This window comes from Argentina silus (assembly GCF_951799395.1).
Source record: "Argentina silus genome assembly, chromosome: X".
Classification (NCBI taxonomy): Eukaryota; Metazoa; Chordata; class Actinopteri; order Argentiniformes; family Argentinidae; genus Argentina; species Argentina silus.
The window spans coordinates 42,954,159-43,015,106 of record NC_139653.1 but is presented as its reverse complement, the minus strand read 5'-3'; the positions used below and the strand labels follow the sequence as shown (position 1 = coordinate 43,015,106).

The window sequence follows — 60,948 nt, the reverse complement described above, 5'->3', positions numbered from 1 at the left end:
CTGCACATCTCACTTCACCGCTTATGTTATACTATTATCTGTGTTGTCTCTTGCTGTAGATGTAATTGAATGTACTGTAGAGATCCCCATCATGCTGGAAACGAATTCCAGCAACCTTGGTTGTGTGGCAATAAAAGGATCTTGTGTCTTGTATATTCTATGTAAATATTGTCTTAATTTATGTTGAGATTACTTATACTTTAGCTTTTCTCATAGATAGTAGATTATGGGAATGGGCAGTGTTTTAAAGCATGTTAGCACATCAACAACAATACCAAAGAAGTCTATAAATTCATTGGGACAACATCCATATCATATATTTTCTTTAATAACTTTAAAACAGGATACAAATATTGTCAGTTACACAGAAAGAAGACTCTAAAAAGGTGTAAAACATTTGAAGTCAGTTCAGGGTAAGAAGGAGTTGGCTCAAGGGCGAGACAGATAAACGGACAGACGGGTCGACCGTAGAGAAACAGTGCAGAGCTCAACGAGCGGGTACAGTAGAAATGTTCAGGCACAGCCGCCACAGGAGGGGGTGTGATGGGTGAGGGGCATCAGTGATGGAGGGTGGGGGGGGCAGGGTTTGGCCCAGGTGGCAGCTTCTTGGTAATCATAAAACACACACACACACACACACACACACACACACACACACACACACACACGACTGTAAACAAAAAGCTCTTTTTAAAGAGAGGATTTAAAAATGCACCCGGTGCATCCTGTAAAAGCTATATCAGAGTGGCTGACTGCTGCGTTAGAAAAGCAAAAAAAGCAAAACGAGTTGTGAGAAAAACAGAAAAAACTATTCTAAATTTTTTTTTAGAGTCCTGAGTATATAAAACAGAAAAAAGGCCAAAATCAATAATACAAACAAATGACAAAAACATGAATTCAACATCAATAATGTGTAAAACAAAAAACAGACACACAACAGTCTTCCAAGCCCGTAGCCTTCAGCTAGTTCTGTCAGTCAGTCAGAGGAGGGCGGGGCTTTGATGCGGCTGGTGGATGGCAAGTCTCTTCAGGAGATGGGGGGGGGGGGGGGGAGTGAGGCAGAGGGGGCAAGGTTGGTGTCTATTGGCATTGTGGCTCAGGCCAGTCACTGGTTGGGCCTGCCTGTCACTGAAGGCGAGGGTGGCTCCAGGGCGGGGGCCCTATTGATAAGGCTAGCGACCCCCCGGACAGGCCTTACGTATGGGGCTAGCATCCCCAGGTATGGGCCCTACCGGCGAGGGTGGTGGTGGTGGTGGTGGTGATGGTGGTGGCGGTGGGGGTGCCTGGTCAGCGGGGAGGGGCTGGAGCCTGGGCCAGAGCCAGAGCCTGGGCCTGGCGGGGGCATAGGGGCGATGGAGGCTACGGAGGCAGTAGCAGCAGCATCCTCAGCCTCCTCCAGCTCTCCCTGGAGCTCCTGGCTGACGCTGGACTGCAGGGCGGCCGGGGTCAGCCACTCCTTAGGCAGGCAGCTCTGGAGGAAGGGCACGCATGAGCTGAAGTAGGCCAGACGGTTCACCCAGCGAGGGATCTCCCTGCCACACAGGATCTGAAAGACAGAGAGAGAGAGAGTCAGAGACAGACAGGATCTGGGAGACAGAGGAGGAGAACAGTGTTGAATTGTTTTTTGTTTACTTCTAAGTTACTCCTCTATCACACATTCACAACTAAAAATCCCCTTGTCTGTCACATGGAAACACTGCCACCATAAAAACAAATCTTTAAAACCCAGAGGCAGCAACAGCCCTTTGTTTGAAGTGGTTTTAGTCCTTGTGACTCCTAATAGAGTTAGTCTAGCTAGGCTTGGGAGGGAAGGAACAGCTTCTGGCCCAGAGAAACAAAAGCGGGCCCTGTTCGAAAAACTCAAGAAATGCATCTTTCCTTCCTCACTTCCTCGAATTAATCACTGATCTACCGTGAGTGAACTGGTCCAAGCTTTCCTCTGCATTGCTGCTTTCACCCATCTAGTCACGTCAGATCAGTGATTTTTTCAAGGAACGGGGGGAAGGAAGGATGAATATTAAGAGCATTCAAACAGGGCCTGAGAGAGTGTCACAGCACTGGGGCTGGGAGAAGATGGAGGCTGAGGCCTGACGCGTGTGACTTGAGTGGACTAGAAATGAGCCAGACGTTATAAAACGGCTCCACAGCTTCAGGAGTAGATCCTCTGAGCTAATCCAGTGTGTCAGCATCTTCATTAGCCTTTTAAATGCAGAGGAGGATTACTAGTATGTCTCTTTCACACACACACACGCACGCACGCACGCACACGCACACACGCACACACACACACACACACACATACACACACTGACACACACACACACACACACACACACACACACAGACACACAAAAGAATATCTCTCTGAAGTTAGTCACCTCGCTCTGCACTCCCCTCAGGAAATGAACAGTGTTCAGTAAGTGTTCAGTGAGGCACAATGTAGCCAAACATTTTGCAAAGAAAAACAACAATCTGTGTTCCTATTGGACAAAGTGCCTCGATGTTTTTGCCACAATACACTGTGCCAACTGAACGCACCCCTGGTTTTACAGCTCAGATCTGCGCCACAGTACCTAACACCAGTGTATCAGTGAAGTGTCTAACCATGAGGATGGAGAAGCCAGATCAAGGCTGTGGATAATAGCAGGAGACAGTTACTGTTGGAAAACAGTGACTAATAGGCTAATTCCTTCCTCTTTCAACCAGATCTGTTCAAATACACTACAAGCTTCACTCTGCAATGTTGTCATAGAAGATGAATAGGTGCTCTGGGGAAATCAAAACTATGCAAGGAATTCTGGTCCAACAGTCACATCAGTAAGAGGCTTAATAAAAACTGAATAGAGCTTTATTTCTCTTACTTGTAAACATGAGACCAAAACCCTGAAGGGATGAGCACTGATCTCCAGAGGGAACCTGAACTATTGTGTGTCTGTGTACGTATGTGTGTGTGTCTGCCCCCTTACAGATTGTGTGTGTGTGTGTGTGTGTGTGTGTGTGTGTGTGTGTGTGTGTGTGTGTGTGTGTGTGTGTGTGTGTGTGTGTGTGTGTGTGTGTGTGTGTGTGTGTGTGTGCGAGTGCGAGTGCGAGTGCGTGTGTGTGTGCGTGTCTACGTCTGGGCCCTAGCAGCTGGTACAGCATGTCTGGGCTTGTATCAGTGTTCTAATCCCTCTCCACCAGCCAGATGCTGGTGTGTAATAATCTCACCTCATTATTCCACTACAACACTAAGCTGCTTTAAGACTGGAGTTTAAGACTGTAGTACACTCGTCGACTCAAGCGATTGGCTCTACTGTGTGTGTGTGTGTGCGTGTGTCATACCTCTGACAGTGCTGAGGAAAAGTGGTTACAGTTCTTGTGCATGAGGTGGTAGGCGTTGCCCTTGTACTCCTTCCCCAGCTCCTCCACGATGCGTTCTACATCCTCCTCTGTGAAGTCTGTACTCCCCAGGACTATGGCTTCTCTGGTGGGGGGAGGGGGAGATTAGAGAGAATGGGGGGAAGGGGGGAGAGAGAGGGGAGAGAGAGAGAGGGTGATAGAGGGATCGAGGGAGAGCGAAAGAGAGAAAGAGAGAGAGAGAGAGTGAGAGAGAGTATAAATTCTACATCATACATTCTTCCACTAAAACCACATCTGTATGTCCTTTAGTGCTATGCTAGTTTACCTATCATTGTCATCGTCAGAGAATTTGGCTAAAGCACATAAGAGGACTTTTCTGGGACCATAATATAAAAATGCCTCTATGCATAATCATCATAATCTACCTTTTATCATCTCCAGATTCAAATAGCTGTGGGGAGACTTTAATTACCATAACTGCCCCAATTAAAATGAACAAACAGAATGGCATCTGTCAGAGAACTGATTGAGTAACTAGACCAGGCAGCCTCATCTGTGTGAATACGTATGGTACACACTTAGCAAGGTTTAAAGAACTACACACTACACACCCTTGGCAGAGTGAAGTGGAGCTTCAATTATAGATAAAAGCTTTTTTTATCTTCCCAGAAGTGAGTCATTCTAATGAAACGACAATGTTTCTGAGCAGTGAGTAGTGAAGGCTCCAGTGGTGATTCTTTGGTGTCTATGGGTTATGGAGTCAGTAGCCATATCCCCTTCCACGTCCTACAGACAAAGGTTGCCTATGTTAAAGGAGCAGGACGTAAGTTTGACGGAAATCTGCCATCTCTGGCCACCACAGCGAAATTCAGTTAGAAGTTCCAAACAACAACATCCTCCCTAACAATAACATAAGACTTGCAGTGTTGTGACAACATGTTTATATGCAAACCGAGAGTTGGGTAGGACACTTCGTAGGCCATTTTAGAAAGCGCTTCTTCAGGACCAAAACAGCTTTCGTAAACAAAATATTTCTGTCAACGGATCTCATTCCCTGATCGCTACCAATTAAACATTGTCATGACAACCATTTTGAAGCTTTTAAAAAGCTTGGATGTTACATATTGGACTTTTAAAGAGAACTGGAAATATACCACATGGCCTCTGGGTTACAAACGCAAGTGTTTTAGAAATAGATAAGTTAGGAATAGATTAGCTGGGCAATAATGCCAGAGAGGCCGTGATTTATCATCAATATTGTCACGGTTGGGAATGTTGTTAGGCACGACGTGTAGCGGAGTGACAATATTGACAATAAATCACGGACTCAAGGGTATTATTTCTTTTATACAATGGTAACACAACAAATCCGAAAATTGTGACATGAAAACAATACTTTAAGTATTTATTTTGTGATAGATTGCAGTGATTTCTGCCCTGCTCTGAGAAATATAGTTCCCAAAACTACAAACGTTGTCAAGGGAACATGATACACAAACTGTGATGTAGGAATAACATAATAGGTGATTTAACAGTGACATTATCGTTATTAAATCATGCTCTGAATGCCTCTAGGCCAGTCACAATGCTTGTTTTCATCAACCTGTTGTATAAACCTACATCATATATAGGGCAAGCGTTTAATGAGTGTTTTCTAACCATTGGCATCAGTGGCAGAGCCAGCCTAGTGCCACAGGGCAGCCCAACTAGAGCAGAAGTGATGCACAGCAGTATGCCATGGTTGATACAGAACCACACACCCACATTCACATAAACACACGCATGGGTGCGCGCACACACACACACACACACACACACACACACACACACACACACACACACACACACACACACACACACACACACCCACACCCACACCCACACACTGCATGATCAAGTTAAGAGAAACCTAGGGGCTTGCATACATGTTGACAAGCTGTTCTCTACCGACCCGGACGGATGGACGGACGCACGCACGCACGCACACACACGCACGCACGCACGCACGCATGCACGCACGCATGCACCTTGTGTCCTTAATATTACCACTGATACTCACTTGAATTTGAAGGTCTCCCCGAGTTCTGTGGCATCGCCTGGTGTGATCTCAAATATCCCAGAGAATGGATACGGATGACCTCCATAGGCAAACTCTGTAACATGACAACAACAACACACACAGAAGGTCAAACTGGGCTTTAGAGAATGAGAGAGATATGTGTGTCCTCCATAGGCAAACCTTGCAATATAGATTATATTATAACATTATACAGCTGAGAGAGAGGGAGAAGGAGAAGGAGAAGGAGAGAGAGAGAGGGAGAGAGAGAGAGAGAGAGAGAGAGAGAGAGAGAGAGAGAGAGGACCAGTCACAAGGTTTCACATTCATATCAGGTTTCATATCCGTATCACTATCATAGCTATCATCTAGAGGGGAACTAAACATAGATGGACCACAAGTACGACACTAGCTAGGCTTGTCTTTGTGACTCACACAAGGTGTATTACCACAGAGCTTCCTCATAAGTAGTGCTATTTTGTCACAACAGCAGACATAAGACATAAGGTGTGTGTGGAACAGAATGCTATATTAGATATATACTGTAGTTCATAGGGCAGTGTGAGAGTCTGGGTCAGTGTAGAGGGGACAGCCAGAGACGGTGGAAATAATAGTCTAGTTTTCTCAATAATCTCTGGTACAGTTATGGAATAGTCTAGTTTTCTCTATAATCTCTGCTACAGTTATGGAATAGTCTAGTTTTCTCAATAATCTCTGGTACAGTTATGGAATAGTCTAGTTTTCTCTATAATCTCTGCTACAGTTATGGAATAGTCTAGTTTTCTCAATAATCTCTGCTACAGTTATGGAATAGTCTAGTTTTCTCAATAATCTCTGGTACAGTTATGGAATAGTCTAGTCTTCTCTATAATCTCTGCTACAGTTATGGAATAGTCTAGTTTTCTCAATAATCTCTGGTACAGTTATGGAATAGTCTAGTTTTCTCTATAATCTCTGCTACAGTTATGGAATAGTCTAGTTTTCTCAATAATCTCTGCTACAGTTATGGAATAGTCTAGTTTTCTCAATAATCTCTGCTACAGCTATGGAATAGTCTAGTTTTCTCAATAATCTCTGGTACAGTTATGGAATAGTCTAGTTTTCTCTATAATCTCTGCTACAGTTATGGAATAGTCTAGTTTTCTCTATAATCTCTGGTACAGTTATGGAATAGTCTAGTTTTCTCTATAATCTCTGGTACAGTGTTATGAAATGGAGGGAGTTCTAGTTGACAGCTTCATAGCCTTGTGCAGCCATACCTCCAAATCACGTTGTTCTCACGCCTCCTTTGGAAGTCTGGAGAATTTTAGAATATCTGATCTGCCTTGGATTAAACAGGACGGAGTGATGGGAGAATATGATCGGAACTTAATTGGATGTTACATTCCATGAACCCTCCCCACATGCCTGTAGAATGATTGCTTGTTGTTATGTGCCTTGTATTTTCTGACTGGGTCAGACTATTTAGCAGAGAGTTGTTGCCTATGCCAGTTTGCAACATTGAAGAAAACCTGAAAGAAAAACTGAATTATGTTCCACCTTATTTGATTGGTCGCGAGGCGTCACTCATTTCAAACGAGTTTCTAACCCCTTGTAGCTACTTTCTGCAAAGGATTTCCTGAGATTCTCAATGAGGTTAACAGCTTTGTGATGAGAGCAACTGATTGGTTGGGACCCAGACTTCCTCCTCTCCAGAGCCTTGCTCCCCTCTGATCTACAATTATATTCAGTAATTGGCCTGCCGGCTTGTCTGACGCCTGTGCTGAATATCAAGAACTCTGCACAGCAATGTTGGCTAGCCCATGAACTGTGTCAGCCCTGGAAAACTCACTTAACTCAACTTACCCAAAACAGAAAGACATGACCTCTCTCTCTCTCTCTCTCTCTCTCACACACACACACACACACACACACACACACACACACACACACACACACACAAGTAATTACCAGCTTGCACTGCTCACACATGCAGTAAAAATCCACAATTATTAGCCCTATCCACAGCATCTGTCTGAGGTATTCAAGGCATTAGAAGCACCTAGGGCCAGTCTATGGTGTGGAAATAAAGGCTTAGTTCCCTGAACTGAGGATACATGAGGTGAAGGTGAAAGAGCTGTGGAGAATGATTTGGGCGGTGGAGACTTGGGACGTTCTGCAGAGGTGAGGTTGAAACCACAGGCGAGACACTTGAGCTGTAGGGATTCTCTGCTGTACCAGTGTTCTCCATTTAAGAACAAGCTGACACATCCACTTCTTCTCATGTCTCCCTCAGCACCGCTGCGGCGAGAACAGTTCCTTACTGACGGGAAATACTCCCATGGCCCTGTCCAGAAACAACCCCTAACCCCTACCCACTAGACACAAGGGGAGCTCAGAAATGATTTACGTCTTACCTCTGCCGTAGACCTCGATCCCTGAGTGAAACACACCGATGCCCAGAGAATGGGTGAACTCGTTGATCCAGTACTGAAATAAAAGCACAGAGACAACACTGGTCATTATGACACGTTCCAGACAATGGAGGAGTACATCCTGGAGACTAGTCAGTCAAAAAAACAATAGGAGGTAACACTTCATTTTACAGTCTGGTATTAAATAGGTAGTTACTTAGAAAGTGGTGGGTTAAAACTGTTATTACCTGATAATTGCAAATTAATAACAAACACTGTTACTTTTAGATTCACTGAGTTAGGCACCTATATGTGCTATTTAGTCCAGTACCAGGTAGTCACCAACTGTGAACAATTCATTAAGGTTAATACCAGAAAAGTACACATTGTTACCACCGCTCAGTAAATACTGGGTAAATGCCATCTGAAACAGGGCTGTAAAATAAAGGGTAATCAAATAGGACTGAAACTAAGCACAGAAACACTAGTGGCCATTAGAGCATGAGGATGAGGATGACAGCATCAATCACAGGAAACATGATGATAAGATATAGAATAGAATGCTTCAGGGCTGAAACGATTCCTCGAATTACTTGAATAACTCCATTACAAAGAATCCTATTAAGTAGGGTTTTTTGTTGTTGTTGCATTTTGTGCTGAAAATGACACATTAAAACACTTTTCTGGTTCTAAGCATAGGCATATGCCAATGGTTCTACGTTGCAACAGCTATATCCTACCTAATTTCTCAATAAATTTTTTCTCAATTTTAAAAAGCAGTGTTTTTGCAAGTTTTGTCAAACCAATTAATCGATTAATTATCAGAATAATTGACAGAATACTTGATTACCAAAATACTTGGTAGTTGCAGCCCTAGAATGCTTTGCCTTTGTAAGGAATAGTTTTTCTTTTAGATCATACACAGTAAAACAATAACCATTGGTTATTATGAGAAGGTAGCCTTTATCTTAGCAATGTGAACGACTCTTGTCTATTGTGACAATATGACAAAAAATTTACTTGAACTTGACTTGGGAGAGTGAAGAGTGAAGCCAGGGTTGCTATTATTATTATTGTGTTAGACCAGCTTTGAGATGTACTTAGTCGGCTAATCAATCTGGTTGTAGATGTACCAGTAAACCGATACCATCTCTAATGCAGGCAGGTCAAACGTGGGCAGCATGTTTCTGTGCGAGGAGATGGTAAGCAGAGAGAACACAGCCGTGCCAGTCTCAACACTGAGCAAAACACACCTACTCATCTGATGCAACACAGATGCTCGTTCTCAGGGTTTGCAGTTCTGACACGTAACTATTCCATTGGCTCCATCGTGCCAGGCAAACTCAATCAAGCACTCAATCAGGATTCCAAGTCTGACCGACACACTTTTGATGTTAATGCTAGGCTGATGATGACCTGTGTGGTGTGGAGAGGGCATATTTATCAGCTGTGGTGACATCAGACTGCCCTCTCTCTGCAAGTGCAGATTTGGAACAAGAGCCTGCATACACACACAGACTTTACTGTTGTAGCTCTTTAGGTAGGGTTGTTATGTGTTTGGTTAATGTGTTTGGTTTTTATATTTTATAAGAAAGAAAGAAAGAAAGACTGTTTATTTGCCATCAATTCACATCAATTGTTGGAATGGGTCTTTTTGTCCGAGACAACACACGTGCACACCCCCCCAGGGAGAACAGAGCGCTGGGCTCTGGGCACACCCCTGGAGCAATTCGGGGTTAAGTGCCTTGCTCAAGGGCACAACGGCAGTGGACCTGGATATGATGCCAGCAACCCTCCAGTCACCAGCTCACATCCAGATCCCTCCTGGAGCGGGGATCGAACCTTCCGATTGCTGGCCGGCCTCTTTAACCTCCAGGCTACCTGCCTGTATGTGATATAGAGTGTGGTGAGACATTGGTGAAAAAGCACTTTAAAATTAAAGAAACTTTATTTTTAAAAAAAAGAGAAAAAAAAAGAAACCTCTGCCATGCATCTTGTCAGGTATGGGGCTGCTGTAATATGATTAGCCAGTCTGTTCCTAGGCAGAGTTAAGCGGGGTGAAATAGATATGTATGTGTCATAACTGTCATAACTGAGGGAGAGGGGGAGAGAGAGATAGAGTTGGACCTGTGACAACTGTTAGATGTTGCCCATTTTTCCCACAGAGATATTTTGCATAGATGTTTACACTGTTATAATCACGCCGTCCCCCTCCCAACACGTAGCTGGAAGAGGCTGGCCAGGCTATTAAAGCGATCATCCTCCATCATGAGCCGTTACAGGCTTGGCAGACGATCACAGATCCTGATTCAATTAGCTTTCTTTCCAGAGCAGACTGAGGGAGTTAGATGTCTGGATCAAACACATCCAAGCTGAGGGAGGTGTGCCAGCTAGGGGCAGACACACACAGGACAGGAGAGAGGTAGCATTCTGCATCCTAATTCTCTACCCTTTTCCCTCAAGTGTGTACCCCTACCCCAAAAAAAGATGTATATTTATTTATTTATTTATTATTCAATTCATAGTATTGCTGGTGTAGGCCAAGTATACGTAAAATGAAACAGAATGTTAGCTCACGATATCTGGCTGGTTTGACAAGGCTATTACACAAATCTACACTTCAGGGAAAAGGGTCAAGATTTTGGATGCAGCACTACATCTGGGCTTACAGCCACTGGTAGAGAACACAGCTCTCTTTACAGTAGTAAAAAACTGAAACTCACACACAGAACAAACATAGACTAACATCACCATGTGATTGTGTAAGTAGTAAGTAACTAGGCCTTTAGAAGTAGACATGTTTATCACTGACTAGCAGAATATCATGATAACGAACATGGCCAGTATCTTCAGGACTATTTCAACAACAAAGCTGTGAAATAGAGGATCCTATCAAAGATGCAGGGGATGTTCAGAAACGCTGGTGTAGCACTGAGACCTGAGGGACGATGCCTTGAGTAAAGTAGCAGTAGAGTCTAGACCGAGGGCTATGAATGGCTCAAGGGGGGCTGGTGGAGGTAGAAGTGGGAGGATGAGTTCATTGTAATGTATGGAAAGGAATGAGGAATGGTATCAAACACGTATGATTTGTACCTGCACCAGCCTCCACTGAACTCCATAGAACTAGAACTCCATAGTTTCTCCTGTCATCAGTGTGGCCCCAACGCTATATTTGTGAGTCTTCTTTCAGCATCCGTCCTCCCGTTTCTACCTCCACTAGCCTCCCCTGAGCCACAGCTGTGCTGTGCTCAGACCCTACAGGCCCAACCCCTTGGCTCTACTGCGTCCTGCCCGGAAACAACACCTAACCCCTGCTTACTCCCTTGCCTACACTTATATACTGGTAGATCTGAGAGGATTAAGTTGGTAAAAGAACATGGAAGTAGCTCCACCTTGCCATGTGGTCCTCCTGGCCTTAGTCTGGTCCTCTGCTGAATGGGGTGTCTGTGACTGTGTCTGTGTGGACTGCTGTGTGTTAGTGACTGTATCAGTGTTGGCTGCTGTGTATCAGTGATTGTATCTCTGTTGACTGCTGTGTGTTAATGTCTGTGTTAGTGCTGGCTGCTGTGTCAGTGATGGCTGCTGTGTGTCAATGTACCAGAGTGAGTCACATGTCCCCTCTTGGGCTCAGCTGGAAGCCTTCACAGACCTCATTTCCCTCTGTGTGCAGCGTGCAGATGTCAACGGCGGAGAGAGCGGGAAGGAGGGAGTGAGGGAAAGAGAGAGAGAGAGGAGGGAGGAAGAGAAGTAGATTTTGTGTAGTCAACCCACACTAAGAAGTAGGCCAATAGGAAGGAAAACAAAACCCAAACCCCCACAGCATCAGACAGGGCGAGTCTCTCTTTTACACTGAGAATGGAACAGCTTCTTAGAACTGAGAATGGAACAGCTTCTCAGAACTGAGAATGGAACAGCTTCTCAGAAGCCCACAGGCCTATCCTTCCTTTAGACAAGTAGCAAGGAAGGATAATCATTTCTGAAAGTGTGTACCACCAACACTGCAACAACGAAGACTGCAGACTGACACTGCTTTAAAGGAGGGAGACTTCTTGAAAGCAAAGCTGCCATTGCCATTGACACGGGGGCCAAGTGCATAATGACGTTTCTCCATCACCAAGTGTTCATTTGCATTGCAAAACTCATCAGAGCTCGTTTCAAATAAATAACAGCTAGATAATCACAGCGGCCTCCTACTTTCATCCTCAGCTTGTCTGACATCTTTTGTCATGTAAATCAACAAAAGGCTCATTGGGAGTGATAGGACTAGCATTATTACTGATCTCATATCTACATTGCAAAATAGCCCATCTCTGTGCTTTCCCTGTGACATTAACACAAAGGTTATCATCAGATTATTGTATCTCCCAACTTACACTGTTGCTGCTTTTGTACAGATGGAAATAGGACAGGCATGACTAGTGGAGCACAGAGTTGTATGCAGATAGCTAACAAGGCTCTGGAGGAGCAAGATTGACTCAATCCAGTTCTCCCAGGATTTCTGAAAAAGGTGGCGCTGGATTGCATTATCAAAACCGTCTTGTATTTCTTCATGTGAAATGCACAAAAAATACAGCTAAAACACTAAATTAACTGAGGAACGTAATAACACTTTCACTTTTCCCTTTTAAAAACGTGATGTCATTGTTGATCAAACCAAATAGTTACTCTATCATTATTAAATATTTGTTTAATTTGCTCTGAAATGTTTACATAGTGGCGGAGCCAAGTTGATAAGGTGGTGCTGTTCTGTGGATGCATAGCTTGAGACAAGCTCTTGCCACAGGCCTCAGTGGAAGAAGAAAGAAAGTATCAAATGAAGAGTTTGATCTTTGTAAAACAAACAGTGATAATTAATCAGTGAGTGCGAGTTATACTTTTCTCCTACAAAACAGCAAACGTTTTGAGCTAACAACACCAACAACCCAACAAATGGGGGGAATGCAGGATGATATCTGTCGCTGGCGCTGACATGGTGGTAGTAGTAGGACATACTCTTTCTTCACCTCCTCAGCCGTGGAATAACACTCTTATCTCTCTGCCCCCAATTACTCCAAAGCTTGTTAAAGCCATCCTGATCTAGCAGTGAGAGACAGAGTGAGAGAGGGAGGGAGAAGAAGAGAGGTGCAGAGGGGTAGAGAGAGAGAGAGAGAGAGAGGCAGAGAGAGAGAGGCAGGCAGAATAAGAGAGGGTAAGAGGCAGAGAAGAGAGAGGCAGAGAGAGAGAGAGAGAGAGCGCTTGGCTGTTCAGCTCTGCGGTATGGTATTCAGTGGATTTTTAACCCCAAAACGTTGGTGGGGCCACTGTCAATAAATGCTCAGATGTATGCCAGTGGAACAACAGTCAAACAAAACACATCACCCGTCATGAACACAGTTGGATATAGCCTATTAGCAGAATACCTTTTAAGATTAAGATTTAGAAATAATGTTGAACTCTTTCTTGTGGGCGTAATCATGCAGCTGCTATTTCTATGTTAGCTTTCTGTTTAGCGATGACCACTTGCTATGTGACTACTTTTGCCAGTCTAATGTGCATACAGCAGATCCCGCGGGAAAGTAATAGTAAAGACATCTAAGCAATTTTGTCTTTCTCTGGCTGCAGCACTTTTTTGAGCTTGCCTTTGACTCAACGGAGAGGCATACTTTGAGAATTTCAGAGCTTCCATACTAAAGGCAAATCAAATAAAGCACAGCCGTGAACGTTTCATTAACCGAAGATTTAAAAAACATTTTTTATTAGATTTGCTGACGGTAGGATATACAATTATACGACAACGGTCATGCTTAATTCGCAAAACAGCGCCATCTGCTGGTGGGGCCGGACCCTGCCGGCCCTGAATGGCGAAACGCCACTGGCGGTACTGTACTAAAGTAATGCTGAGAGCGTTGGAGTGGCCTTTATATTCAAGAGAAACCTTCTAAGAGCCTGCACCCAGACTCTCCATCAGAACAGTCTTAGGCTGGTCCAACTACAGCTGCTGTGAAGCAGGAACCTATGATTTGTTACAATGTTTAAGGCCTAAAGTTTGGCAGAGGAAAGAGCAATAACGTCAAAATGTCGTGGCAACCCTTATTATCATTCTAAGGATAGAAAGTAACCCAGATAACTCTAGTGGTGACAGTCGTGCTATTTCAACATGTTTCAGCCCAGTCTGTGCATTGAGAGACACGGCAGTAAATAGCGTGCAGTAAGGATCCAAGTCTGCTCCGTTGGTGTTAATCCTAATCCCTGATCATCTATACGCCTTGGCAGACAGACGCATTGGTATCACCAGGAGCAAGTGGGGATCACTTCCTCATTAACTGAGTACCCCATGTTACTGCTCTCTCTCTCTCTCTCTCTCTCTCTCATTATCTCACTCCCACAATTAGTTATTCTCTCTCTGTCTCTCTTTCTCATCCAGTTAATAGAAGTGATACTGCAGTCTCATTATCCCTTCACTTTCACATCTCTGCTAAATGGAGCCAACTGTCACTTTAACTGTCTGCAATGCTTTAAATGTCTGTCTGTCTGTCTGTCTGTCTGTATCCACCCCCCCCCCCCCCCCCCCCCGACCTCTTTTACAGCTTTTTGCTGATATTGTTATAATGTAGGATAATAGCAATTGATGAATTGATAAAACCATATCTCTCTCTCTCTCTGTCTCTCTCGAATCACTGGAACTCTTAAAACTGGTTCCCACTTCTCAGAAGGGTTGAGGAGGAGATGGTGGGAGTGATGAGATGAGATGTGAGTACAAACTGTGATAACTGTGATGAGAAACTGAGAAAAACCTTAGTGAAAATAAAAGCTGCTACTGCTGCAATACAGATGTTGATGCAATTGATATGACAGTAGCTATGATATACAGTAGCTATGGTGTACAGTAGCTATGATATACAGTAACTATGATATACAGTAGCTATGATATACAGTAGTTATGATGTACAATAACTATGATATACAGTAGCTATGATATACAGTAGCTATGGTATACAGTAACTATGATATACAGTAGTTATGATGTACAATAACTATGATATACAGTAGCTATGATATACAGTAGCTATGGTATACAGTAACTATGATATACAGTAACTATGATATACAGTAACTATGATATACAGTAGCTATGATGTACAGTAACTATGATATACAGTAGCTATGATGTACAGTAACTATGATATACAGTAGCTATGATATACAGTAGCTATGGATGTACAGTAGCTATGATGTACAGTAACTATGATATACAGTAGCTATGATATACAGTAACTATGATGTACAGTAACTATGATATACAGTAGCTATGATATACAGTAGCTATGATGTACAGTAACTATGATATACAGTAGCTATGATATACAGTAGCTATGGATGTACAGTAGCTATGATGTACAGTAACTATGATATACAGTAGCTATGATATACAGTAACTATGATATACAGTAACTATGATGTACAGTAACTATGATATACAGTAGCTATGATATACAGTAGCTATGATATACAGTAGCTATGATGTACAGTAACTATGATATACAGTAGCTATGATGTACAGTAACTATGATGTACAGTAACTATGATGTACAGTAACTATGATATACAGTAGCTATGGATGTACAGTAACTATGATATGACAGTTATAGTTTCAGGAAGATTCATCATCATCCATTATTAATAAACATGCAAATGCATAGATCTAATAGCCATAACTGTAATTCATCATTGGCAATGGAAAACAGTAATATAGCTAAATCTGAATGAAAGTGTGAAGCCATTGACTGATTCTCCTCAATGAGATCTTGTTACTGTGCAGTCATTGAAAAACAACTGGTTTATGTTCCAGTAAAGGGCCCATACCCTAAGAACGCACACACACACACACACGCACACACGCGCGCACACGCACACACACACACACACACACACACACACACACACACACACACACACACACACACACACACACACACACGGTAAGACTGTCAGATATGTGAGGAAAGGAGAAGGATGGGACAACCTATTCAGCTGATGAGCTGCTCTCCCAGTCAGGCTCTCCCAGTCAGGCTCTCCCAGTCAGGCTTTCCCAGTCAGGCTCTCTCTTGTCCCATCTCCCCATCCCTCCCCCCTACACACACATTTTCACACAACTGATTGAGATCTCCGTTCCCGCGTGCACACATGCGCACACACACCCACACCCGGCAGGTTTACAGACTGGATGTTTATGCAAGCTAATGTTTATTAGCTATGTCTCCAATTTACTCATCATTAGGCCTTTATGATTAAAGGCGATTAGAGGGGCTTGTTGCTTTGAGTGCACTCATCTTCCCTAGCACTGTCTTTGTCTGGCCTTGCTTGGTGTAAAGTGGAGAAGGTATCATTAGCTGACAACAGATGGTATTATAATAGCCTTGCCTAGCGTATTTAAGTTAAGAGGGTTCCCGGTTTTAAAACGGAATCAGCAGCAATAGCAATAATTCTGCTGTGTGTCTCAACTTAGGCCTATAACACTGCTTTATCTCTTCTCTTTCCAGTATTAAAGCAACTAGCTGAATAGCTGCAGGCTATGAAGAGTCACCTAAAACCACAAACAGCAGAAAAAGCTCAAACACCACTGAGAAATACTACACATGGCTTCTAAGGTGGACAGCCTGTTTGAACAGCAGTATGATACAGCTTTGCACAATGACACTCAATCTGATGATTACTAACGCATTGAGAATAGTCAAACACTCTCTTTATAATGATATAGGCTCAGGCTGACAACCTCCATTCCCAAAAGACCTCATTGAAATGCGCACTCCTATGCCTGAGTAGTAACACTGTATCTACCGTGTTACTGTATTTGCACTGTATTAAGTAACAATATAACACAATGAATAATAATAACATTGTAACAGTGTTCCTTCTTCTGTCCAATACCGTCTAGTGGTTTTTCAGAGAGTGTGAGTACTAAGGGTATGTGTGTGTGTGTGTGTGTGTGTGTGTGTGTGTGTGTGTGTACCACACATGTGCAGAGGTATGATGATAATGACCAAGCAGCCATTAATGTGAGAGAAGAACACCATTTATGTCTAGGGAAGTCTCTTGGGCAGCTAAGCAGGAGAGGGAGAGAGGGGAGGGGGAGAGAGAGAGAGAGAGAGAGAGAGAGAGAGAGAGAGAGAGAGAGAGAGAGAGAGAGAGAGAGAGAGAGAAGGCATCTTATCCTGCCTTCTGTGGCTAGCATGCCAGTTGAGATGTGTAACCATACCTCAGGCAGCACTTGCAACATCTTCACAAAGAGGGCTAGTCCATCAGTAACCATGTCAGCTCACTGGGTACTACCCAGTACAAATGGAGATAATAAACCAATGGGGTTTATGATGTACCTCATCCGAACAAACAGGCTCAATACTGTGGTTCAGCTTCATCATAACCACTCACTAGCCCCAATTCATCAGAGGTGGGCCAAATCAAGACTGAAAGATAGCTAAGCAAGGTCTAGCTCTCGGGAAATACGACTGAGCTTACACACAGTAAGTTGGCTCTCCCTGCGTCCGACTGTAGCTGGGCCACTTTGACGGTGCAGGCAACTCATTCAGTATCACTTTGCATCACTGATCACACAGGTGGTGTCAGGTATCTATCTAAAAAAAGCTCTCAATTGTGGTTCATTCTGTTTCAAGAGTATTGTAGACTAAACCTATTCACCCTCCATTCAACAGAGAGCCATCCAGGCTATAGGAGAAACAATTTCTATACTAACAGAAATATAGATTAACCTATTTAGAAATCGACCATCTCAAACAAACTGTAAGAAAACTGGCAAGCTAACAGGAAGACAAGAAGCAATTTACCCCTAACAAGCCCCTTGGTAGGGCAAATTTGACAGGCAGAATGGGTCTCCAGTGCTTTAAGGGTCAAGTGAAACGTAGCCTAGTCTCGCTTGAACAGACTTTCTTACAGCCAGAGGGAGTAGTGACTGTCAGGAGACACGAGACTAAGTGCAAGGTTAAAAAGGCAGGACTAGACTAGAGATCCAGTCTGAAATACAGAATAACCTTCACAACCAAAACCACCATGGAGTCGGAGGCTGGAGCCAAGTTAATACTCTAAAGAGAAAGCTAAAGACAACAGTAGGGGGAGGGGTGGTATGTTAATGGTCTGCTACTGCATGTGCTACTGCCAGATGGTGAAAAGGAGAGAAAGTAGGCTTTCTGAATGGCAGGGAATGATGACATTATTGATCTCACAACCTCTGCACTCTCTTCTCTTCCCCTGGTCCAATCACAGCCCAGCCAAGCCCAGAGATCCAACCACAGCCCAGCCCAGGGTAAATTGCTTTAATGCGTTCATGTGATCTCGCAAACTCTGAACTTCCAAGTTGAAATTCATGGTAAGTTATTTGCGTACGGCTTCCTATTGGTCGATTCTGATACGCTCCGATTGGGAAACTCAGGTATCATCTTTGTACAACAAATGTTCAAGTTGGGTATTTAGGAGTTTCCTAGTTCTGAGTGCACATGAACAACATAAGTGTCATCGAGGTAGGGATGTAAAGATCATACACTCCCACTCTGACACATCTGACCTAAAACCACCTCACTGAGATCACCATGGGAATTCCCTCTCTGCTGTTATGACAGACTGGCTTAATCCATGTTCTATTAGAGAGTAATTAATCTCATTGAGACCAGGCTTTTTTCAGCCTGGGAAAATACTTTGCAGAAACTAGCTACAAAGGGGTTGAAACCTATTTGAAATTAGTGACGCCTTGCGACACATCAAACCAATCAAATACCTTAGTTGGGCGGCACTCCAAAACAACAGAATTCAGTTCTTCATTGAAATTGAGTTTAAGACAACTTCACTGTCCTACAATACAGTGGGTGGGTAATGTTTCATCCTGACCACTGAGTCTGGAGTCCAGTCCGCTGTTCAATGCCTGATTAGAGTACCTCTGTCTGCTCCTCAAGGTGTTTTGACATCGGTTACAGTAGCTAGGTGCTATGTTTAGGAGAGACTTAGTAACCTTGCACAATTCCTTATATAAAATATATCTCAGGTTCAATAAACAAAATATGTTTTCTTTATTTCATGTCTGTCATTTGATTTGCCAAAGCATAAATGAGGGAAACTGTGTGTGTGTGTGTGTGTGTGTGTATTTGTGTGGTGAATCATTTAGGAAACAGAAACACTGCTTATGACTAAAAGATGCAGGCTAGCCTATAGGCAATATGTTCTAACAAGCTGCAAAGACAGACAGTTCGAGAAGAGTCCATTTAAGATATTTCCCTTCATTGTCTCATATGATATCACTATGACTGCGCCCATTCCCCACTATATGCACTGTTAATAACAGTGTTATGTTCCATACTCACCATACAATGTGCCCCATCTCCCGACCTTCCCTAGCTGGCTAGTTTATGAAAAGCTAGGCATAATAATAACCCACACATTAGTTATAGTACCGTTACAAATAACGGCGAGGCGAGCTGATCTGACATTGTTTTGCGTGTTTCTCTCAAGCTACTACATGAAAAATATTTTTGCTCTCTAATTTCAATAGTTATCTAGCTCTCAGCTTACCATATCATAGACGTTTAAAATTATCGGCTCGTTTGCCATCACTGGCATCAGGAATTTCGCCGCCTAGGCTCCCGCTGTCCTGTCACTTTCACTTCCACACAGCAGGCAGCCTATCTTTACAAAACAGCGATGTTTTTGCTAACTTGTTTCCTTCGTCCACTTAGCAGAAACACTGATTGTAGCTAAGTATTAATTGAAATAACAGGCAGAAGGTGCCTCCAATTCCACTGACAGTTCACCGCAGTCCCGCATCCGAAAGCTTTGTCCAATTTTCTCCATAAGCAAACAGCTGGGCAAGGCAGTCGGCTAGCTAGCTAACTAGCTAGCTCGCGGACGAAAGGGAATCTTTCGCGAAAGTTGACCTTTTCTGCGTGAAATAGCCATCCAAATTCAAAAATGTCATTTCTACTAATAAACTACTTTCCAAGGTGAAGAATATTTTTCCACAGACAAAAATACACCCGAATGGAGGTAGCTGTTGGCCACCGTTACACTGACAGGAGAGGATGCGATTACTGATGCCGTTTGTTCGGGTTGATTGCGCTGCCTGTAGATTCACTAGACTGGATCGGCATTGAGCGACAAATCGACAGTTGCTTAGCCAACCTGAAAATTGATAGCGAGATGCTAAAATAATCCAATCAATCAAGAAATCAAGACCCATGGATTATAAACTATGTATAGCCTATTCATGGCTGAAAAAAACAGGACAATCAGGAGCAGAAAAAGCATTTCTTAATGTAAATTTATATTTTTTTATAATCTGGACAATTTCACAGAGTAATGTATTTTTTTTTTTGTATTTGTATCATTCATTTTATTTCTATTACCTATTCCTATATTCTGTATTCTACCCGTAGATTCCTGAAACTGCCATTTACCTTTTATGCTTAAGTATTGGGACGGTGAAGCATTTTGTCTTCTTTTGGCTCTACACTACAAAAGTTTGGATTTTAAATCAAACATAATATAATAGTAATATGGGGGTAAAGTAGAGATTCTCAAATTTTATTTGATGGTATTTGTGTTCATATATTGGTTTCACCATTCAGAAATTGCAACACTTTATATGCATAGTCCCCCTATTTTAAGGTACCCAAAAGTAATGGGGCTTGACAGGTGTTTCTGGTAAGTATGGTATGTTCCATCATATAATTTGTGCAGGCATAAGAAAGCTGTCAATGTCTAGTATTGATTCTAGGCTTTGCGTTTGCCTTTAGAGTTTGCTATTGGTGTCTATCAACATGAGGATCAAAGAGGTGTCAATGAAAGTCAAGGAAGCCATTATTAGGTTGAAAAAGAGTGCAGAGACAAAATAAGAAAAAATGCTTCACTGTCCCATTACTTACACAGGGCACTGTCCCATTACTTACACAGGGCACTGTATACGGTTCCAGCGTGAATCGGACCCACAACCTTTGAGTTGCTAGCGCCATGCTTACCAATTGAGCCACGGAGGACCACAACAATGGTCACATATCTACTTAGGATACACTGATACATACCTTTAAGGACAAGTGAAACAACGCATATTATATGGTATGATTGAACCAGATTTGATCAATAAATGACAGCAAAGAGAGGTAACTATGTAGATAGTCATTATAAACACGTATGCACTGTCCCAATATCATACATAATTGTGATGCTTTAGCTAAGTCTGATACAATATGCAGATTACAGAAGCTGGGGATAGTCAAGACAACAAATGTAACTGTGAAAAGATTCTTCCCCCTGACAATTTTGGAAGTGCATGTTGAACAAAATGGGAACTTTGGCAAGTACAATAAAACCATTAATAAATTCCAAATGTTCCATTTTACTCAAATCAATAGAAAATATGTTACTTTTATAGATTTATACTTTTACATGTTGTTAAGTACAGCAAATAAGGCCAGACCACTGACGGCTAAGCAATGAATAATAGTAAACAATCAAAATATGTTCAACTGTTGCTCCCTAGTGGTGTCTACGCTGCACTACAGAAAAAGAACATTCCTGAGCCTAAGTTCAGCTCTTGGGTCCACAAAGAGCAATGTCATCATTATATGAACAGTAAAACTTAATCAGAGGAGGCTGGTGGAGGTGGAAGTGGGAGGAAGGGCTTAATGTAATGCATGGAATGGAATAAGGAAGGGTATCAAACATGTGTGATTTCTACCTCCATCAGCCTCCACTGAACTTCATAGACCTAGAACCCCATAGATTCTCCTATTTTTGAGTCTTCTTTCAGCAGTGATTGTGTATGTAATTGTGTATGTAAGAATCAAAACCCCATACAATGGTAAGCACTTTGAGCTCCTGTGTAAGGTGACAAGGTGCTATATAACTACATAACTATTTATTAATTAATGCACTGCTATTTTAAAGCTTAAATCTACCTACGAGACCTTTGACCTTTATTTATCCAGTTTCATCTCACTGAGATCAAATCTATTTTTCAAGAGAAACTTTGAATTGTAAAGGGAAATGCTTTCACACAGGAAATGTGGGAGAGTAAGATGATCTGCATTGACAACCGATGTGTACATTTTGTCCAGAGAATGTGGCTTGTTGCAAATTTGTGGCTGAAATCGCAGTGATCGCAGTTAAGCCGCAAGTTCTAATGAAAACCCACACACAAGCCTACAATTTCATCATATACGACAGAACATTTACAAGCTTTGTTTATGTCGCAGTGCACAGTGTATGTGTGTGTGCGAGTGAGAGATGGTGTGTTATTGAGAATTCTATAGAACATATATAATTACACAAATCCTGTTATCTCTATTGACACCTGATGTTCTATAGCTTATGTACTAGTGTAAGTCCCTTTATGTCCAGGGTCCCTCCTTCTCTTGCCCCATGATGTGTTCCCCTTCCACTTACGTCTTTCCTGTTTATTCATTGCATGGAAAGAGGTAGGTAACAGTATAAATCCCCCTTTGTATCTACTGTGTTTACTACTTTGGTTTACTGTATCAACATGAGGCTAGCTACTACTACTAATAATAATAATACATCTAATTTGAAAGCGCCTTTCAAAACACAGTACAAGGTATATAAAAAAATTAATAAAAAAAAAAAACTAGCAAGTGACAGTACCTTAGAGATACACAAAAAATAAAAGAGTCCGAAAGAGCTAAAAGGACAAGATAACACATCTAAAAAAAAGCCTGCGTGAAAACATGTTTTCAGTCGATTTTTAAAAATGCTTCTGGAATCGGAGTCTCTGATGTTGGGGGGAAGAGAGTTCCACTGCTTAGGGGCAGTGTCACCCATAGAACACAGCATGGTGCAGGGGATGTTGAAAAGACCGGTGTCAAAGGAGCGGAGTGGTCGTGCGGGCGTGTAAGTCTGAAGAAGGTCAGTGAGGTACAGGTGTAGGTGGGAGCCAGGCCATTGAGTGACTTGTAGATGAGAAGGAATTTGAATGTGATGCTGTGTTTAACAGGCAGCCAGTGGAGTTTTATGAGGGTAGGAGTGATGTGTTCCTAGGGTCTGGTGCGTGTGAGGACCCGAGCTGCTGAGTTTGGTTGGAATCTGTCCAGTGATTTGTCAGGGAGGACAAACAGAAGTGCACTGCAGTGGTCCAGACACTACTTACAGTAGCTACTGTACCTGCTGTACACATCCTAGCCTGGGTGTAGCCTACTATTGTGCTAGCTATAAATAATCTTTAATATCTTTTGTTATTGAACTGTTTATTGATTACCTGGACAGAGGAGTTGGAGCGAAGGGCAGCAAATTAAAGTATATTCATATTCATGAAGCTTGCATGTTTTTTTTTAAATATGTTTTTTAGGGCATTTCTGCTTTATTGGGATAGAGACAGTAGAGATTGACAGGAAGGATGGGTGAGAGAGAGGAGGGATGACATGCAGGATATGTCAATGGCTGGAATCGAACCAGGGACCCTGCGACGACATGGCATGCGCCCCTGTGTGCTACGCCACTGAACGCGCCCAGGTTGCATGTTTTATCATCAGAAACAACACAACGCAGAGGCAAATATACACCGGTCATACAAACAAATAACACACACCTTATTACTGTCAGTAATTAGTTAACTCCTCTCAGCCACACAGTGTGATATGGCCTCATATGCTTAGTTCTATTGTTATACCCCATCAGAACCCAATATAATAAGCTTGTTTTACTCTATTTACTCTAACTTAATTATCTACTGTATAGCCATTGTTCCTTGAAGAAAATAACTTATAAATACCTCATATGCTTAGTTCAATTGTTATACCCCATCAAAACCCAATATATTGACTTATTGGTGTTTTACTCTATTGTATGTAAACCATGTCATTGTAAACAAACACTGTGTAGATACATTTACCAACATTTGGTTGGAGGCTGGTGTTAATGTTGTGCCCTGGATACAATCCAATGGTCCATTCTTATCTTCAGACTCTGATCTACACAGCAACCCATCTGTGCCTACACAGAGCTGTCTCCAACCGTCTCCGTCATGGTGGTCCCCTGACTCTACTGCTGGTCACTCCTCAGCCTAGCAAAGCATGATGGGAAGGCCAGGAGAAAGGCCCCCTCCTCATAAACACATACAGCAGAGGGTCCACAAGGGGGCTGAACTGGACTAGAATGGTGCCTACCTCTATGTCTTCATGATTGGTTACAATCAAAGGAAACACACAGACTGTAGAGGATACTATATGATGTTGTGGCAAAAATGGTACCAGAGAGGGAAGGCAGTGACATTGATCTAAGGCTTAGAATGATACCTGCATTTTCTTATTCTCATTTTTTCTCAAGATTGCAAACTGGCAAAGTGATTGCACACATTTTTAAAAAATGTTTTTATGTTTGACAAAGCACTGTCTGAGTAGCAGTGTATTTTATTGTTCTAGCTAGCAAAGACTGTTTCATTATTTCCCTCTATTTTTGAAACACAGACTTACAGACAGAGCATTGTTATTGACAGATGTTGGGGCTGCACATTTTATTTTATAAAGCACTTTTTTTCTTCTTTTTTTTATAAAGCCTAATGGAGAATAGTTATTGAGTTATTTAAGTACATATTGACAGATGTAGCATGTTGAGAGGCTGCACCTTATATTTTATAAAGCACTTTTTTCTTCATTTTTCTATAAAGACTAATGGAGAATAGTTATTGAGTTATTGAAGTACATCATTTTTATTGACAAATATAGCATGTTAAGAGGCTGCACTTGATATTTTATAAAGCACCTTTTTATGACTAATGGAGAATAGTTATTGAGTTATTGAAGTACTTTTGAGAAATAGCACATAGACTTGTGTAGTAATCTAGCGAACTTTATGCAATAATGCTGTAGTGAAGAAACCCAGTGTGTGTTATCTTTATTTCACATGGGGTAAGTAACATTAACTCAAGATAATCAAAACATTTGACAATCCCCAATTGAACACACACGCACACGCACACAGTGTACTGCAACATGCAATGAGTTCTATCAGTTAAGTAGTTCTGGAACCAATTACAAGCAGTTTGATCAATGGAAGACAGTCTTCCCAACAGTACTGTAGAGCGTGATCCACAGTGTCAAATGCTTTAGAAATATAGATAAAGAGGGCTGCACAGTGTTCCTCAAATCAAGAGTATAAACAATGTCATGTGTCACTAGAGATGCAGCAGAAATGGTGCGTGATCAGCCCTAAAGCCAAATTGGCAATTATTAAAGACAGAGTTAATATAGAAAGTACAAAGTTGGACATTTTCCAGAGTTTCTAGGATTTTAGCTAAATGGCATTGAAATTGGATGATCATTATTTAGGTCACTATGGTCACCTCCTTAATAACAATCTGCTATCCCATTTTCTATGTCACCATCCTGATGTGAAGGATTGATTACTGAGCAACAAAAATGTGAGGATTAAGTCGACATGTCATAGCAATCCACTCTGTGGTAAATATGGGATTGTATTCAAGGTTGTTGTAAAGGGCGGAGCAGGAAAGTTTCCTTAAAGTGGCAATTTTTGGACGTTTAAATAAATTATATACTCTATAGCCATTGTTTCTTGAAGAATATAAAGTCTAAATGATACTCTATGATTGGCTTAGATCAAATTGCTTGTACTGTAATTGGTTCCAGAATTGCTTAACTGATAGAACTTGTTGCATGTTGCAGTACACAGTGTGTGTGTGTGTGTGTGTGTGTGTGTGTGTGTGTGTGTGTGTGTGTGTGTGTGTGTGTTGAATTGGGGATTATCAGATTTAGAAAATTGAGAATGAGAGGGTAGAGGGCTAGTGTGTATACAACAGTGTCAAATAGGGAAATAAAATAAGAGACTTTCTGTACTCTCTCTCTATATACTCTATATATATTTTGCAATGTGCTACTTGCCATTTAGCACTTCCTGGTCAATGTCTTGTCAGGGACAGGGTTCAGGTTCCACCGCCTAAGATACAACAGATGGTTTCATCTTCATTTCAACACTGATCTCAACGGACCTCTAGGTAAGATCACCATGATTCAGACTGGGTTGTCACAAGAGGAGGAGGATTTTTAATCCCTTATTGATAACCCCTTATTTTACAGCCCTGTCTTAGGTGGTATTTACCCATTATTTACTAAGAAACCATGTGTGAGTAAATGTAATGAATATGCAATTATAATGTAATAAGAGTTTACTCAGTACTTTCAAAGTACCTGCTTAATGCTGGGCTGAAAAATAGGGGTTACCGTATTTTCCTCTGGTAATCTGTCATACTGTAAGTCTAACCATTGTGAGAAACTGCTCACTAATTATTGATAATATAAACCTCCACTGTTAAGTAGATGGTTGTGAAGATGGTGGTGTTGACAGCATGTACTGTACAGACCTACTGAAACAATGTTCAATTATTTACTGTATTGTATTATATATACAGTATCTCAGTGGCATTGAATGTTGATGGATCAACTTTGACTATTTGTTCTGTTTTTACTGTGAAAAGTAAGCGGTGAAGTAACCACTAAATATTGAGCAAGTTGCTTCCTTCTCTTTTACACAGGAAATGCTTTTAAATTCAAAGTCAAGATGCACTTGAATTAAATTCTTCATGTTAGTACTCACTAGATTAATCATGACAGGGACGCTAAATGCGGACAACTTCGATTGTGTCAAAAACTTTGATGGCCTCTTGACCCATAAAATTCATGCACAGATAGATCATCCAAAGACTAACAATCTATTCCATTTGTTTTTAGTTTGAATAATATGAAGATCACTATATAAAACCTTGAACCCCTTGAACCCCTGGCTCTCCCCAGCAAACAGTCAAGAATGGAGGAAGCATTCAACAACATCACTGTCAACATCACCACTATCAACACCACCACTATCAACATCACCACTGTCAACATCACCACTATCAACACCACCACTATCAACACCACCACATTGGGTCATGCCAGCATCATCTCAGATGTGATCTCCGGGACAGTGTTCTCCATCGGACTTCCTACGATCTTATTGGCCATCTACGCTCTCTACTTCCTGATCAGAGCTGATCACATCGCTCCTGTCTATGTCATTAACCTTCTGATCTCAGATCTCATTCAGATATGTATGATGCCAGTCAGGCTGGCAGGCTACTGGCCTTTAGCTGTTAGTTTGGTTAACTTCTTTGGTCTTACAGCTAGTGTTGGTTTCATGGTGTGCATCGCTCTGGAGAGATACCTCGTCATTGCCTTCCCTCTCTGGTACCGTTTTCGCCGCAACCTCAAATACTCCCTCATAGTATCCTCTATAGTCTGGTTGTTTCCTTTCATTCAAATCGCCCTTTTTTCTGCCACACCATCTCCTGAGAGCTCTTATATTCTGTTATCAGTTTTTCTACTCGTCCCCTTCCCTCTGCTGGTGTTCTTCGTCATAGGTACAGTGAAAGCTCTGTCCGTCTCCATTTCAGTGCCCGCGATTGAAAGGAAACGCATCATCGGTACCCTGGCTCTGGTCCTGTGTAATTACACACTGCTGTACCTCCCCACCATCATACAGCACCTAGTATCAGGTGTAACCAATCATGAAGACGTAGAGGTGGGCAACATTCTAGTCCAGTTCAGCCCCCTTGTGGACCCTCTGCTGTACGTGTTCATGAGGAGGGGAGCAAAGGACACTCTCCTGGCCTTCCCATCATGCTTTACTAGGATGAGGAGTGACCAGCAGCAGAGTCAGGGGACCACCATGACAGAGACGGGTGGAGACAGCTCTGTGTAGGCACAGATGGGTTGCTGTGTAGATCAGAGTCTGAAGATAAGAATGGACTATGTGATTGTATCCAGGGCACAAAATTAACACCAGCCTCCAACCAAATGTTGATAAATGTATCTAGAATTACATTGTTTACAAACAAGAGTCAAATAGGCTTTGGGTTCTGATGGGGTATAACAATTGAACTAAACATATGTGGCATTTATTATTATATTCTTCAAGAAAAAATGGCTATACAGTATCATTAATTCAAAATGTTAATCGAACATTGCAAAAGCTACAGAGCTCCAGTGTTTGCATTTTGACGTTTAAAAAAGGTTAAAAAACAGGCAGATGAGACTACCGATATATCATGCAAATCCCAAATGGTCATAGTGTTGAGATACATGGTAGACAACACTGTCACAGAGCGATTCCTATAGTTCATGGAAGTGAAGGATAAAACTGCCATCGGCCTTTCCAACACGATCAAACAAGCCCTTGAGCCCCTGGGGCTGACTGACAAACTCATTGCACAAACATACGATGGGGCAGCGGTGATGAGTGGTAGACGCTGTGCAAACACTGATGAAGGTGACCTACCCAAACGCAATATTTGTGCATTGCTATGCCCACCAGATAAACCTAACCCTGCAGCAAGTATGTCATCCAGAATCAGTGAGCTGAAGGTGTTCTTTGCAGATTTAGCTGCTTTTGCCACCTTCTTTTCCACCTCGCCTAAAAGAACAGCTGCTCTAGCAGAGACATCGGACAAGTGAATCCTGCGGCCACCCGGCACACGATGGAACTTTAAAAGTTTGTTAATGTGGTATGGGAGAGTCGGGACGAGATATTGGAGTGTTTGGGTAACATTCGCACTCAACCAGGATGGGACAGAGTGACCATCAGCGAGGCATACGGCCTGTCCATGCACTTGCGGGACCCGACGTTTCTCCAGCTGCTGCAGTTCTTCGCCGAAGTCATGCCAGAAGTGGATGTTCTGTATAGCATGTTACAGAAAAGAGAGATTGACGCATCTGGGACAGATGATGGTCTAAGGATAAAGGCTTCACACCAGATGCGTCGATCTCTCTTTTCTGTAGCATTCAACAGTAAAGTCATCGAGAGGTTTGCTCATACAAAGAACCGCGGTGCTACCTTCCTATTCAAGTGAGCTGGTTTGTTTGGACATGTATGACAAATGGACAGTGCACTGTTCACTGTAGACTATATTGCTTTGTTTTGTAGTAATTTTAAATGTGTTATACTGGCTGTGATATAAAGTGGAGGATTAAATGTTATGTGTAGGCCTAATGCCGAGACCCTTGATATGCACTTGTTACTTGTCGCTTTCAGAACCCTGGACACTGCTTGGGCTGTATATTCATATAGCTCCGTTAATTAGCCTAGCCTACTTTGCGTGTGTTAATGTGGCTTTTGTACTGTGTTATAGCCTCTGCTCTGATTATATTTCTTTGACATTTAAAGAAATACAATTGATAAAACTTGATAAAAAACTTTCCTACAAGTTAATAATGTGCCACATGCTTGTATTTTGATAAAGCGTGCAAGTTATTGAAGACACGTGTCTGTCTCATCTTTTTACTTTGTTGCAGTCTAGGCAACATCAATGTAGCGTTGTGTGTCGCGCTGAGCGCTGAAGCGTATGAAGTGTATTCGGTTTTGAAATCTTTCTGCTCCCTGTCACTCACAGCGCAGCCCATAGCATATGCCAACCGAAGACTACCTTTATTTTTTTTGGTGGTTACGTCATACAAAACCGCTCCTCCAGAAATGCCATGCTAAAATCGCCACTGATCCCATAAGCACTAGGGAAATGGTGAACACCATAATGTTATTACCACACGAAAATATGAAGTAATACCTTCTTCTAACTGAAGCATTATGTGAATACTGAATGTATAATGTTCATATATCTTTAAAATACCAAAAACGTGGTCAGCAGTGAACTGGATGCAGCTAGCAAGGCGCTAACACAGCTCACATGATGCGCATCTGCAAACATCAAAGTCTAAATTACCCATCGTAAATATTACAAAACGAACTCTTATACATGGCACTAGATGCTTAATTTGAAGTACGAATGTACAAATTTTGTATTAGAAGCAATATTTACCAATCACAATATTACTCAGGACCCTGGATTGATTGCAACATATCTCCAGGAAAACGGTTCCTTCTCTGCTTCCTACTACGCATGCATGATCCCAGCACACTTTATACATAGGCAATTAACTAAAGTGAAACATGGTTTACCATCTAGTGAATTTAAAATATAACTGCATTATACCACTTGGTTACAGGCTGCAATGTACCTTTCTCCCCCAAAATGACTTCTTTCCTTACTTCAATGAACAGTAATTACTGTAAATAAATAGCTGCTCTTTTTTTTCTCTCTCACCACTCTACCTCCAAAGTCCCACAAAAAAACAACTTGATCAAGGACAAGTTTATTTGAATCCCAAGATGAGCTATATCAATCTATCAATCAATCAATCAGTCAATCACATTTATGTGTATAGCACTTCTTCTTTTTTTATTAATATGTTTTTAGGTCATTTCTGCTTTATTGGGATAGAGACAGTAGAGATCGACAGGAAGGATGGGTGAGAGAGGAGGGATGACATGCAAGATAGGGCGAGGGTCGGAATCGAACCAGGAACCTTGCGATTATGAGGTAAGTGCATTACGCCACTTGCAGCTCGGCCACGGGGATGATGACATACGGGTCCACCCAAGAAGGACAGCCAGGCAGGCAGACCGTGTCATAGCACAGTTCCCAATACACACACACATGCTGGTACAAGGTGGAGAACAATATACATGAAGTCAATAAATCAAGCAATTAATCGCTATATTGTCCCAGTATGGACATTCATTGTTTCTTTTGTTTTTGAACATCAGACCAGGGTAAAATACATACAATTACTTGCTTTAGCTTGCAATTTGCATTTCCTTGCATAACATAAGCAATAGAAGTTAGTTGCAAAACAAACCAGATCCATTTAGGCTATATACCTTAGTGAGGCAGTGGCCGCTGCAGATGGAAGTCTTGTACTCCAGGCAGGTGGGGCAGCCCTCCTTCTCCACATAGATGGTCTCGTTGATGGGCTGACAGGGCAGGAGAAAGGCCTTCACTGGAGCATGGGATAGGAGGAGGAGGATGAAGGGCATTGGTCTGCAGACACGCTGGAGACCTGACAACTTTGAGGAGAGAGAGGGAGGGAGAGAGAGACACAGAGAAAGAGAGAGAGAGATGGTCTGAATAATAACATCTTATTGTTGGAGTCAAGTGCTTTGAATTTACATCTGTCATCCACAAATGTATGTTGCAACAATCTGTAAGACTAAAACATTTCTCACTAAAATCAAGATAAACATGTTTACCTTATATTTCCTTGCAGACCAAAGGCTCAACAGGATGTGGCAAGGTTGTGCTCTGAGTCTGATATGCTTCATCTTTTATACAGTAGAGGAGCCTAAGATCCAGGGTCGGTTGCTTAGTGACCAACATGGCTTCCCTGTTTGCCACGTTTAATTACTTTGTTGTTTTGTTTCCTATGTCCTTCACATCAGCTAAATTTTCAGAACTGGGAGATTTTCATTAAGATACCCAAATCCCACATGACAGGTGGCTTTATAGCATCAAATTGAAATACAGTGAAAGGACACCCTGTTATACCAGTTAATCTAGGTGTAGTGATGAGATCTCAGTGTTTTCACAATAACCTTAAATATTAATTGGAAAAACTGTGTTGTATGTCATGTTTGACCCTATAAAGCCACCTGTCCTGAGGGATTTGGACATCAGGTAAGGATTAATGTTTGGGATTATATAAAGGTTATGGTTAAGGGTAGGGTCCTACCAATGATCTCACTTGGCATCTACCTCAATGGTAGTGTACTCTCTACAGGAACATTGATCACTCATCCCTGCTGTAGGTCTTCTCTCAGTCACTAATGAAGGAAATGCATTTGATGTTGATGGTGTCCTTCATGTTGTCAAGGTAGTCTACAAGGTGAAACCATCAGTTGGGATGGATGCAATTTCAGTTATAATAGCAATCAACATGAATAGCGACATTTGTGATATCAGTTTAGTTTGTATGCTGCTTCATAGAATAAATTGAATAGAATAGAATATGCTTCATCAGCTTTATTGCCAATCTCAGGATGGAAATGTGTCTTTAGTATCACCTTGCAGTAACTCAGTAACATCATAACGCATACAAATCATAATCATGTCAGTTGTAATCAATTATTGCTCTCAATAAGCCGTTATGTACAGTGCAGAGTTGGACAAATCGACGCGGAACCTAAATACTTACAACCGTCGTTTCCCTGTCCTTAGTACCACATGGAACTGGCTAGTGCATCATCGTGCATGATCAGTGTCCAATGTGATCATGAAAATAAATAAATGCGATATGCAAGATAGTTTCTCTATAACAAAGTAATTTCGATTAGAAAATGGCCAGCGAAGACTTCTCCAACAATTATATCATGCCTGTAAAGCAAGCTTTTGTCCAGTTTGTATATGAGTTATGATGATGCCCAGATGATGATGGATTCTTTCATGGCCCGAGTAAGTTTGGGTCTTAAATACAAAGAGAACATCTACATCTATGTTTGTTGGTTTCCTGAATGAAATGCTAATGTTGATGTTAAGTATGTAGTTATCAGTGGTACTTTTGGTGTATATGTTTTGTCTGGGAACATATGCCTTGCTTGTTATAGTTTTCAGTGCATAATGTACATCTTTGATGGAACTACAATTTACCTTTTAAAAAAACACAACACCTGGATCAAGGAAGCACTAGTTTATTTAAATCCCAAGATGAGTTATATCCCAATTCTGTTCCATAATTGCCAGCTGAGAGACAGGTTATGCTGAGCCGGTGTGGGCAGGTGTTTGAAGGTCCAGAAAATTCCTAGTTAGTTTTAAGTTATTATATAATAAGTTCACATTTTTATTAATATAAATATCATAGTGTTTCTCAACCCCCAGGACTGCCAAATATGGTTTAACACCCGATTCAACTAATCAAGGGCTTGAGGAATAGTTGAGTTGTTGAATCAGGTGTGTTAAAAAATGTGCCGTCTTTTAGGTCCCCAGGACTGGAGTTGAGAAACACTGGTTTAGCATGTCACTAGTCTGTAACACTTTATGATAATGTTCATGACTAAGCCTTAATAAACTGAATGTGAGTGTGAATGTGATCTACATACTATGCATTCTGGCATACCCTTGTTAAACATTCAAAAGCATTAATAACCATTAATGCATGCTATGAAAAATAAACATTATGTATTGGTATGTGGAACACTTATAATGCACTCATTTGGAGTTTAGGAAGTAGCTACAGTAATTGGGCAATTTTGGGGTATAACTAACCATTTATAGGTCTTTATTTAGTGTTTTCTTATTCTCTTGTTATAAGTCATAGGTAGAAAGTAGTAGAAACACTTATAAGCTACAAATGTGTGCCTAATATGTGTTCTCTAAAATAAAGTGTTAGCTAAGTATTCATCAACATGTGTAGAGAACTAATTTATAAGGATTTAAACAGGAATAAGGAAGGATTAATAAAGGCTTATTCATGTAAGTCATTATCAAGTAATTATGAAGCGATATAAACTCCTCGACCACTAGTAGACGGGCCCACTCCTATATTACTACTACTTCTACTGTACTCCTGCTCTGCTCCTTCTCCTCTTCCCCCACTGCGCTAGTCGTAGGCTGGAGCCACCTGGGTCATGCAGAAGTCTGGTTGCAGGCTCTCAATGGTGCAGTCAGAGGTGTCCATGGCACACAGGTTGCAGACGCAGCTCAGGGCCACAGGGATGGTGACGTGAGGATCCACCCCTGGAGGGCAGTCAGGCAGGCGGACCGTCTCGTAGCGAACGTCCCGATACGTACACACATGCTGGTACAAGGTGGAGATCGGGCTCTTATACACAGGCTCCTGGGAAATAGAGAGGTAAATTAATTAATAGATATATAGGAAGTCAATCAAGCAATCAATCACTATATTGTCCCAGTATGGTAATTTTGCAGCAAGGTTTTCTTTTGTTTTTGAACGTCAGACCAGGGTAAAATACATATAGTTTCTTGCTGTAGCTTGCAGTTTTCATTTTTATCTGGCACAACAGAAGCAATAGAATAGTTGCAAAAACAAACCAGATCCCTTTAGGCTATATACCTTAGTGAGGCAGTGGCCGCTGCAGATGGAAGTCTTGTACTCCAGGCAGGTGGGGCAGCCCTCCTTCTCCACAGAGACGGTCTCGTTGATGGGCTGACAGGGCTGCAGGAGAGAGCCCTCCACTGAAGCATGGGGTAGGAGGAGGAGGGGGAGGAGGGTGGAGAGCATCGCTCTGCAGACACGCTGGAGACCTGACATCTTTGAGGAGAGAGAGGGAGAGAGAGAGACACAGAGAAAGAGAGAGAGAGAGAGATGGTCTGAATAATAACATCTTATTGTTAGAGTCAAGTGCTTTGAATTTACATCTGTCATCAATAAATGTATATTACTGTACAATGTATATTACTATCTGTAACACTAAAACATTTCTCACTAAAATCAAGATAAATATGCTTACCTCACAGTATATGTATTACCTTACAGACCAGAGACTCAGCAGGTTGTGGCACAGTTGTGCTCTGAGTCTGACAAGCTTCACTTTTTATACAGCTTAGGAGCCTAGGATTCAGGGTCGTTGCTCAGCGATTCACGTTGCTTCCCCGTTTACCCCGTTTTCAATTTCCCCCTAACAACTTTGTTGTTCAGTATCCTATAACATTCACATCAGGATGGTGACATTGAATTTGGGTATTGTCATTAAGATGCCCAAATCCCACAGGACAGATGGCTTGATAGGGTCAAAATGACATACAGTAAAAAGACACTGTATCTCCTGTAACATTTAAGGTCATAGAGATGACACTGAGATCTCACCACTACACCTAGATTAATTAATGCTAACTGGGCTGCTTAGAAATTGGGATCCATTGAAATTGAGATTTAAAACGGTTAAGGTAAGGCATCGGAGTCCGGCCGTCCCAAACATCCCACAACCTGTTCTACTGTAGAGTTACCAAAGTTACCAAGATGCGCGTCCAGCAGAGGTTCATTCAGGATGGCATCAAAAACAAGGTCATGTATGAAGGAACCAGCCTGGACCCCACTGCCAGCAAACCCAAAGGAGAGCAGCCTGGCACCTCATCGTGACCCCATCACGATTAAATGCTTGCCTTTACTCCTGAATTCTAAATCAACCCCTTAGCCCCCTATCCCCTAAGGTTCTCCTGTTGATCTAAGAGAAATTTATGGAAAATCCTGTAAAAGCAATATGGTAGTGTGGCTTCATCTAGCCCTCTTATTCTGCTGGGTGGAAATGTGGCCATATTGCTTCCACCTACCCAATGTTAGACCCATTAGTGTCTGGGGTTGACTTGATATTCAGAGATAATATTTACTCCCCACCTCCTGGTCCGTTCGTGTTCAGTACACAGCCTTTTAACTGTTGTTTTATTTGTTGTCCCACTGGATCATGTTGTGGAACAACCATTCATCTGACTGATTGTAGTTATATTGGTCTGTAACATTACTGCATTCACATAATGATACTGTATTATATTGTCCTCTAATTATGTGACTGCATTCATGTCCATCATGTTGGAAATATCTGTTATTTATCTGATGATTGATTTAGATTTTTCATAAAATATTGCTTCACTGTGTGTGTGTGTGCGCGCGCGCGCGCGTGCGTGCGTGCGTGGTGTAATGCTGAATAGTTTTTTTTGTTGTTTTTTTGTTGGGTTTTTTAGAAACGAGTGACGGCTCATATTTCCATTGAATTTTTCTCAAGAAAATATATTTTACAAGAGCAGTAATTATCTACAGCTCACTATGAACAGTGCAGGAAAGGACAATAAAATACAGTATTACAATAAGGAATTGGAAGCTACTATCCCTCTTCATACGTATGTTGTCTGTACTGTTGTTGGTCTTAAATGGTGTGAAGTGCAGAAGCCATACTTTGCTTCACAGATCTCCAGTATGAGGAGACCTTCTGTTGAGTGTGGTGTCAAACACCGGCAATAATAAAGAAGCCATGTCGTTAACCGGGACGACCAAACACCGGCAATAATAAGTAAAGTCAGTCAGATATGTGTGATGCCCGTCAGGCTGGCAGGCTACAGGCCTTTTGCTGTTAGTTCGGTTATGTCCTTTGGTCTTGCAGCTGGTGTTGGTTTCATGGTGTGTAGAGGTAGATGCTCTGGAGAGATACCTTGTTGTTGCCTTACCTCACTGGTGCCATTTACAACATCAAATTCTCCCTCATAGTCAAATCGCCCTTTTTTCTGCCACACCATCTGTTGAGAGCTCTTATATTCTGTTATCAGTTGTTTGGTACCCTGGCTCTGGTCCTGTGTAATTACACACTGCCCACCATCATACAGCACCTAGTATCAGCTGTAACCAATCATGAAGAGATAGAGGACGTGCACCATTCTAGTCCAGTTCAGCCCCCTTGTGGACCCTCTGCTGTATGTGTTTATGAGGAGGGGGCCTTTCTCCTGGCCTTCCCATCATGCTTTGCTAGGCTGAGGAGTGACCAGCAGTAGAGTCGGGACCACCATGACGGAGACGGTTGGAGACAGCTCTGTGTAGGCACAGATGGGTTGCTGTGTAGATCAGAGTCTGAAGATAAGAATGGACCATTGGATTGTACCCAGGGCACAACATTAATACCAGCCTCCAACCAAATGTTGGTAAATGTATCTACACAGTGTTTGTTTACAATGACATTGTTTACAAACAATAGAGTAAAACACCAATAAGTCAATATATTGGGTTTTGATGGGGTATAACAATTGAACTAAGCATATGAGGTATTTATAAGTTATATTCTTCAAGGAACAATGGCTATACAGTAGATAATTAATTTAAAAGTCCAAAAATGGTTGCACCAATACCAAATTACCCCTTTAAGGAAACTTTACTGCTCCCCCTTTACCACAACCTTGAATACAATCCCATGTTTACCACAGAGTGGATTCAGAGTGGATTACTATTTCACGTTGGCTTCCTCCTAACGTCTTTGTTGTTCAGTAGCCTATATCTTTCACATCAGGATGGTGACATTGAAATGGGATAGCATATTGTTATTAAGGAGGTGACCATAGAAATGGAAAATGTTCAACTTCGTACTTTTCTATATTAACTGCCAATTTGGCTTTAGGGCTGATCACGCACCATTTCTGCTGCATCTCTAGTGACACATGACGTTGTTTATACTCTTGATTTGAGGAACACTGTGCAGCCCTCATTATCTATATTTCTAAAGCATTTGACACTGTGGATCACGCTCTACAGTACTGTTGGAAAGACTGTCTTCCATTGATCAAACTGCTTGTAATTGGTTCCATGACTACTTAACTGATAGAACTCAATGTATTGTGGCTGATAGTTTACAATGCCAGTTCTTAGACATCACTAAAGGAGTACCAGAAGGTTCCATTTTAGGACAGGTGTGCTTCACTATTTATATTAACAATATTGTTTCCCTTGTAACTAAGTGTAATTTACAGCATTACACCTGTATGCTGATGACACCATTGTTTAATCATGTGCTTCTGCGATGCAGCAGGCTATGGTCGATCGGCCTTCGACTTCATTCAGAAACTGCTCACCAACCTAAAAGTAGTTTTGAATGTGGAAAAGATTAAATATATGCTGTTCTCCAGGGCTTGCAATGTAAATTCCATAGACTTCTATGTCTGTACCCTGTGCTCATCCTAAATATCTAGGAATCTTGATTGATGACAAATTGTCTTTTAAAACACATGCAGATACCCTAACCAAAAAGCTACAAATAAAAGTTGGATTCATTGTACAGCAGTAGGTCCTGCTTCACTATGGAGGAGAGGCTTTTCTCAATCATTACGAACACCACTCCTCGCGTCCTCCACTTGTGTCCTACTGAAAACGCATTGGAGGAGAAGATCTAGGTTCCTCCCCTTACATTACACCTCCAATCTTTTTTGAGGCCGAAACGAATGGAGGAGAGAATGCGAGGAGTCGTGTTCCTAACAATTGAGAAAAGGCTATACTGTATTTATATGTATGCGGCCAACAGCACATTTAATTAATTGGATTCAATGTACCATTGTGCAATCTGTTTTATAACTGGTAGTGGGTTTCTTACTCACTATTGTTCCTTCCCCATGGGGATTTTAGAAAAACTGACGTTTTGTATGACAGTATTTCTCGTTTGCTTAAACACATTTGTCCACTCTGACGTCACATTTTCAAAACAATTAACACACAAACAGAAGCTGACTGGCCAAAATGACTAATTTTGTTTGCAAAATGCTCTAACACTCACAAAACATTAAAAACATGCAACAAAAGCAAATATTTCCATCAAACAACACAACTTGTGGTCAAATTAATATATTCTTTCAATCAATCATTACATAATGGACAACACAATACAGAATACAGCTATCAATATGAACCGGTTCAACCTTAATTTGTGCTATATGCCTGTATCATTTGTTGATACTTCACATAGTTATAGCATGTGCCAAAAAAGGCAAACAATGTTACTAGAGATAACAAACCCCGTTGCACTCTGCACTTTGCACTTTGTACACCTTTTTGAGATGCCCTGTTGAAATACTGTAAAAAAAAGTTGAAATACTATGAAAGTTTTCTTCATTCATTTTATTCTTGTGTGCAGGTCTTTCTGTGCCCATGAACTGTCGTTGACATGTAAGACCTACAGTAAGCACCTAGACTAGACAAATCCAGTCATTCATTATGGTACAGCTTTTGTACTGCATTCTTTCTTCACCAAAGAACCAATAAAGAATTTCACCCAAAATCAGAAATACTCAGAAACAAACATTTTTATTGTACTGCATCAGATTTTTTCACGTCATTCTTTTTTCCATACTTTTCACACTCAGAAATGCTGAAACTGTAAAAATAAAATAAACATAAAAGGAATGGAAACTTATGGATGGAAATATCCAAAAAACAAAATGAAGAGCTTCACATTTAGTCCAGTGGTTTCTGACGATTATACCACAGGTTCTCAACAACATCGCATTGGATGTTTTCCCTTGCAATGCACCGAGGGAAAAACCTCCTTGCATGGCGTATCCATCCCTGGCAGTCCTCTGCACCTATTGCCAGGCAACCAGCATTCATTGCCTCCAGGAGGGACATCTGGTCATATGGCCGGTGATCATATATCTTCCATCTCCAAGCAGAGAAGAATTCCTCAATTGGGTTCAGAAAAGGAGAGTATGCAGAGAGGAATGGATTCCTTTGTTCTTGACATGTGAAGTGATATATTCTTGACATGTGAAGAATTGACATTAAAGCCACTTTGACTTTGACTTTGACTTTGAATTGCATCATCATATGGGGCTGTGCTGCAAACCATTCATTCACAAGGCGAGAGCGGTGGAAGGCAACATTGTCCCAAATTATGACATCCATGCCAGGCCTCAACAGCCCTCTCTCTTCGTGTATGTCTTGTGCCAACAATTGAGAGATGATGGAAAATAACATGTTGGTTTATGGTTGTCAATTGATGGTCATCATCCAACTTGCTACATTGTTTATCAAGGGTTGAAAATGTCATTTTTCTCAACATTAGCAGTTGACAGTCACCATCAGACAGGTTTTATGAAAATCTGCATTTGACAGTCATCAAACAACACTGTGACAAGGTTGCATGTGGGCTGTAAAGGAACGTTTTCTACATGTCATTATTTGACAGTCTTTATCAAACATTGCAACAAGGTTTCTCATTGATTTCTAACCAAAGGGAAGTAAAAAGAAACAACATGACATTATTTGAAGTTGAATGCTTTATGTAAGCATATGAGTACATTCTCCATGCACTACAATGGAATAATCACATAATGAATTATAATCAATAGTTGGATGTTGAACATTTGTAAGAAGAAAAGGTGTTCTTGTTGTAATAGCCTTTCAGCATGTTCTGAACTTTATCCTCTTTTACTACTTTTACTACTATCTCTTTTGAAATAAATATTAATCAAATAATCCCTCATAGTATCCTCCACAGTCTGGGTGTTTCCTTTCATGAAATCACCCTTTTTTCTGCCACACCATCTGTTGAGAGCTCTTATATTCTGTTATCAGTTTTTCTACTCGGCTTCCCTCTGCTGGTGTTCTTCGTCATAGGTACAGTGAAAGCTCTGTCCGTCTCCATTTCAGTGCCCGCAATTGAAAGGAAACGCATCATCGGTACCCTGGCTCTGGTCCTGTGTAATTACACACTGCTGTTCCTCCCCACCATCATACAGCACCTAGTATCAGGTGTAACCAATCATGAAGACAGAGGTGGGCACCATTCTAGTCCAGTGCAGCCCCCTTGTTGTGCTTTATGTGTTCATGAGGAGGGGGGCGAAAGAGAGTACTACTATCTTTTTAAAAATAAATATTCATTCTCTTCTCTTTTTTATGTTTTCATTCTTATTCCGTTTTAAACCCCATGTGCATGTAGTGTCTAGTATTGATACATGTATAACTCAATTAAATCAATGGTTAGAGTATAGATTAACTGAAACACAAGATAACAGTGATCAGGCCAACTCATAGCAAAGTGAAGATGTGTGGTCTTCCCAAAATGTAGTCATGAGGGTATTATTTGAAGTCTGCACTGCACTGCACTGACCAAAGCAAAGAAAAGTATTACAAAGAAAAAGAAAAAAAAATCTTACAAGAGTAAATAAATCTTGTAAGAAAAAAGTCTTACAAGAGGTAATAAATTAAAATTCCACGTACAGTGAATTTAAATTGTAAATCCTGATTGTAAAATGCTAAATGTACAATTGCTCAGATAAGTGAAATGCAGGGGGAAAGTTTTTCTTAATTATGGTGAGCATTCTTCGGTCATCCACTGTAGAAGTCTGCCTTGGCCTACCAGCCTGTCATTGCTGTGCTCACTAGTGCTTTTTTGGGGGGGGTTTTGGCTATGTTTCTGACATTGACACCGCTTTGGTCCTCATGTTGACAGACACCAATAGCAGACTCCAAAGGCAAACCCAAGGGCTACAATCAATACTAGATATTGACAGCTATCTTATGCCTGCACAAATGATGTGACGGAACACACTTGACTTGTCAAATGTACCATTACTTTTGTTTTCCCTGAAAGAGGGGGACTGTGCATAAAAAGTGTTGTATGTACACAATATGTACACAAATACCATCAAATAAAAGCTGTGAATCCTCCTTTAAACTCAGTAATTTCCAGTCAAAAGTCAAAATAAGAAACAATGCCTCTCTCCCATTACTTACTGCACTGTATATATATTTGGTGTGGTTTATTTAGTTTACACATCTCATGTTTTTAAACAACATTGTTTGTATTTTGTATTTATGTATTTTGCCTAGGTCTGCTTTAGTCATGACTAAAGCACTGACTGAGAGAGTCCTGCCTGAACTAAGCTCACTCCATTAAAGATAAACAAGTAAGTACTCTTTACAAAGAAGGAAAATGTTTGATAGAGTAAAAGCTTTGACACAATGACTTTTGAAAAATATAAGATATTCTAAAGAACCATTATCTATTTTCTAGAATAAACAAAACAACTTGAACTGGGCAGTTAGAAGACCTCTGACCCTCCCCAGCCCCAAGCAACGTCTCCAGACACTCAAAGAGGGGAGGAAGCCTTCAACAGCACCATTATCTACACCACCACTATTAACGACACACTGCATTATTATGAGAGTTTTGAGTCATTTGAGACTGCATCGAAAGTGATTGCTTGTGCAGTTTTCTTCATTGGACTTAATAACGTAATCGACTTAATGGACGTAATCTAATTGGCCATCTACACTCTCTACTTCCTCATCAGAGCTGCTCATCATTGCAAAAGCTACAGAGCTCCAGTGTTTGCATTTTGATGTTTAAAAAAGGTTAAAAAACAATACTTTCACAATCGCCCCTTTGGTTAGTTTTTGACAGTTGCACAACTGCGACACAATATAAAATGCCCATTGCAACGTTGGATGATAACCATCAAATGATGGTCAAAGGATAAAGGCTTGGTCTTTTCTTCCCTCTCCTCTTCTGTACCTCCTCTAGTATTGGTTTCATGGTGTGTATTGCTATGGAGAGATACTTCTCATTGCTTGGCCCCTCTGGTACCATTTCCATGGCAACATCAAACATTCACTCACAGTATCCTTCATCATATGGATGTTATCCTATATTCTTACTGTCTCAGCATTTATATTGCCCCCTTTTGTGTGTGGTTTATTTCTGTTTTCAGTTTATATCCTCCCCTTCCCTCTGGTGGTGTTCTTCCTCCTGGGCATGCTAAAACCTCTGTTCCTCTCCATATCAGTGACTGCAGCTGAAAAGAAACCTGTTATCGGCACTCGTCCTGTATCTACACACTGCTGTTCCTCCCTGCTATCATGTATTTACTACTAGGCTCGTTAGGTGTACACATCCATGATTACTTATGGTTGCTGCTTTTGGTGCTGTTTAACCCCTCATATACCCTCTACTGTATGTTTATGAAGAGAAGGGTGATCAACACTCTCCCAGCATTCCCATCATGCTGTAGGAGGCTGAAGAGTACCTTCCCATCATGCTTTGCTCGGCCGATGAGTGACCAGGTGACACCCATCACAGGCGACCATTCTGTTCACTTCTACACTGAACAGGATTTGAAAGGAATGACCTGGTGTAATAGATAGGTTGGACAAGCCCATTCTTACACATTGTACAGATTCATCTTTAACTTTCCCGATGATGATGATGATGAGGAGGAGGAGGATGATGATGATGATAATGATAATGATGATGAAGGATTCTTTCATGGCCCGAGTAAGTTTGGGTCTCAAATACAAGAGGAAGAGAACATTTACATTTATGTAGGTTGTTGTTTTCAGCCTGAATGAAATGCTAATGTTGATGTTAAGTATGTAGTTATCAGTGGTACTTTTGGTGTATATGTTTTGTCTGGGAACATATGCCTTGCTTGTTATAGTTTTCAATGCATAATGTACATCTTTGATGGAACAACAATCTACCTTTTAAAAAAATACACAAGACCTGGATCAAGGAAGCTCTAGTTTATTTATTATATTATTATTTATATTTATTATATTTATTAATAAACTGAATGTTTATGAGTATTTTATGATTACTAGATGGTCTGCATACTATGAATTCTGGCATACACTTTTATAAACATTTAAACACATTCATAAACATGAATAATGTTTTAATGCATTTATATTGTATAGTGCTTTTCTCAGACAATATATTCCATGGAGAGGACAAGAAAAGATATTCAAATAAAAAGTAAACAAAAGCACAGTCAGTAAAGACAACATAAAAAATAGTTAAAGATTAAATGCAAATTTAAAAAGATTTTCGTTTTGAGGGATCGTTTGAAGGAGGAGAGCTTCCTGGATTCTTTGATGTGGTGAAAAGTGGGGGTTGCAGCGGTCAAAGCCCGGTCTCCCCAGGTCTGGTGTCCTAGGGGATGGGGACAAAGAAGTTGATACATGCTATGACATGCTACCAACTACTAACGTATTGGTATTGGTAACACTTCAGTATAGGAGACACTTATAAGGCACTCATCATCAGAAGGGGATGCTCGGGCCTATAGCTCTTCCAGGGCTAACCTGCAGAGGGGCATCAAAAAGGCCAAGCACAACCACAAGCTAAGAATCGAGGATCACTTCAAGAACAACTCTGACCCCCGACGCATGTGGCAAGGCATCCAGGCCATCACAGACTACAAACCCACTAACACCTCCCCTCCCTCCATCGACGCCTCCTTGCCTGATGAGCTGAACCACTTCTATGGCCGCTTTGACAGGGACAACAAGGAGGTGGCCATCAAGGCTGTGCTCCCTGCAGATCACCAGCCCCTCACTCTATCTCCCACCGACGTGTGTGCGGCACTGAGCAGGACTAATGCACGTAAGGCTGCTGGTCCACCCCACTCCCCTCCGGGAGGCGCTACAGGTCTCTCCGCACCCGAACCAGCAGGTTAAGAGGAAGCTTCTTCCCTGCGGCTGTCACCCTACTGAACTCCAACTCTGCACCTAGGTGACAACCTACCAACCCCTGCACCCCCCCCCCCCTTACCCTAGAGTATTCCTATAAACTGTACATACTGTATCCTCACTTGTACACACTGCTCTTACTACATACCACTGCTCTTCTGTACATATCTGTCTATACTGTTCATAATGCACATATCCTTATATTTTTCTTTAATACTACTGTTAATACACTGCACATATCTGTACATACTGTACATACCTGTTTATACTGTTCATACGGCATTCCATATTTATTCTGCTATTTACTCTAATGTTACTGTTAATACATATATACTGCTTATACTTCATTGCCTATACAGCTCATATGCTGCTTACACTGTTCATACTGCATTCTATTTATTCTGCTTATAATGCTACTGCTAATTCATATACTGCTTACACTGCACTACTTATACTATACTGCACTACTATACTGCTCATATACCTGTATATACTGTTCACACTGCACTTTTCTGCTTTTTTGCACTTCTGGTTAGACGCTAACTGCATTTCGTTGTCTCTGTACTTGTACTCTGCACAATGACAATAAAGTTGAATCTGATCTAATTTGTAGCTTATAAGTGTTTAGGAAGTAGCTACAGTCATTCTGGGTTAGAACTAGCCATTTATTAGGTCTTTACTCAGTGTTTTATTTATTCTCTTGTTATAAGTCATAGGTAGAAAGCAAACACGTATAAGCTACAAATGAGTACCTAATATGCATTGGGGTATCTAGTTCATGCAGAAGTCTGCCTCCTGGTGGGGCAGTTGGAGTTGTCCATGACACACAGGTTACAGTCGCAACTCAGGGCCACAGGGATGGTGACGTGAGGATCCACCCCCGGAGGACAGTTAGGCAGGCAGACTGTCTCATAGAGAACGTCCCCATACGTATAGACATGCTTGTGCAAAGCGGAGAACTAGCTCTTATACTCAGGCTCCTAGGAAATAGATTGCAGTTTGCATTTTTGCCTGGCATAACGGAAGCAATAGAATAGATGCAAAACAAACCAGATCCCTTTAGGCTAGATACCTTAATGGGTCACTCACGGCTGCAGATGGAAATCTGGTACACTAGGGAGCTGGGGCAGCCCTCCTTCTCCACAGAGATGGTCTTGTTGATAGGCTTACAGGGCCACAGGAGAGAGCCCTCTACTGGAGCCTGAGGTAGGAGGAGGAGGTAGAGGAGGAGGCAGTGGAGGAGGAGGGTGGAGAGCATCATTCTGCAGCCTTGATGAGGACCTGACATCCTTGAGGATAGAGAGGAAGGGAGAGGGAGGGAGAAAGAGAGAGAGATGGTCTGAATAATAAAATCTTATTGTTAAAGTCAAATGCCTTGAATTTACAATGACTCAGGGGCTTAGTAAAGATAACTCCCAAAAATCTATGATTTTGACAAAGAAAATGTAAGTTTCTATCTTTACAATAATATTTCTAATACAGTACTTAATTTTAATTTGTTCCACAAACATCCTATTCAGAAATAAATATTCAACATAGCCAGCTGCATAATCTCAACATAATTTTTTGAGGATGAATTCTGTTGAATTCTGCTAATAAATATGATGTTACATTTACTTACATTTATATTTACTTAACTGAAACTCTCATGTATGAGTTCTGTCACAGGTACATTTCTGGATTAGTGGACTGATTAAATTAATTTTGTTTTGCACTAAAAGCTAAGTATATCATACATAAAACTTAGACTTGTTGATAATACTTAAAAAGCTGATGATATTCCATGAATATATTCTAAAGAACCATTTGTTTTTTCAAATGATCTATTTTCTTTGTTTCTAGAATTAAAAAAAACAACTTGAACTGGGCAGTTAGAAGACCTCTGGCCCTCCTCAGACCCCAGCAACATCTCCAGACACTCAAAGATGGAGGAAGCCTTACTACCAATCTTCCGCCGTAGATTGAAGACGCATCTCTTCAGGCTACATCTTAACGGTCCCTCCTAAAGACCTCTTCATCCCCACTACCCCCTTGTACAAGTCGTTTTTCCTTCTTCTGGCATTGTGACTGCCAATGGCCCCTGGTCCGAGCATTGATTATTTTTTCTTATGATGACTGATGGATAGATGATTCACTTACTTAAACAAATGTATTTGTTGTAAGTCGCTTTGGATAAAGGCGTCTGCTAAATGCCATAAATGTAAATGTAATGTAAATGCCTTCAACAGCACCATTATCTACAGCACCACTGCCTATTTCTATTTGAATAGAATAGGATTCATCAGTTTTATTGCCAATCTCAGGATGGAAACGTGTCTTTAGCATCACCTTGCAGTAACTCAGTAACATTATAACGCATACAAATATAAATATATATATATATAAATAATAATGTCAGTTTTAATCAATTATTGCTCTCAATAAGCTGTAATGTACAGTGCAGAGTTGGATAAATCTACGCGGAACCTAAATACTTAGAACCGTCGTTTCCCTGTCCGTAGTACCCCACGGACTAGGCTAGTGCACCATTGCGCATGATCAGTGTCCAATGTGATTACGAAAATAAATAAATGCGATATGCAAGATAGTTTCTGTATAACAAGGTAATTTAGATTAGAAAATGGCCAGCGAAGAGGAGAGTGATAACAAGAAGGTATGTCTCCTGACCAATGTCTATCATATACATTTAATATGAGCCACACAAATACCTTGCTAGCTAAATGTTATAGATGTCTCTCTTCAGAAGGTCAACTACATCATCTATTCGCATTGGTAGCACTAGCTAAATAGATTGGAAGCCAACTTTAACCAACCCTGATTGCCTGACTTAAATGTAGCTTTACACAGATCGAACAGAGAAGACTAATGAATGGAGTATGTCTTTGTTCACTGTGTGATGCTTGTTAACATATCAGTTTCATTCATTGTACAGTGTGCCTGCATGATCTTCTAGTTAACCAGCTGTGCAGTGAGTAGTCTTATCTCATTCTGTTTCATCTCTGGTCTTCAGAATTTCAAACTGCTGGGTATCCTGGACATCCAGAACACGCCTTGTGCCAGAGAGGCTTTGTTACATGGTGCTGGAGGATCCATCGCCACTGGTCTGCTTCACTTTCTGGCCACAAGTACGTTTGAGTTGCCCTGCTGATCTTCAGTTGATTGTTGGGTTAGAGAGTTTGCTATATGACTTCATGGATATCTCTGTAAGAATATAAAAAAGTTGGGATTTTAAACGATTACTATGGGGTTAAAGTAGAGATTCTCAGCTTTTATTTGATGGTATTTGTGTCCATATTGGTTTCACCATTCAGAAATTACAACACTTTTTATGCATAGTCCCCCAATGATAGGGGACCCAAAAGTAATGGGACAGATTTATCACTAATTACCAAATTAAGCACTAATGTTTAGTATTTGGTCGACAATCCTTTGCATGCAATAACTGCGGTCTGCAACCCATTGACCCCACCAGGCGCTGGGTATCTTGTCTGGTAATGTTCTGCCAGGCCTGTACTGCAGCCATCTTCAGTTGTTGTTTGTTTTGAGGTCTTTTTGCCTAAAATCTTATCATCAGGAAATGAAATGCATATTCAATTGGATTTAAATCTGAAGATTTGTACACAAATACCATCAAATAAAAGCTGAGAATATCTACTTTAACCTCATTCTACTTGTTTGATTTTAAATCCAAACTTTTGGAGTGTAGTCAAAAGAAGAAAATATGCTTCACTGTCCCATTACTTAGCAGGGCACCGTATATTATACTATATATGGCCATATCTCAAATGTCTTCCCTTTATTTCTTGCATCGAGGGAGGAACCCCAGACCCTCTCCTCCAATGAGTTTTGAGAAGGAGGCGAGGAGAGAGGACATAGGAATCAGAGAAAGGAGTCACCTCCCTTATTCACACTCAAGAACACACATTCACACACTCAAGAACAGCCAAGAGCAGCTCTCTTTAGATTCAAGACCCTGGTGCTTGCCTACCGGGCGGCAAAGGGAACAGCCCCTCCCTACTTGCAAGCAATGGTCAGCTCCCAAACCCCTGCCCGATCACTCCGCTCTTCCACCTCGGCTGGCCGATCACGGCTTTTCACTGTCCTGGCGCCCCGCTGGTTGAACGAGCTTCCAACTGCTGTCATGACTGCAGAGTCACTACCAATCTTCTGCTGTAGATTGAAGACCCATCTCTTCAGGCTACGTCTTAACGGTCCCTCCTAAAGACCTCTTCAAGGATTTTTCCTTCTTCTAGCATTGTGACTGCCTATGGCCCCTGGTCTGAGCATTGATTACTTTATCTTATGATGACTGATGGATAGATGATTCACTTACATGAACAAATGTATTTGTTGTGAGTCGCTACGGATAAAGGCGTCTGCTAAATGCCATAAATGTAAATGTAACACTCACCCCTTTTCCTTTTTACCCCTTTGTCTTCTCCTGTCATCCGCAGGTCGAGTGAAAAGGTCCTTCGATGTCGGCTTCGCAGGATTCATGCTCACCACACTAGGGTCATGGTAGGTTGTCTAGTCATCAATGATAAGGTTCCCTATTCGCTAGTAAGAACCTACACTTCTTTTGATGTTTGATTTGTGTGATCAACCTCTGTAACCCTGAAGCCAATACCGCCTCACAGTCCAACAGTACCTTGTCATATCCAGAGTATCCAGCATTGTCTTACAACAGATAGCGTGACTCCGTCCACTCTGATAGGTTCAGGCGACGTAGGTCGCACCACATTGATGGCACCTGTCCTAAGACAATGGAGTATCCAGGCCTTTACAGTAATGACTCTCTCTGCTGCTGCTGTGTTCCAGGTTCTACTGTAGAGTTACCAACGCCAAGCTGCGCGTCCAGCAGAGGTTTATTCAGGATGGTATCAAAAACAAGATCATGTATGAAGGAACCAGCCTGGACCCCACTGCCAGCAAACCCAAAGGAGAGCAGCCTGGCACCTCATCGTGACCCCATCACGATTAAACGCTTGCCTTTACTCCTGAATTCTAAATCAACCCCTTAGCCCCCTATCTCCTAAGGTTCTCCTGTCGATCTAAGAGAAATTGATGGAAAAGCCTTTAAAGCAATACGGTAGTGTGGCTTCATCTAGCCCTCTTATTCTGCTGGGTGGAAATGTGGCCATATTGCTTCCACCTACCCAATGTTAGACCCATTAGTGTCTGGGGTTGACTTCAGGGGTTGATATTCAAGGAAGATATTGACTCCCCACCTCCTGGTCCATTTGTGTTCAGTACACAGCCTTTTAACTGTTGTTTTATTTGTTGTCCCACTGGATCATGTTGTGGAACAACCATTCATCTGACTGATTGTAGTTATATTGGTCTGTAACATTACTGCATTCACATAATGATACTGTATTATATTGTCCTCTAATTATGTGACTGCATTCATGTCCATCATGTTGGAAATATCTGTTATTTATCTGAGTGATTTTGATTTTTGATTAAATATTGCTTCACTTTATGTGTGTGTGTGTGTGTGTGTGTGTGTGTGTGTGTGTGTGTGTGTGTGTGTGTGTGTGTGTGTGTGTGTGTGTGGTGTAATGCTGAATTCTTGATGTTTCACCAGATGACCACTAGATAGCACCACATAAATATAAGCCATTGCCTGTCACTCAATTATACACTTCATTCATTCATATAGAGAAAAAAAGTAAGATATAGGCTCTTTATTTTAGAAACGACTCACATAGCTCATATTTACATAGAATTTTTCTCAAGAAAATATATTTTACAAGAGCAGTAATTATTTACAGCTCACTATGAACAGTGCAGGAAAGGACAATAAAATACAGTATTACAATAAGGAATTGGAAGCTACTATCCCTCTTCATACGTATGTTGTCCGTACTGTTGTTGGTCTTAAATGGTGTGAAGTGCAGAAGCCATACCTTGCTTCACAGATCTCCAGTATGAGGAGACCTTCTGTTGAGTGTGGTGTCAAACACCGGCAATAATAAAGAAACCATGTCGTTAACCGGGACGACCAAATTATGGTTTTACTCCTCATAAGACGCTTATTCTGTGTCCCTTTGGACAATTACTGAATATGCGTAGTTTACCACAACACAGCGCTGCATGTCATGACAAACAGCCCAGTACACAACACATCTACACCAGGGGAGGCTGGTGGAGGCAGAAATCGGAGGAGGGGCTCTTTGTAATGCATTCCATTCCACGCATTACAATGAGTCCGTCTTCCGATTTCTACCTCCACCAGCCTCCCCTGATCTACACTCGTGTGAGATGGAACATTTTACAGTCACAAAGAAGATTTCCTTGTTGGTTCCAACTCCCATCAGCAAGATGAAGGGATGGTTTAGAGCTGTGCGCTTTCCCCTCCTCTCACAGACTGGGGCTATTTCTAAATTGTTAGGAACACGACTCCTTGTGCATTGGAGGAGAAAATGCATTGGAGGAGAAGATCTAGGTTCCTCCTCTACTTACATATCCTCCTCCAATGCTTTTTGGGGACAAACCAATTGGAGGACGGAGGAGAGGACGTGAGGAGTCATGTTCCTAATGATTGAGAAAAGGCTTAATTCTGGTGAAGTTGCCCCTCGGAACAGATCTAGGATCAGCTTTCCCTCCCCACACCCTAACCTTAACCATTAAGAATCAGGCAAACCTGGGCCCATATTCACAAAGCATCTCAGTCAGAGTAGGAATGCTGATCTGAGATCAGTTGCCTTTCAGATCATAATAAATAAGATTATATGGACAAGAAGTTCCTGATCCTTGATCAGCACTCTTACACTGAGGTTTTGTGTGAATACGAGCCCAGATCTAACACCAGTGTCTAGGGGCCACACTTCACCCTTCATTCACACACACCAAGCCAGTCGGTTAGACTGAGTCCCTGGGGTGCTCCTCCACTGTGATTGCAGCCTGTGGTTCCTCAGTAGTAGAAAGCCTTGTAGTTGATGGGCCAACTGCTTTTACGCCTCTAGAGCTGGAGATGCTGGCCACACGGGCTAGTTTAGTGAGGGTCTCCTCGTAGGGGGAGGGCAGGTAGACCATGAGGAAAACCCCTGGGTCAGACATGTCAGAGCTGGTGCTGGGGAACTGTTCCCTGTGGCGACGGAAGGACGAAAGCAGCTGTGTGTTTCGGCGGGAGAGCGATGTCAGGATGTCAGGGTCATCAAGGTCCAAGTCCAGGTCCAGGTCCAGATCTAGCGCTATCACGTTGGCTACGCCCAGCTTGTTTTTGGAGGCGGAGCAACGCCGGTAGACCAGGAAGCAGAGGAGGCTCAGGAAGAGGAGGGAGGCAGCTGCTATGACGATGTAAAGGATAAGCCCTGTTCCGGAACTTTCTCCTGTGGGAAGCTCGTCCCAGTGTTGACCCTGTGTGGAAATGTTAGAAGAACTGTGTCAAGCCAAGTCTCTGTTGTCACAATAAAACACACTTTTTTTGTGTGTAATAATAACAAATGCAAATGATTGTTAGATATTTACATGTTTGGAACACCTGGAATTGTGTTGCAATGTAACATGCATATTAGGAGGTAGTACATATAATACATATGGAATATGTCATTAAATATATGAATATTAATCATATTAAATATGACTCTGCTTGCAAGGTTTACATACAATTATAGCTCATAGCGATGATGCAGATTAGGGTTGATGAAGATATCAAAATGATTGGACTCATTCACAGAATTGTGTCCTGTGAATAAATAATAATAATAAGAACAAATAAATAAAGTATACGGCATGACTAGTCAGGTGGACAATCAAGTTCTCAACTTTTTCAAGTTATTGAATAACTAGCAATCACAGTAGGCCTAGTCTACTGTAGTTCCAATGAAAGTGTGATATTTCTCTCAAGCATTGTTTATTATTTAGGCCAATTAAGCTATATAGATAGGCTACATTTGCAGGTGTCTTATATCCACCTGGTTCACAACCTGGTTTCATTTATAGGCCTTATCTACCAACTCACCGGAGGGAGCTGGTCGGTTGGAGGGAGCTGCGATGATCCCGGGACCCAGTCATAGCTGCCTCTACTCGCGGGACCGAACTTCATCCAACTGCTATCCAGCAACACTCGCATACTGCGGGGCTACAAGCGCGAGCTTGGAGTGCAGAGCGGAGCGAGCAACAAAGCTCAGAGCGGAGCGACGGAGCGACGGAGCGATTACCACCACTGTCGTGTCAGAGTGTCAAGAACGCGCGAATGAGGGCACCACTAGCATGTGTCCATCAAGGAGATCAACGCGCGGACGTCACAGTGTCCAATCACAGCTCGACAACCACAATCTGTGTGGATTTGCAGCTGGCTGCCCGCTGGCCTATATTGTGAGACAGCCTCTGGGCTGATGGTTAAGCCCTGACTGTTGGTCAACTGATTGTGGTGTGTAAAGGCGGATTTGGTGTGAAAAAAAATAAAGTGCGTATGAGAAACGTATAGCTTAGCCTACACATCATACAATTTGTCTCTAGACTGATGTGTGACAGGTGTACTGGCTGGCTGGCTGGTACCAATGCGCAGTGCGCATTGCCTTTTGGGCCAAAAACGTTGCATTTACTAAGGGTATTTTATTTACAGTATTTGTCCCTGGCAGAGTGTATGTGCTGGCTGCAGCTCCGATGCTGCGTGTCAGGACGAGGAGGATAACCCTGACATAGGTCCAATACTGTGTTTGCATGTGAGCGGCAGTGAACCAAGACACAATGCTGAGAGATCATACTGTGGGTTTACAGAGACTCACATGGCAAGAAGAGACAGAGGCTTAAGAACGTTCACATTCATATTAAATATAAGAAATAATTTAGAAGATTCTATTTTTACCTGGGATGATGAAACTGTAAGGTTACCTGGCAAATGATCGAGTGGGTGACAATCATAATCATGGTGGGTAGGCCAGACCTAAATAATCACAATCACAAAGACTTGGGCACATACCAGGACTTGCATTTCAGAAGGTGAAATTATTAGTATTTGACCGGGATAGGACTATACGCTTCAAAGCAAAAACCAAGAGAAGAGGCTTGTGAGTAGCCCATTTATCAGTTTGCTGTTTTATGCAGAGGCCGAATCCCTAAACTGAGATCTGCTGGGGTCTGATTTGCGAGTAAACTGGGCTGAACATTGAAGGTTGACCCGAAAGAGCCTATTTATTTATTGCGGAACATTTCGAATTACGCTTGCGGATCTAACATTTTTATCCGACAATCGTTTTTGTGATAAAAGTGATTTTATTTTAACATACAATATAGACAAAGTACAACAGCATTTCCTCAAATGTACTATTTCAGCTTCGGAAATTTTGTATGGTTATATTTTTGTCTACTTCATCAAAGATACACCCTGAATGTTGGTTCATGAATGATGAATGTAATATACCAAGTGAACCCTGTATAAAGAAAAGCAAGCATGTAGCTAAATATAGGCCTATAGGTGAATGATTTTAGAATATAAGCTATAGAATAGGCAATCATTTTTGTTTTAGGCTACTTTAGGCCACGTTTCTCTCTTCACGTTTCCTCTCTTCATCCTCTAATTTAAATGCCCATATATGGACTGGTGTTGAAATTAGCGTAAACATGACGGTACAATGCATTTTAATCGCAGCCTAGCTGTCTCTCTCTCTCTTATTGTGACCTAATAATATTGGCAACGGACGCATCAATCACATTATTGCGCTGTCCGATTATCATTCAGTCACGTTGACACCAGTCTGAAGAGAGCGACACAAATATGCTTGATATATAGAGAATTGCAGAAATATCGACTGGCACGCATCCATTTCTATTTTTTTGTCTATTTTATAGCCATGAGGGGAAAATCGCGGCAGAAAAAAGATAAGGTCTCAGAATTTGCTGTCATTTCAACATTGCTCATGAACATATAATTGATTTGTATGCCTATAATGTGTCCTATGATCATTTCTAAGCCATGATTTGGAGGAACTGGACTGATGAAAAACTTCACTTATTCTCTTTGCAGAAAGTTGAGCAAGAGGTGCTTGTTCTAGGAGAGCACATGGTCAACAAAGAAACTTCTGTAAGTAAAATCATCATTAACTCACATCTTTGCAGTTTTACTATAGTTTCTAGGTAATTACTGCTACTATAGCTCACCATGAAAGAGTAAAAAAAAGTGTGACAGTGAAACAACATCTGTGTCTATTTCTATAGGTCAATAACATTGACAAAGTAAGAGACGCCCCTGACACCATGGCAATGGCGAGGGAGGAGGGAGCTGCCTCCGTGGTTGACGACCAGGAAGAGAAGCCAGCCAGGAAGCCAAGAGTGGGCCGTATGTGGGAGCAGTTGGCGGAGCAGAGGAGGCTGGATCGTGAGGAGTGGAAGAGAAAGGTACAGGAACATCATCTGGAGTTGAAGAAGGAGAAGGACAAGACCACACAGATGGAGAAAGCCATGATGGAGGAAGAAAAGAAGGTGAGAAGGAGAGAGAATGACCTCCAGAGGGAGATGGAGAACATGAAGCGGCAGCTGAAGGGAGAGAGGAGGAACATCCTGCAGATGACAGTTGAGCTTGAAAAAGAGAGAGAAAAGGTTGAGAAGGACAACATTTTAAGAACTGAGCTTCAGCAGAAGATAGAACAGGTGGAAAAAGACAAACAAATAGTCAATAGGGTTAAAGAAAAGATTTGTTTGATGAAGGGGCACCTTGAGCAGAGGGCAGATAATCTCAGTGAAGATGAAGCAAAGGTTAAGCAGGCCCAAGTACTTGTTGACAAGGAGAGCAAGGATGTTGACAAGAAGAAACAGGAGTTTGAGAGGGAAATGGAGGCCTTTCAGATCATGAGAAAAAGGTTTGAGGTGGATAAGGAGGAGGGAGAGAGGGCTACTCAGATGGTCGAGAAGGAAAAGCAAAAGATAAAGGAGGACCAAAATGAAATGATCAAGGAAAGACTTGAGATGGAGAGAGTGGCCAGAGAGAAAGACAAAACCATTCAGAAATTGTTTGAGGATAAAGAAAGATTGGAGATGGAGAAGCAGGGGTTTGAGGAGAAACTCAGAACGTTTGTAGCTGAGAAAGGGAAGGAGCTGGAAGATAGGATGATGGAGAGAGACGCATGGTGGCAGCTCAGGCTAGAGATGGAGGAAGACAGACTGGCCCTGGCCAAGGCTTCTATCACTGAGTTGGAGGGTGACAAAAAGGATGCAGAAGAATGCATAGCCCAACTCAGGGTAGAGATGCAGATGAGGCTTGCTGAGGGGGAGAGAGAGAAAGTGCAAGTGGAAGACAGACTGACCCTGGCCAAGGCTTCGATCATTGAGTTGGAGGGCAACAAAAAGGATGCAGAAGAATGCATAGCCCAACTCAGGGTAGAGATGCAGATGAGGCTTGCTGAGGGGGAGAGAGAGAAAGTGCAAGTGGAAGACAGACTGACCCTGGCCAAGGCTTCTCTCATTGAGTTGGAGTGCAACAAAAAACAGGCAGAAAGACACATAGCCCAACTCATGAAATGGGAGAAAGAAAAGGGTTCTATTGCCCTAGCAGCCCTAAAACAGGCCGAAGAGGGATTAAACCTGGCCAAGAGCACCCAGCTGGAGATGGAGAGAAGCGCCAGGCAGGTTGAAAAGGAGAAGAAAGACGAGGAAGATGAGTGGAAGAAGGCAGAAGAGGACCTGAAGAGAAAGTTGAACATAATGGAGGAAGAACAAAAGGAGACCCAGAGGGAATTGGCCCTGTTACAGGTACAAGTACTGATAGCCTACATGTAGTCTAGGTTAGGATTCATGGCAGAATTACATTAGAAATTTCTTACACTGATAAATCAAAGTCATTGTTTTGGTCAATACTTTTTTGGAGCTCATTAGTTTTGATCTGTGAATGTTCTGTGCCCCTCTTGTCCAGATGCCCTATCTAAAGAGATACCTGCAGCAGAGGAGAGAAAGAAAGAAGAGGATGGATGAGGAGAAAAGAGCAAAAAAAAATAAGAAAACGGCGTGAACACCCTCAACACACACACACACACACACACACACTCTCTCTCACACACACACACACACACACTCTCTCTCTCTCTCTCTCTCTCTCTCACACACACACACACACCACCCTCACCTCCACCCCCAACATCCACCAAACACACTCAAACACACACACACACACACACACACACACACACACACACACACACACACACACACACTCACACTCACACTCACACTTACAATTATCTTTTCGATGAATTCATAGATGGATTCACTTTTTCCTCAATAAAAATGCATTCATTTCAGCAGAGTTGACTGTTCTGTAAGTGTAAGCCTATCGGAATATAAAGGCCCAGTTCACTTTGGTATTGAATGTGAGTGGCACTACAGTATGAATGCAGTCCAGTTGCAGAGTGACGCTAAACACATAGGTGTAACGTACTGTAGGTATATATGCCATTTAGCTGACGCTTTTATCCAAAGCGACTTACATTGCAGTGAGTGCATACATTTTTCAGCATATATGGTTCCAGCGGGAATCAAACCCACAACCTAAGCGTTGTTCCCGCCATGCTCTACCAACTAAGTCACAGAGGACCACGGTAGTCTTAGACCTTGGCAGTAGATGTAATAATAGTCCACCAAACATTGTCATATATTGTAGTAGCTAACATAGACCATAGTAGAATGTCCCAATATGATGTATACATGTAACTCAGTCCCAAACACTGTCAACCCGGCCCAGAGTGATGGGGTAGTGCATCTACTGTAGGCTCCATGGTTAGTTTGTCTGCGTTGCGTTGTATATTGTTGTTTGACTGGCTGCTTTGCTTCCATTGCTGCGTTACACACACACAAGGACTCCATTGATGATGATGGTGAAAGGGGTTGCTATTTATTGCTCTCCAACAAGCACTTCAGATTTTGGGGAAAACAAGCCAGTAATATATTCCAACACCAAATGATCTCATAACAGTTTTACATACATCAACATGTAACCTAGTACCTTAGCTGGTACAGTAAGTACAGTAGGATGCTAGCTCCACAAAGCTCTTGAAACCTTATCATAGTCTGCAATCAGTAAAAACATTGTAAACAAACAAGATCCATGTCATGTCAACTAGAATGCAAGACAAACACTTGAAATGCACCCAAATAGTATATATACAGTGCCTTCGGAAAGTATTCAGACCCTTCCACTTTTTCCACATTTTGTTGTGTTATAGACTCAATTTAAAATGTATTAAATTAAAAGAATTAGCCATTAATCCACACACAATACTCCACAATGACAAAGCGAAAACAGGTTTTTAGAAATTTCTGTTAATTTATTAAAATTGGAATACAGAAATACCTCATGTACATCAGTATTCAGACCCTTTCCTGTGACACTCTTAAAATGAGCTAAAATGCAAAAATGTCATCAACAAATCACTCAATAAGTTTAATTGAGTCCATCTTAATGCAAGGATAATAGTTCATGGAATTAATATCTTTGTTTTTATAGGGTCTCTGATTTGCATAGGAATCAATTACACACTGTGTGGATCAGGTTGTCATTACAAAAATGTACAATGTTGAAGGGTGGAGAGGAAAAAGCATGGTCGATGGGACAACATCATCTCAGTCACTCTACAAAATTGGTCTATAACCAAGTGGCCAAAAAGAATCCCTTAATGGAAAATAATCTCTCTCATATCCATAATTGTGTTTGCAACAATGAATTCAAGTGATACAGCAAATAAAGTGGCTGGAAATGTGTTTATTTGGTTTTACTACAAAGCATTAAATTTGGTGCAAATCCAGCACATGCAATGCAGTTTCCGCACCATCTCTCGTGTGAAGAATAGTGGTAGCTGTATCAAGTTATGGGTATGTTTGTCACCGGCAGGGACTGGGGAGTTTGTCAGGATCAAGAGAAAATTATGAAATTTGCTGAGTTGGTAGTGCCATCCTAATCCATACAGTGTGTAACTGATTCCTATGCAAATCAGAGACCCTATAAAAACAAAGATATTAATTCCAAAATGACATTAACTATTATCCTTGCATTAAGATGGACTCAATTCAACTTATTGAGTGATTTGTTGATGACATTTTAGCATTTTAGCTCATTTTAAGAGTGTCATAGCAAAGGGTCTGGATACTTATGTACATGAGGTATTTCTGTATTCCAATTTTAATAAATTAACAGAAATTTCTAAAAACCTGTTTTCGCTTTGTCATTGTGGAGTATTGTGTGTGGATTTGTTACGTACCCCGGCCCAGGTCTAGGGAATGGGTGAGGCATGTAACAGGACACACGCAGACCGTCACAATGGAGAACAATGACACAGAGGCAAGGAAACAGTATAAGGATAATTTATTTGAACAAAGGCTAAGGAGAGAAGGGCAATTTAGCCCTTACAATTCCCCCAATTGTGCCCAAAGAAAGAAACAGATATAAATTGAAGTCCCTAATCTAAGGCTAACCTAGGTCTAAGAAGGCCGCTAGACACAGTCTCGCGCCCCCACTCTAAACTGACCAACAACTACAGCAGATGGCACCTGCCCCCAACTAACTAGTGTGTATAGACAAAAGTAACCTATGTGCAGGAATGTATACCCTATGTATACCCTATGTATACCCTATGCCACTTCTCTCCTGTATCCTGAAGGGAAAACACAACTTAACACACTTAAGGCTGAACAGCGCACTGTAACACCAACACAGGCTCTGAACCGGCGGACAAACAAATGGAAGAAGAGGGAGAGGGGAGGAAGTGCAGGGTTTAAGTATGACTGGGCCGTCCTCTGATTGGCTCTGGAGGTGATAGGGGAATGAGGTGCAACTGAAACCAATTGATTGCCAGAATACCTGTGGGGAAACACAAGACGACCAAAACATACATAGCAGGATTGATGGCAAATTCTTTTAATTTAATACATTTTAAATTGAGTCTATAACACAACAGAAAGTGGAACACGTGAAGGGGTCTGGATACTTTCCGAAAGCACTCTATATTTGGCATTCCTCTCAGAAAGTGGTAAAATGCTTATGGTGCATATTTACAGTAGGCACTCACCTGTTCAAAAAGATGGTGTCACACTTACATTTAGGTTCATTAAGCAATTTCTTTCTTCTTTATTTGTTAGTAGTGGACCAATATTTAATCATTACTTATCACAAGTGACTTCCAATGTCCAAAAACATTTATTTACAACCTCAGAAATAGACTTGTAAACCACTCAGACATTGCTTACTGCTGCATGAATTACCTTCCAAAAGGTATGTCAAATGGAGGGGTGCAGTCAGGCAAGGCTACCCCTGGTTACAAGAGTGTGCTGTGCCCTCATCCATATTCTGTGCGGAGCTGTTGGATGATTTCAGACTCAGGGATGTTAACCTGGTGTGTGGAAGACCAAACAAAGCCAAGCTTCTGAGGCCTGTAAAGACTGAAGCTTGAGCCCCGATGTTGTGGATTTGAGCCCAAGCCCAATTAGATCAAGCGATGGCTGGGGGGAAGCATTAGGCTCCCAACGTGTCCTAGCCAGTGAAGACTCCCTGGACTTAGAAGAGGTCATAGGTTAACATAAGAGTTTGGTATCCCTGAAGCCATTGAAAGTAAATAAAGGCCTAGAATATAGAAGTGGGGCTGTAGTGATTCTGACTGGTGTATTTGAATACTATTGCTCTGTTTGACATATTTTGCTACAACAATGTAGTTCACTTTTGATAACAGAATACAGTCTGTGAGTGTGAAGTCATATGTCCAGCATGTCCAGCATGAATTAGAGAGAGTGTTTCTCTTTAATGGTATCTTGTGGGACCCGGAGAGTTTGTGGTCCGCAGAGCCCAGCACAGGTGAAGATAAGACGGGGAATAGAAGTCTAGAAACTATTTTTTCAGGGATTTTGGAATAGAAGTCTAGAAACTATTTTTTTCAGGGATTTTACTTAAAAAAGGGATGTTGCATAAGGGCCTCAAATGATTGAGAACAGAGCTGTCTAAATGCCTTCTTTTCAGTGTTTCACAATGACAGATGTCAAGGCGGTGGGGAATTTGCCAGCTGATAAAGAACAGTTCACAATTGCCAAAGCATCATCAAGTAAACAATCATACACCTTTTTAAAGAGCTTTGTGGGGATGCGATCAAATGAGCAGGTTGATGACTTAATTTGAGACATAACTTCACTCTAAGCTTGCGTGTCGACTTGCTCAAATGAATCCATAACAGCATTAATTTGTCTGCATTGGTCATCTAAATCTGTAGTTAACTTGGCCTGAAAGATTTGTGAGCGAATACTGGATATCTTTTCCTGAAAGAAAGCAGCAAACTCATTACATCTAGATGCGGAACCGGACACACTGTCAGGATCGGCAGTCAGTGTAGGATTAATTAAACGATCAATTGTTGAAAAAATAATGTTAGGCTTATTTGTGTTTTTAGAAATGAGTCTAGAGAAGTGCGTTTGTCTAGCCATCTTCATTGCTCTGTTGTAGATGGCAACTTGTTCTCTAAGGTTCTCATAGTGAATATGTAGCTTGTCCTTTCTCCATCTACGTTCTGCTATACGGCAGTTCCATTTAAGCTGTTTGTTATCTTCTGTTTTCCACAGAATATTCTTCTTTACTGTCACCTTACTAATCTTTAGAGGGGCTACATCATCGAGGGTGGCTCCCAGACGGTTGTTAAAGTTGTTAACTCTCTGAACTTGTTGATTTCAGGGGTATTTAGGAGTCTTTTCTTAACAGTGTGTTTCTCTCTTTTATGTTCTATAGGGAGCGTTACATTGATACAGTAATGATCTGACACAGCTAGATCTAGAATAGCTGAGACAGAAATACCCAGCCCTTTAGAAATTACCAAATCTAAAGTATGGCCTTTGTTGTGATTTGGTCCAGCAATGTGCTGAATAAAATCAAGTGAGTATAATAGATTAAGGATGTGTATTGCCTTAGAGTCTGAGGTATCATCTACGTGTAAGTTGAAATCACCGACTAGAAGAGCCTTGTCATAGTCAGTTGAAATGACAGACAGTAGATCTGCAATTTCTGGGAGAAAAGCTGCACACTGCTTCGGTGGACGAAGCTTAGGTCACTTTATGGTGTGGTCTAACTGGCTGTTACTCTCCTTTATGGTTGCTTAGACGACTTCCAACCCCTCCGACAGGTCTGTGTTGTTGGCCATGTTTTCCCACATTGGGAGGTCACTTGTGATAAGTAAGGATACATTATTAAATATTGGTCCACTACTAACAAATAAAGAAGAAAAAAATTGCTTAATGAACCTAAATGTAAGTGTGACACCATCTTTTTGAACAGGTGAGTGTCTCCCTTGAATAAGCACCGTAAGCATTTTACCAATTTCTGAAAGGAATTCCAAATATATATATATACTATTTGGGTGCATTTCAAGTGTTTGTC

General features: G+C 41.6%; 4 protein-coding genes across 4 annotated transcripts; 2 read left to right on the top strand and 2 right to left on the bottom strand.

The window, feature by feature from the left end:
- Window positions 1-324: 324 nt before the first annotated feature.
- Window positions 325-19,795, bottom strand: desi2 (desumoylating isopeptidase 2). Its single transcript, XM_083696390.1, has 5 exons — window positions 19,342-19,795; window positions 7,792-7,864; window positions 5,399-5,492; window positions 3,322-3,463; window positions 325-1,546 (listed from the first exon to the last, which is right to left on the bottom strand). Exons 1-5 carry the CDS (start codon window positions 19,387-19,389, stop codon window positions 1,229-1,231), a joined length of 675 nt encoding a protein of 224 aa, XP_083552516.1. The 5' UTR covers window positions 19,390-19,795; the 3' UTR covers window positions 325-1,228.
- Window positions 19,796-26,595: 6,800 nt separating this feature from the next.
- On the top strand, window positions 26,596-27,528 carry LOC310822403 (G-protein coupled receptor 183-like; the record flags this gene model as incomplete). The annotated part of the gene is made up of 1 exon (XM_083694741.1): window positions 26,596-27,528. The coding sequence occupies one exon, from the start codon at window positions 26,596-26,598 to the stop codon at window positions 27,526-27,528; it is 933 nt and encodes a 310-aa protein (XP_083550867.1).
- Window positions 27,529-33,251: 5,723 nt separating this feature from the next.
- lhb (luteinizing hormone subunit beta) lies at window positions 33,252-33,923 on the bottom strand (the record flags this gene model as incomplete). The annotated part of the gene is made up of 2 exons (XM_083694740.1): window positions 33,252-33,488; window positions 33,726-33,923. The coding sequence occupies 2 exons, from the start codon at window positions 33,921-33,923 to the stop codon at window positions 33,252-33,254; spliced, it is 435 nt and encodes a 144-aa protein (XP_083550866.1).
- A 12,209-nt stretch (window positions 33,924-46,132) lies between these two features.
- On the top strand, window positions 46,133-49,083 carry cox20 (cytochrome c oxidase assembly factor COX20). The gene is made up of 4 exons (XM_083694935.1): window positions 46,133-46,260; window positions 46,618-46,732; window positions 48,062-48,125; window positions 48,426-49,083. The coding sequence occupies exons 1-4, from the start codon at window positions 46,228-46,230 to the stop codon at window positions 48,571-48,573; spliced, it is 360 nt and encodes a 119-aa protein (XP_083551061.1). The 5' UTR covers window positions 46,133-46,227; the 3' UTR covers window positions 48,574-49,083.
- Window positions 49,084-60,948: the final 11,865 nt, after the last annotated feature.

Excerpts from the sequence above, each read along its gene's own strand:
- desi2 (XM_083696390.1), bottom strand. The coding sequence starts at position 19,389 with ATGCCAGTGATGGCAAACGAGCCGATAATTTTAAACGTCTATGATATG. Across the intron at positions 3,464-5,398 it reads GGGGAGACCTTCAAATTCAA|AGAAGCCATAGTCCTGGGGA; the intron begins GTGAGTATCAGT and ends TCCCCCCACCAG. Across the intron at positions 1,547-3,321 it reads TTTCCTCAGCACTGTCAGAG|ATCCTGTGTGGCAGGGAGAT; the intron begins GTATGACACACG and ends TCTGTCTTTCAG.
- cox20 (XM_083694935.1), top strand. The coding sequence starts at position 46,228 with ATGGCCAGCGAAGAGGAGAGTGATAACAAGAAG. Across the intron at positions 46,261-46,617 it reads AGGAGAGTGATAACAAGAAG|AATTTCAAACTGCTGGGTAT; the intron begins GTATGTCTCCTG and ends TCTGGTCTTCAG. Across the intron at positions 48,126-48,425 it reads CTCACCACACTAGGGTCATG|GTTCTACTGTAGAGTTACCA; the intron begins GTAGGTTGTCTA and ends GCTGTGTTCCAG.